Raw genomic sequence first — 70,060 nt, 5'->3', positions numbered from 1 at the left:
GGACGTGGTGGTGGCTGGTTGAGAGTGGAGAAAGACGGGAGATGCCCCCTGGGAGGTTTGCTTAGGAAACCTCCTTGGTTAGGAAACCTCCTAAGAACAGCTGAGCCGCGCAACATCAGGAACTGGATGGAAACATGCCAATAAAGCTCTGTTGAATTGAATTGATAAGTCCTGGAAAAGATGCACTGTGATTGGCCAGTAGTCACTTTGACTGGCATTGTTCCCTCAGTTTTTCCTGACGTCCGGCCTCCAGTTATTACACATCGCTCCAATGAACTGCAGCGGCAGATGAGGTATCTAGCTTTTCATAGCTATGGCTTGGAGCCCTGGAAGTCAGTCCTCCAATCAGAGGCTGGCCTGGACGTTACCCCTCCAATCATTTGGATGGAATGGCACACTTGATCTGCATACAAGCAGACACACACCATACCTGGCACAATGTGGCACATACACAGTCCCATCCAAACTAAACAAAGCATAACAACAATAATGTGACAAAAATACGACCATAGCCATAACACCATGTATGTGCATGTGTGTGTGTGATGCGACGTGCACACTGTCCCATTAACGCTGGTGTTAACCTGGGGTCTCAGCCTAACCTCATTAACTCCCATTAAGTCTCATTAGTGTCCCTGCATGGGTCGTTAACGTTCACATCATCTCCTCTCCCTAAACAAGAGGTGTGTCCACCACTCTCTCCACGGTGACAGCCGGGCTGTGGCTCTCATCCCAGACCCAGCTCCTTCATCAGAGGCAGAGGAGAGGTTTCTGTGTGTGTCGTTTGTGTCGTTTGCTGCTCAGTGGGGTAAAGTAACTAAGTACATTTACTCTGTACTGTATCTACAAGTACCGTAGTTTTTTTTTTCCTTTACTGGAGTATTTCCAATTTTCAGAATACTTCTACTCCAGTTACTAGTTACTTTTCAGACTTGATTATTATTTGTAGACTTGATTATTATTTGATTATTATTAACATACATTAACCACTTCCGCCCTACAGTATATATGTTTTGCCATTTGAAAAGAGACAATCTACAAGCTCACAATGCATTGTATTGAACAGAGAGTACGAACTACTGCCATCTGGCAAAAGATATAGAACTCCAGAATGCCATTACAATAGATATAAGCACTCATTTGTTCCTATGTCAATTAAAATGTTAAACGATAGATTGAGTAGAGGCTTGTACGTTAGGTGTGGTGCAGTGTGTCTTTTTCTGTTTTTGGTTATTTGTAATTTGTCTTTTTTCTGTACAATGCAGACTTGAACCTTGAACCTTGAATGCGTCGCATCGTGACGCATTGTGAGCTTGTAGATCTGCCATTTTCAAAAGATTTTTATCCAATTGATCCATTTGAAAACTGAATTAGACATTCTGCTAAAAAGTACTTTCTATTTTTGGTACTTTTAGACAGTATAGCCTACTGTACATTACATTTTGATACCAATTCATTACTTTTGTACTTTTACGCAAACATTTTGAATTCCGGACTTGAGTTTTTCTACACTGCAGTATTTGGTACTTTTAATTTTCTTAAATCATTTTTCCACCCCTGGCATTGCCAAATATGAACTGACGATCTGCAGAGAGAAAAGACACACCTGACACATGGCATACTGTTGTCTGTTAACCATCTCCCAGGAAGCATTGCGTGAGAGAACTAGGGATAGGAAGCAAGAGAGAGAGTGAGAGAGAGAGAGAGAGAGACAGTGAGAGAGAGAGAGAGCGAGAGAAAGAAGTGACAGACTTGACACAAAATCAACTACAGTATTATTATATTTATATGTGACTGTCAGGTTAAAATATTCATCAGGATGTGGTCAGGGGAGGATGAATTATAGATCCGCCAACGTCAGGACCGGCCTGCTGGAATGGGATTTGATGCGCGTTTGACGCGTGTGCACTCTTGCGCATTTGTGTGTGTGTGTGTGTGTGTGTGTGTGTGTGTGTGTGTGTGTGTGTGTGTGTGTGTGTGTGTGTGTGTGTATGTGCACTCGCGTGCATTTCAGGGGAGCAGAAATAGAGTGGATTAGATGAGACATGAATGGAGGTGAGGTTTACTGTCATAAAACAGGGCAGACAGGAGAGATGACAGACTGGATGCACGCACACACGCACGCACGCACGCACGCACACACGCACGCACGCACGCACACACACACGCACGCACGTCGCACGCACGCACAGTGTCAGTAATGTGTTATACATCAGTATTGGTGGGAGATTATAGCTCAGACATTCAGCCAAGGTTTATCACCTCTGTGATTAGGACAGCTATAAAGTGTGTGTGCGAGCGTGTATGAGACATGTTACCAAAGAGATTGGATCAGATCCATTAACTTTACAAGCCACTCACTGAACACGAGCAGGGCAGCAAGGGTCGGCATGCGGTTACCACTGTAAATGAACCATCCCATCACAGAGAGAGAGACAGACAGACAGACATACAGACAGACAGACAGACAGACTGAGAATGCCGGTGAGTGAGACAGAGATAGAAGGAGGTATAGAGAGGGGGTATGCGCATGAAATCATCATCATCATCATACCCGGAAGTTATGCAGGAACGCCTACTGAGTGGCAAAAACGACTTTATGGCCTTGAAAGACCATACATCCAAACAGAAAAGTCCTACAGTATCTGATTGCATTAATCAACGTTAAATTACCTTAAACTCAGTTTGCCACTCAGTTTGCCACTCGATTTGTCACTCGATTTGCCATTCACTTTATGCATGCGCATACCCTCTGTAGAAATCATACAGTGGATATTGTAGTTGGATAGATGAATGGATGAGAGAACTAGAGGCAGTTCGACAGACTTTTACCTTTTCTCTCTTTCTTCCACTACTGTCTCTAATCCAGTTGAAAGGTCACTCGCTGCCTCCGTTCAAAAGCACACGTTTTCAGTAGACGAAACTTTGCCAACGGTCCAGCCTGCGCTGTAAACTCTACTGTAGCTCGTTTAAAGCACCTTCAGAAAAACAGCAGCTTTGACAGTTTTTGCCATATATTCACAGGGTGCGAGGATGAGGCCACGTGAGAGTTGTTTTGTTCACCCCACAGTGCGCTTGTGTTTCCCTCACTTTAAAGAAAAACTGCTTTTAGACGCTGGCCTTTGGGGTTGCGCTTTGGTCACGGCTCACGGAAACCACCAAAAACATAACCTAAAAAAGATGGCTTAAAGGAGGGAAGGGAGGGATTATAGCGGGAGAGCAGAGGAAGTTGGATGCCTCGAGGCAAAGACAAACTGCAGCTGCGAGTTGTCGAGGAGGTGAAGCGATGAGACTCGGTGCCGAGCAGGGGCGTCACACCAAATTCTGGGCCCTGGGTACAAGGATTCACTGCGGCCCCCCATGAATGTTAACTATTGAAAAATAGCAGATATACAAGCTCACAGCTGCGAGCTTGTATATCTGCTATTTTTGAAAAATCGTGAAAATGTGTGCAAGAAACCTATGTCAAGGACCCCCAAGATGATATGTACCGTATTTGGCCACGGACCCCGATCTCAAAATATTTAGTTCCAGGGACCCCCAGAAGCAAAATTTGAGTTAGACATGTTCGCTTAAAAAATACATAATATATTCAAAGATTTTCACACATTTTCACAACTTTTCAAAAATAGCAGATCTACATGCTCGCAGCGCGGCACTCGGTGCCGCGCTGTGAACTTGTATATCTGCTATTTTTCAATAGATAGTTATTAGGGCCCCTCCACCTTGGGCCCCAGTAACTCAGTCCCACTTTCCTACCCCTTGTGACGCCCCTGGTGCCGAGTGCCTGCACTCCCTGGTATGGTGAGGAATCCCCCGCCGCAACACCATGCTGGGCTGGGTCAAGTCCAGGCTCCCATATTCCACTGAGACCAACACACATTTAAAGATTATACAACTGGTAGTTCCGACAAAGCTATCTGATTGGTTGAAATAGCTCTCTACCCGTGGGAATAACAAGCACTACCACACAGGTCTAATAAAACAAAGTCAGCTGCTGCTGATTTCAAAAGAGCTGAAGCGCTCCCCTCACCCCACACTATGCTAGCGGCTAGGCTAGCAGTTTTCATGTGAAGTTCAGGGACATAGTAGCTAAATGTGGCATTACAAATGTACAAATTCCTATCGGATATCTTAATTACAATTAAATTAAGTTGATGTGTTTTTTTTTAATGGGCAACAGTTGTATAATCTGGGGGGAATCAAAATTACTATGAATGTGAAGTGTGTTTATTGCCAATGCCAACTATGAAGTAAAAAAGGACTTTCCTGCTTGACTTCACTTCTCAAGTCTGTTACAGACTATAGATAGCGGAATTTACAATCATTCTAAACCACAGAACGTGAGTGAAGCTCTAAGATTAGTTAAATAATATAGATTCATGGAGGCGACAGGGTAGAAAACGAGGACAAATTATAGAGTTTACTGACACCAAAAACGAGCACTATTCCATTTTGTCTGTTATAAAAAGCTTGGCAACTCTCTGTCCAGTTACTTGACGGGCCATTTTATTTGAATGGACTGACCCAGTAAAATATGAAAAGCCTGCACATCACCGGCTATATGGGATAATAATAATAATAATAATAATAAACTTTATTTGTATAGCACCTTTCATACAAAGAATTGCAGCTCAAAGTGCTTCACAGGAAAAAAGAAAAAATGGTACACATGAAAAAAGGTACACATGATTTATAATAAAATGATTAGCATAAAAATAAAAGATTATCAAAAATCAGAAGACACAAAACAATACTTGAAATACCTAATAAAAGCTCTACCATAATACCGAACATTTCCATGATGGTATAAAACACAATTAGATCAAATGTGGCTAAAGGCAAGTGTAAAAAAGTGTGTCTTAAGCTGTGTTTTAAAGCTATCTACTGTGGGGGCCTGTCTAAGGGAGACTGGAAGTTTATTCCAGGCGGTCGGCCCATAGAAACAGAATGCCGCTTTGCCAAATTTTTTGTAAGTCATTGTTGGCACCTCGAGCAGGTCCGTGTTAGAAGACCTGAGGGGGCGATTAGGAACATATTTAGACAGGCATTCAGAGAGGTACAAAGGTGCCAGGCCATTTAAAGCTTTATACACAAGTAAAAGAATTTTAAAATCAATCCGGAAAGATACTGGAAGCCAATGTAGCGAGGCTAAAACTGGCGTGATATGATCTCTCATCCTAGTTTTTGTAAGCACTCTGGCTGCCGCATTTTGGACGAGCTGCAGTCTATCAGTTGATTTCTTTGGCAGGCCAGAAAAGAGAGCATTGCAATAATCTAATCGCGAAAAGACAAACGCGTTGATTAGTGTTTTTGCATCATCTAGTGACAAATAAGATCTGATTCGAGCGATATTTCTTAAGTGGAAAAAGCCAACCCTGGTGACATTGTTAATATCTGTATTAAAACTCAATTCATCATCAATGATAACCCCAAGGTTCTTTACTGACGTGTTATTTTCTTTTACCAGACTGCCTAGTTTCGTTATCATTGATTCTTTTTGCTCATTTGAGCCGATTACGAGTATTTCTGTTTTGTCCTCGTTTAACTTCAAAAAGTTTTCATTCATCCAACATTTTATACTGGACAGACATGCCAACATTGGGTCTAGGGCACGGGGCTCATCTGGAGCTACAGAAAGATACAGTTGGGTGTCATCGGCATAAAAATGAAAATTGACCCCATGAGCAGTGATGAGTTCTCCTAACGGTAGAATATAAAGAGAAAATAAAAGGGGGCCCAGGATTGAGCCCTGTGGAATACCAGAGGATATGCTATGTTTGTCCGACTCAAAGTCAGCTAGAGTGACAGAATAGCTTCTATTTTTCAAGTATGAGCAAAACCAAGATAGGGCCGTACCAGAAAGGCCTATCCAGTGTTTCAGGCGTAGGATTAAAATTGAGTGGTCGATTGTGTCGAACGCCGCCGTTAAGTCCAAGAGTAGGAGAACGGATACCTGTTTGAGGTCAGCAGCCACTCTAAGGTCATTGGTTACTTTCAGGAGGGCTGTCTCGGTACTATGTCCCTTCCTAAATCCTGATTGAAATTTATTGTGAATCTTATTGTTTTGCAAAAAAGTATCTAGTTGGAGAATAATAGTTTTTTCAATTACCTTACCTAGAAAGGGTAGATTAGAGATGGGTCTATAGTTTCCTAGTATAGAGGGATCAAGATTAGGTTTTTTAAGTAAGGGCCTGACTATAGCAGCCTTCAGTGTGTCTGGGAAGACACCTGAGTGCAGGGAGCAGTTTACAATTTCTAAAATATCACCAATGACACTATCTAAGACCTCCTTTAGAAAGGGGGTAGGGATTGCATCCAGGGAGCAAGAGCTGGATGACATCTGTGATATTGTTTTCCTAAGTTGGTCTTCATCAATTTCAAGGAACGAATTCAGGCTCCCCCTGGATTCATCTGTATGGACTGTACGCCCATGCAGGGAGTTTGTGCTGGTGGTTATCACAGTGTTTGCACTGGCATTATTAGAGATACCAGCTCTAAATAGAGATGCATAGCCTCCTATTCTGTGTTGAGGCGGAAAGCAGAACGGCTACATGCACATCACAGACAGCAGCACACTGAGAGAGTGATAGATACCGATACATGCATGTTCCAACTAGGGCTGCTGTCAGACATTAGGACGTTTAACTTGGCGATTCATTTGTGTGGTTGCCCAACAGGGCAACACTGTACACATTAGTTCTGGGGAAACTTTATTTACTACTAGGGTAACTTTTCTGCTGCCACAGGAAATTGACAGACAGACAGACATCTGTCCGGGATAGGGAATCAATAGGGAATCAATGGGAGTGGGAATCAGTAGGGAATCAATGGGAGTGGGAATCAGTAGGGAATCAATGGGAGTGGGAATCAGTAGGGAATCAATTGGAGTGGGAATCAATAGGCAATCAATTGGTCGAGCTTCACATGACAGTACTTACTGCAGAATATAGTCAACGTCAGCAACCACACTTGCAATTTCCAATTGCATCTTTTCTAGTTGTCATACAATACAGATAATTGCGATTAACAATTTAATTTTGTGGCTTAAAGGCTTTGGAAGATAGGCCTATGACAAAAACATTAATACACGAAGACATGACTGACTGGACCGAATAATCAAAATAAATAATATATCATGGCCACTTATAATATTTTATACTCAAAATGTGTAAAACAAGCTGGAACAACAACATAGTGGAACAACACTAGCAGATCTACAAGCTCACAGCTTATCTGCTATTTCCACTGTTTTTGAAAATGTTCAGTACAAACTTTTCTCAACATGGAAAACAATTATGACGTTTATGCAAAATAATATGTAATTATCTCAGATAATTGTGATCAGGCAATTATGAGGTAATTGTGACAGGCCTAGCTTCAACAAAATCAGTCAGTCAGTTACAGTGAGTCATTCAGTCATCCAATCAACGAAAAAAGATGCATACTAAAAATAATTTAACACATACCAAGCATAAAGACTTGTATATGCCAATATAAAAGGATAACGTCTTGGAGATTTAAAATAGTCAATTCAGAGGGAAGACCTAAACGTAGTTAACTATAGCGTATGCCTTGGGGCACCCTTCATTTTTAACTGGGGCTGAAGAACAGACAGGAGTAGTTGGTCAGAGGATCTAAAGAGGATAGGGGCAAAGGAGGTCAGAAATTTTTGTGACGCCAACGCCATGTATAGTGCCTTAAAAACAAACAATAACACATTCAACTTGGTTCTGTTTTTTGCCAGGCAGCCAAAGACTGACACCTCAAAACTGTGTGCATGCACGTGTGCGTGCACGGGCGCACACACACGCACGCACGCACGCACGCACGCACGCACGCACGCACGCACACACGCACGCACGCACGCACGCACGCACACACACACACACACACACACACATGCACAGACATCATCTATGCATCATCTCACTTCCCTGTCTCTCTCTCTCCTTCTGTCTGAATCACACACTGGAACAAATCCTTCAGCTGTAGTAAATTAATAATTCAGCCCTCTGACCGCGCACTCTGCTGAATAATTGCTGCAGTTATTCATGTTTCTGATATCCGCTCACCTGGGGAGCGTGGCATCACTGCCGAGCCCAGGCAGAAAACATATTTATCCTCTCCTCTCTTCTTCTCCTCCCTGCCTCTTCTTTCCTTCTGATCCGTTTATGTCTTCTCTTCTGTTTTTCTCTTCTCTTCTCTAGATGATCAAACTTTCTTCCCATCTTGTAGTGCTGAACAACTACATTTGAAAAGATATGCCAGGGACCTCCATAAGAGAAGAATTGTATGGCTCTATCAGTGATGCCCAACCATTTTAATTTCAAGGACCTCCGGTTTGACATGCATTCTAGCTATGGTCCCCCATTTACTGGTATTTCTATCTCTAAGACCCCGATTTATTATTTAGTATTTAGTATTTACACGCACGCACGCACGCACGCACGCACGCACACACACACACACACACACACACACACACAAACACACACACACACACACAAAAGAAAAGATACAGGGCACAAGACTAGAAGTGAGAGAGCGCGCTATTTGATGCGGTTGGAACTTGGAATACATTAGCATAGAATTATGGACTCTAATACATCTTATGTTTTTGCTTAGACAAACAGTTATGGCTGTTTGTGTGTGTGAGGCCAATCATGATAATGGCAAGAGTTTGAGAGTGCTTGAGGTGTACTCAGGACAGGAGAGCTACTTTCAGCATTGCCTCCTGCTATGCGGTGGCTGTTTGCCTGCTCAACACATTTTTGATCACAGGCAAAATACTTCCCATGCCATGGATGTCAGGGTGTGGCTCGCAGTCTTGAAGACATGGAAACCTTTACTGCACTGGAATCAGTTGCAGAAGCTCAGTTGGACATTAATGAGATTGCATTGTTTTTGAGGGTTTTGTCTGATATGAAAATGCAACGTCTGGGTGTTAGAATGTGTAAACCAGTCCAGTGCAGCAATGGTGAGGGTCAGGGAATTAGAAGAGGAGTCAAATGAAAAACAGAACAAAATATACAAGAGGGTTGATCAGCAGAACTGTCTTGATCAAAAAAGTAAATTAAACATGGAAATCAGTGTTCGGGTGAACACTGACTTCCTATGTGCATTGGTAAAGTCCCTGCCCACCACTACGGAGGTTGTGAGTTCGAATCCACCGTGGAAGGATAAGATATCAAGACAGTTTTCTGACAATGTTTGTACTTTGCAGACAGGATAGAGAATAGAGACGTGCCGTAACAGAGATTGCGTGCTCCGTAAGTGAGAATAGAAATGTTTAGTGCTCCATTTGCATTGAATGCAATTGGTTGCATGATAGAATTTAGAATGCTGTCGAAAGTTCGAGATGCAATACTACAATTCACCACACAGAATCAGAATCAAACTTTACTGTCACATCACATTAAAAGTAAGATGATGGGTGAAACTCTTAATTGTGCAGGCCCATCAATGCAGTTTAAAAGATATAGTTCAAAGAAGTGCATTGAGAAAAAAGTGGCTAATGTGATTAATAATGATGAGTCATAAAATGTAGCTCTAAAGGAGAGTCCCATTAAATAGGTAGATCAGATCGGTCATAAAAAAACAGTTCAATTCAGTTCAATATGCGGTGGCCCAAAGCTTAGCCCTCATTCAGCTGTAAGCTCTTCCAGAGTCTAGTGGTGCTGCTCCCTATGCTTCTATATTGCTTGCCTGGCCGTGCATCTACAATGACATCAGAAGAAAACAAATCATGAACTTTGGAGGATTATTTAGTGAGAATTTGCAGATGTTTACAGCATTGTTTACGTGGAACATTTTGATGCCCTGAGGGCTCGATCCTTGATAATTAAATTAAATCTGGCAATAACTTGTGGAAGACTGAAGATGCTGTGTAGCGAGTTTGGTGTCAATTGAGCAAAACATTTTAATCTGGGAGGAGATTTAATTAGTTTTTCAGTTTATGAGAAAAAGAACGTGATGGATTTCATAATCCCTATTCCAGCTCAAAGCAACATTCTGCTCACTTCAAGATGGGCCTACAGTTTTGTGATAGATTGTCACTGTCAAACAGGGGATACCTGCCCCATAAGTCGAACTCCCGTTGGGTCGAACAGCGTCGGCAGGTTAGATAATCACCCACGTCACGGTTACTGAGGTTAGGTTTAGGGTTAGGGTTAGGGTTAGGGTTAGGCATAGTTTTACTGAGGTTAGGATTAGGGTTTGGGTTAGAGTTTGGTGGTCGATCCAAAGGGTGTTCGACCTAATGACATGTTACCGTCAGACAGGCATTTTTTTAAATGAGTTTTAATAAATCAGTGCTATAGATATTGAATGTCTGTTTGTGGGTTTTACAAATATTGAGCCAATGAAAGGTGTTAAAAAAACGCTTCTGACTAAACCTCCAAACTCCATTGGAGCCTCAAAACTGTCAGTCAAACCACCTAACTCCCAACTTAGTAGATAGCAGTTTTTTCCATCATTGATAGTATCTGACAATGTACAGTATAAAGTCACCTTACCAACTTTGATGAGGCAGTATTGTGTTGTTATCTTTTCTTTTTTACATTGCTGGTGTCTGCCTGACAGCAGATATGGGTGGGTTGTGTATTTTCAACATTTTAAACTTTTACCGTGGCTGCGTCACAATCAGGACGATTAGCCCGCAATTTTGGCATAGTTTTGGACGGCAGTGCCTCAGAGGTAGAGTGGCCGTCTCAGAAGGGTTCCCAGTTCGATCCCGGGCTCCTCCACAGTTAGTGATGAATGTCCTTGAGCAAGACTCTGAACCCTGCCTTGCATGGTTTCCTCCGCCATCGGTGTATGAATGTATGTGTGAATGGGTGAATGTAATGCACAATCTCAGTAAAGCGCCTTGGATAAACACGCTGTATAAATGCACCATTTACCATTTATTTTACCATTTTGCCATAGGACTGGGCCTATAGTATGTGCATGTTTGTTTATTTTCATGCATGCATGGGCATGGCAGATTGCCTGATTTGGGGGCAAATACAAGAGGGACTGGCAGCCTGCCCTACGTACTGTACTTGCTGTAGCTGCCCGGCCCCTATAAAGGAATGCTTCCATGTGAAAGTTGTGCATGTTTGACGACATCACCCTCACATATAGTGAGGGATCCTATTTACCCACCTCATTCTGCATTTACTGGCCAATGTAACTGAACAAGGTAAGGGTCACCAATTCAGAACAATTTGTTGTCTGGGACTATAAGTGATTTTGTTGACAGACTTATAGCACCATGTACAGTATATACTGTAGTGTACAGTACAATCAATATTGCATGTTTTGATCAGTGATGATACTGATAAAGAAACTGTTGAAACAGACCGTGGAGCAGTCCATTAAGTTTCATGTAAAAGAAAAAGTGACACTCAACAATTCTTTTGTTAGTAGCTTTCATGAAGATTAATTGAAATGAAATGCTTTGATGTTGCTACTCAAAGGAGATAAACTTTGATTATGTTTTCCCCGAAACCCATATGGTCACTCTTTGCCCATAAGCAGCCTCAGCTCTGAGAAATATTTGGCTCCTGCTCATTTGGGCTCTTTCACCGGTGTTGCCATGTCCGCTTATCATAAGCGACTTCGGGCTTGTTTTTCTGTCAGGTTGCTTGTAAATATTGGTCATTATTGTTTAGAAATTGTCATTAGTTTCAATTAGACAGGGCTAAAAATATATAACTTGGAATTCATTTCTACACAGAATACAAGGCTTTGTTAGTTTTTAGCCTCATTTGTAATACGGTTAATTTTAAGATAAAGGGTAGTCCAGGGAGGATTTAGTCATTTTTGTCTCATGAGCTTCAACAAAATTTTACTGCATGGATGATATAGCAACCAGTGAGCCACACCTTGTAAAGAGATACATGTACATATAACTCAGCTCTGTGCCTACTTTTAACTAGAAAAGGTCATTTCTAACAGACTTAAATTACACCACTTTGTTTGAGCTTTTCAAGTTGCTTATCGCCTTATACTGTTGCTAAACTACAGTAATCTACAAGGTAACTTAATGATTTTCTTTGCGGGGGAGGTTTAATGTTGTTTTCAACATTTTCAAATCAAGGACCCCCCCCCCCCCACACACACACACACACGCACGCACGCACGCACGCACGCACGCACACACACACACACACACACACACACACACACACACACACACACACACACACACACACACACACACACACACAATATTTTGTGCCAGGAACCCCCTTCTTTCCCTTCTTTTCAAGATTATTTTGAAAATAGCAGATCTACAAGCTTGTAGATTGGCTATTTAAAATAAATCCGATGTATATTATAGTTTTAAAGTGCTCATGTGGCCTATAATATTGGGCTTGTTTTCATAGACCCGTTTGGCTTATTTCTCTCACAAAATCCGGCAACACTGTCTCTCGCCATACAATCTGTTTTGTCTTTTCTCCAAGGAGAATGGCCACATTTTGACCTTCCTCTCGCCAGCTGTGCTGAGCTCCAGAGAAGGTTCCAGGCATTTTGTCTCTGTTTTTTTATGACCAGAGGGATTTGTCTTCGGGGGCAATGGCATCGTAGAGGATAGAGAGCCAGTGCTTGCTGTTTCAAATTGCTGGACTGCGTGAGAAAAACATCATTCCTGCTAAAGTGCCTTCAATGGCGGGCGGGCGCACCATTAGAAGACTGTAGTTGACAGTCCCAGTGGACACCGCTCTGGGACTCAGAGCACTGGGCAGCTCTGTCTCAGTGGACTGCAGTAGAAGACTGTGATTGTATTGGGAAGATCCCAGTAATAGTAGAATATTGTGCTCAAACCCAGTAATAAACACTATAGAATATTGTGGTTTGACTGGGCAGCTCGCAGTGGCCAACAGACAGTAGACCAGTGCAAAGTTTGTTAATTAAAACAATTATGACAACTTTTCAGCAATGAACTTTTGTCTGTGATGAAAACAAGAACAAAACAAAATACAAATGTACCTTTATGAAGAAAAACTATGAGAAATGTAATACCAGTTTGGGTCCCGGGAGACATACATTTTTATTTTGGGTCTCGACTGAGATAAAAAGTTTGGGAACCCCTGCTGTACACAGCGGGGGGTTCTATAACTTTCAGAACTCGAGCCGCAGCGAGTGTAAAAACGCTTTTGATCTCAGAAAATGTTCATTTTGGCAAGCCCTGCTGAAGACAAAAGAAATTCAAATTTTGTTTGAGTGTTCTGCCAGCTTCCCTTAGTTAAAAAAATATCTAGGTTAGATAAAAGTAAAGACTAGAAAAAGTGCTCCTCGGAGCACAGGTCTCCGCCAGGTCAGGTGGGTTATTGTGGGTCAGCAACGTTGTGCAATGAAATGCGCCAATCAGGAAGGAATATGAAATTGGACAGATCTATGATCCTTGATCACATGACTAGAGCTACTGTGTACTGATTTGCATGATGTTAGGACAAAACCTGCAGGTGTAATAAAAAAAAGTCATGCTAAAATCTGCCTCCTGGTGGCGCTATAACAGGCCGATCTGAAGATTTTGGGGCAGAGGTTCTGCTCTTGCACCCAGCGACTGGCCTCCCGGCATGTGCACATACTGTAGGCCTACCTACCGTAAGTCTCTCCAAAGGATCCAGAATGTTGCAGCACGATTGGTCTTCACACAGCCAAAATCTTCACGTCTCCCCTTCTCCACTCCTATATTATTGGCTCCCAGTTGCTGCCAGCAAAGAGCACAAAACACTTGTTGGCCCACAAAGTAACCAAAGGTATATCATCCCATGTCTTCAAAGCTTGATCCAACGGCCTATAACCCCTCCCACTCACTCAGCTCAGCTAACATGGGGAAGCTTGCAGAACCGCATATTCCAATCCTTATAAGTCACATCTGCTGCAGAACCGTTACAAAAACATCCAGGACAACGCATCAGACGTCCCAGTCAAACCCTTTGCCCTTCCGGCTCCCAAACAGTGGAATGAACTCCCCATTGCAATTATAACTGCAGACTCTCTTCAGACTCCACCATAGCCTGTAACACTTTCCCTAGTCTTGACAATGTTGCTGGCTTATGCAAAGATTAAAATGTTATTAGAATGTTATGTAGGCTGTTGACAGGTCATTGTTGACCTGCCATCTTGTAGTGCGTATAGTTTCAATGTACAGATTATTATATATATTTTTGTTATTCTACTGTTAAGACTGATGATAAATTCTTAGTTTACCTACAGTATATGACCCCAGATTACTATTTCTATGCATTTGATGTATTAGTTTGTGCTGTCCTTGCTTATTGTGAATCACTCTGGATTAAGAGCATCTGCGAAATATACCTAAATTGTAAGGGGACTGCCCATAAGTCCGAAGATTCATTAGTCCTACATCATTAGTCCGAATTTAGTTAGGGTTACTGAGGTTAGGGTTAGGGTTAGTGTTAGGCATAGTATTCTTAACAGATTCGGACTAATGGGCTGTCGGAACAAAGAGGTTTCGGACCAATGCCATGGCACCCATTGTAAATTGTACATTTCCCTATATTGATCAGATTATGCCAGAGATTAACTGCATGTTCACTGGCGGACAAACGGACAGACAGACAGGGGGCAAAACATAGTCTGTGCCACACCTTCGGCCTGCATGGCAGAATAAATGAGAATGGCTTTGAGTCCCTTCTGGTGACCCTGTCAAAGTGCACAAAGCCAGCAAATCAGTCGGCTTGATATTGCATACGTGGTTGACAGGTGTAATTCCTGTCCCCTGACCACCTCCACTAATTCTCTTTGCTGCACAACATGGTTTGACACCAAAGCGTATTTGTCCTAAGTTTGTCCAAACCACAAATAAATCAATATTTGAATTCAAACTTCGCCGTCATCTTAAATGTGGACCTTGTTGTTAACTCAACTCGCAAGTGCTTATTTATTTATTTAAGGTTAGGTGCTGGTAATGTATATTTAATGTTTTAAATATATTTGAACAGGTATAGATTAAATGTAAAAATGCGCATTTAAAGATAACATTATGTTCATATGCATTCAAATGGACAGAGGTTTAGGAGACAGCGGACGGTCCACCAGCCATGGACCAAATGCCTGTCCCTCAGCATAGAAGAGTATACGTGCCGCATTAAATGTTGCTTTTCCCACCAGGCTGAAACAGAGATCTGTAATCTGCTGTCAGATGATTTGCAGACTAATGCCAGCTGTCCCTACTATGCACTCCCCATTGCTGTCAATGTCACTGCTGAGTGCTGCATTTCTTTGTTTAAGAGGTTCCCATCACCCCTATGGGAACCCATTCCATCTATATGGGAACCCGTTCCATCAATATCCAGGTCATTTGCGGTGAAACCTGTAACGTGTGTATTCACAAATTATCCTGGATCAAGCTACTTTATGGCTCTTTTATACTGTATGGCCAACTGTCACTCCTGCAGATTCCCAGAGGGATCCCCCTGAAGGGGTGGCTGTTACGGGACAATGGCTATCCATTAAAGACATGGCTAATTACACTGTATATCATGCTGTGGCCAACTTGTCACAGACCCAGGGTGAAATGAAGGAACACAAGACAAGGACATGCAGCACAGAGAACAGCAGCCTTATTGCCATGTGAGTAACAGAGGTGCACTCAGGGGCGTCACACCAAATTCTGGGCCCTGGGTACAAGGATTCACTGCGGGCCCCCCATGAATGTTAACTATTGAAAAATAGCAGATATACAAGCTCACAGCGCGGCACCGAGTGCCGCGCTGCGAGCTTGTAGATCTGCTATTTTTGAAGAATTGTGAAAATGTGTGCAAGAAACCTATTGTTTCCATGTCAGTGGTGCTCAAACTTTTTCATGTCAAGGACCCTCAAAATGACATGTATTTGGCCACGGACCCCCATCTCAAAATATCTAGTTCCAGGGACACCCCAGATGCAAAACTTGAGTTACAAATGTTCGCTTAAAAAATACATACTATTCAAAGATTTGAACACATTTTCACGACTTTTCAAAAATAGCAGATCTACAAGCTCGCAGCGCGGCGGGTTTCCAACCCAAGGCTGAGTTAGTTAGTTGCAGAGGTGTAGTATAGTATATTTACTCAAGTACTATACTTAAGTACAGCTTTGAAGTATTTGTACTTTACTGGAGTATTTCCAATTTCCAATACTTTTTACTCCACTACAAATATTTGAAAACTTGCTAGTTACTTTGCAGATATAAATTATAATATTATAAAACATACATTAACCACGTTAGCCCTATTTTTGAGCTTGTAGATCTGCTATTTTCAAACATTTTGTACTTTTACTTACATGTTGATGCCAACACTTTCATACTTCTACTCAAGTACAGTTTTGAATTCCGGACTTTTACTTGTAATGGAGTATTTCTTTATTGCAGTGTTTACTTAAGTAAAACATGCGAGTACTTTTCCACCACTGTTTAGTTGTGGGGTGCAGCAATCAGGACATGAGGTTTTGGAGTGCATCCTCCAATTTGGGGAAGATTGGATGTTGCGTTCATAATATGGCGTTGTTTGTAAGGGTTAGTGCAGGGCTGCTCTGTGTTCCCATTTTTCAGGAACCAGCTGCTGCCCCCATGAAACGAACGCATACACTATAGCCTACCTACATAATCACAGTGTGTAGAACGTACCCCTATGCACTCTGCACCACGGACAGAAGCGCTGTTGCAAAAAAAAAAAAACTTTTGTGCTATGTTTATATATCCTGTGTGACCTAAAATACCTAATCAGCTGCAGCTGCGAGTTGGCAGAGCCACCCCTGCCTCCCACACACAGACGGCACCTTCTTAGACCATGACCCACTATCGCACATGCCAACAACAATGCACTGTATTTTGGTTAAATCGAAACACATAAAAACTCGGGATGTAATAGAAAGAAGAACAAACTGAACACTGAAAATGTGATCAGGAATAGGTCAGGTTAAAGTGAGACAAGATACAGGCCTCAGAAGTTCACAGCATCCTTTGTGGCGTGTTGTGTAACGTTGCATAACATCGCCACGCGTCATGCATGTCTCTTGGACATACATTAAATGAGGACACATTACAGGACTTAGTTAGAAAGGCATGAAGCTGAACTATGTGCCAATGCCAATTAACCCAAATATGCCAGCAGCAGCATGGCCACTAGAGGGATCAGCTGGCAGAAGAACTGTGTCATCTGTAGCCTGATATACTGTAAGCCAACTGGCTTTGTGGCAGGGATTATTGTATTTAACTTAGATGTGTTGATTTACTACTAGGAATGGCAAAACAGTTATGAATGAATAAATAAAAACAAGACTTTCGGGAAAAAGAAAAAAGACTGACTTGAATCATTGTTATGGCTCATGAGGAGAGTAGTACTGAAGTACATAACAACTGGAGGCAATTCGTTACAGGTTCAGAACAATACGTTTATTATAGATCGAGGCAGGCACGCAGGGTCAAAACCATGAAGGCAGTCCAATTCAGGCAAACAAATCCACACAGGGCAAAGGCTATAATCCAATATCCACTGGCAAGTTAAAGTAAAAACAAAAGAAAACGAAAAAATAAAACACAGAACCAGCTGGTTGAGCAGAATCTGAGGTGAAACAAAAAAGAAAAGTAAACAAAGTAAACAAAATAAATCTAATGTTAGAAGGATATGCACCAAAAACAGAATACTTAACAAACATACAAGGACTTCAGTCTTATAGGCAGTTGATGACGATTTTAGATCTTTATTTTATTCTAATGGTTTGTTTTTTATTTTCCAAAATAAGCTACTATGGGATGTTCATGAAATTAGAAATACAATGTTTTCAGGTATAAAGAAAAGTAGCATAGTGATACTTGGTATAAACCTAAGTTGCAAACTTATTGTCTCATAAAGGACAGGTATACTGTAGAACATTAATGTATGTGAAGTATAATTTAAGTCAAAGACAACGATCTCTCTGTGTGCACAAATACGGTCTGGAACATTACCATTAGCTCTGGAGAAAGGCAGGTTCCATGCCACTCCAGAGGAGGAGAGATAATTGTTTGTTGTGTGAACTTGGTGAAATTGAAAATGAGGTTCCCTTTTTGTTTTATTGTCCTAAATATGTTGATATAAGAGAGGTATTTGTTAATAAGATTCTATCTGTAGTGATTTCCTTGAGTTAGATGATTATGAAAAACTTGAGATATGTTTTGCTAAAGAAGCTTTTGTTGTAGCAGATTTTATTTGTCAAGCTTGGGAGAGAGACAACACTGTATAATTCTGAGGTGTAACTGAATGTATGAATATTGTAAAACATGCTGTAAGCTTGAAATGGTGTCATATAAACCCATGAGGGTTGGGCACTTTGGGCCCTATTTTTGTCCATGCTAAACACTAAACCCCTAAACTTATATTTTTTTTGTACAAATAGTTGATCTACAAGCTCACAAAGTGTCCATGTAGATCGTCTATTTGAAGTATTTAAAACTGTATTTCAAAATATTTAATAAAGGCAAAGAGGTTCAGGGTTTAGCATGGACGAAAATAGGGCCCTGTGTGTGCAGGACACGAAAATAAAGGAATCAATCAAAAAAATCAATCGTGGGCAGAGAACTGTAACTGATGATGGGTAATAGAACAGGTGTGTAGCTGGACTGGGTGCGTGTAATTTTTCCGACACGCATTACTCCGCGTCCTTCCGGCTCTCCCCATTACTAACCCTATCTCTAACCCTAACCGCACGCGTAGCCACGTAATCAGAGTAATGAGATGTCGGACTGATGTGTGCCCCCCAACTGAAGCATGTTTTACCAAACAAATGAATGTTAAATAACATTATGCCTCAAATGACAAAGAAATATGAAATAGGCTAAACATAAATTCCTCTGTCTATTCCTCATATTGGCACCGGACATTTATAATTATAATATTATTAAAGAAAATAAACACTCTTGGCTCTGCTGTGTCTCTTCCTTGTACTGGCTACCCCGGGCCAGAGTCGTCTAATCAGAGAGTTCTGCCATTGCGGTCACATGGTTCATTGTCACTTTACCCCTCATAGACTTCAATGCATTCTGTAAACATCTGGTTCGCGGTTTGTCACTATTAGTAGATTTACTCTCTCACTGCTGTTGGTGAGGGATGACTCCTGGACTCCTCCAGGCACACTGCGACTGGAGGGGACAGGCACGTTGTCACCAGAAGGGCCAGGAGGAATACTGTCCCTGGAGTGTTATTTGGAATCACACGAGAGTTCTGGGAAAACCCTGCCCACGGAAGCTTCTGATTGGCTGAACCGGAGCTAGGGAGAGCTCCTTTGTGTACGCTTGTACCGCACGGAGGTGAGACCACCTAAATCTAACCTTAACCCTAAGCCTAACCTCAGTAAAACTAACGCTGGTGAATGCTAACCTGACGAAATTCTAACCTGCCGACACTGGTGAATGCTAACCTGGTGAATGTTAACCTGGTCGGATCAACTCTGTCATGGTCAATACGAGTGGCTCCCGCCCAGAACTCATGTGCGATTCCAAATAACGCGTCCCTGGAGGGGCGAGGCATACTGCCACTGGTGGAGCACAACCCCAATGAAGGGGTGAATCGAGGACATAACACCATGGCCTGTTGCTGACTCCACCTGCCCCACTTTGCCTTTCTTTCTCTTTTTCTCTTGTTAGTTGTAGAATTGTTAGTCGTAGTGTTACCAGTAGGCTATAGTGTCAGTGTCCGTTGCAGTGATGTTGTGTGTTATAATGTACAGTGGTGTAAAGTAAAGTATCTACTTTTGGTACTTTGGTACATTTTGATAACCATACTTTTGTAAATTGTAAATACTTCTATTTGTAACAGAGTTTCTACATTGCAGTATTGATATTTCTACTTAAGTAAAGAATGTGAGTACTTTTTCCACCACCGATAGTGTAGTGTTAGTCTCAGTGTGAACTGTGAGCGTCGCTACATGGAGGGCAAAGAACTCTGGGTCACTGATAAGTGATGGCTGTGTGGAGAGCAAACCAGGTCTCGCTGCTGCCTGCTGTCATTGTTACACCAGCAACAAGGGGCAGACAAATCTGCTTTTATACTTTCCTACAATCACTTATGTTGTTGGGGGGTATTCATTCAGAACAGGCTGGTTCTGGAGAACCAACACTCAACACTGAACTTTGTTCACAACAACCATATACGTTCATACAATCGCCCAGTTTGAAGTTGATTGGATGAAAGGTTTTCGAGTGTGCTAAGGACATACATATACATACTAGTAAGACGCCTCAGGGCAACAAGCAACCTCGGCCTAAAGGGCGAGGTCGCCATGTCTTGGTCATCTGGCCAGACCCCTGGTACCCATATATGGAGATCCATGTACTTTATATGGAGATATGTTGTGAGAGCCCAAACATGCTTACTCAGTTATTCGTTATGTGAAAGTCCTACAGTATGACGTCTATGGCATCTGACATCATACCTTTTATGCCCATACATGGAGATCCCTGTCTGTAGAACCAGCTACACAGATATGGGCTGTCTTGGCCATATATGGATTCTGTTAGTGTGGTATGTGGCCGATGTGGCCTCCATATACCGGTATGGGCATTCCGATATGAGGTCATGTTAAATATGGGCATAATATTGAAATATTGATGATATAAGGGAACTCCATATATGGGCATCAAAGGGATTCTGTTAGTGTGGTAATGTGTGCAAACATATACAATGAAGTGGAATGGATGGACAATGAACACACACATAACCAGGTCAAAACATTCATTATCGTGTGTGTGTGTGTGTGTGTGTGTGTGTGTGTGTGTGTGTGTGTGTGTGTGTGTGTGTGTGTGTGTGTGTGTGTGTGTGTGTGTGTGTGTGCTTGTAGCTAAAATTCCAGTCTATTTTAGTGACAAACACACACACACACACACACACACACACACACACACACACACACACACACACACACACACACACACACACACACACACACACACACACACACACACACACACACACACACACACACAGAGAGAGAGAGACACAGACGGTGGAGCTGAGGGAGTAATTACGTTGAGGTTCACCTCAAAACCTCAGCGCTGGAGCTATTCTGGACGTCTGGGGAAAACAAGGAGGACTGCACTCAGAGGCCATGGCTTCAGTTACTGGGTTAAGATCATCTAGGATGACCCATTGTGCAGCCTGGAGCTCATATTACTGTTTAATTGGTGGGTCGGCCTGCAGATCCCATGAATCATCAGCCACTATGTTGGTCACCACCAAAGTACCTTGACCACAGGGACGGGCCTCTGTCCCTTTTTATGTATTAACCACATGAACCCTAGTGTCCCTGTTCAGGGGTAAATATAGCAGCTCTGGCCCGGACCGTGGCCTGGCAGGCCAGGCATCTATAGGCTCTAAAGTAGCCTGACAGTGCATCGCAGGTTCGAGTCCCGTTCACTAACTATCTTTACTCCACTATAAATAAAGGCAGATTTTTTTAGAGCAGATCTACAGGCTCACAAAGTGTAGTGAGCTTGTAGATCTGCTATTAAAAAATGTTGGCCTATTTTCGGCAAAGAAATGTTATGTACTGGGTAAAAAAGGAGAGGTCCTGGTGCAGACCCGTCGACTCTCTTCAATGAAATAGATAGGGTTCAAGTGGTTAATATAAACATATAAGTATATGGTACACTTTGTAGGCCTAATAAATCTCCATTGTCCTAGAAAGCCAAAGTACAGTAAAACAATTACCTCAAGAACAGGTACAATTACTTACAGTATATGACATTATCTCATTTGGCTGACCTGTTGAAACATTTTCAAATCCATTTATCAGTGATTTTCTTCATTCGTAGTTACTGCACTTTAGATTTGTAGGGGAAAATTGTTCTTCCACATTTGGAAGTGAACTTGGAGAATTGTGGGTGAAATAGTGACATAATATATCACTATTATGCCTGCGAGGCATTCAAATCATAATAATAAGCTGGTCCAGAATTAAGCAAGGGCAAGATATTCAAAGGATGAGGTCCACCTTTGTACAGTTCTCTTATTGAAATTCCACCCCTTTCTCATCCACATATTCTGGCAGACATGCCTCAATTATGTCTGCATGCTTTTCAGTTAGTGCAACATCAAGCATATACTTACAGTAACTGTATTAATTTAAATGATTTACTAGAGACCTATTATTGAACAGAGATAGGTTTATAGTACTAGCTGGGTCTGATGGTGGCCAACAGGGAATAGTTATCAAGTTACAAAGAGATGCAGTAAGAATTGAAGGGGGCACCATGTTTAGTCTTTTGCTCAACACATGAACCCCGGCATCCCTATTCTGGGGGCTAACATTTGGCAACAATAGCAGATCTAGAATGGCTATTTTACTGTATGTAAAAAGATTTTATGAGGAGAGAAAGGTATAGATCTTACTAATTGTTCCATCCTAGCAGTGAACCCCAGATATGGGTAATTGAAAATGTAAATTACTCCAGCCCACTTCGGTTGTAGGTTTTAGATTTAGCCATGTGTTTAGCGACAGAAGCCTGCTAAACTTGTTTCCTTTTGGTGGTGTTCCACTGATTAATGACTGAGCATCTACTTTGCCATTTGTTAATTGCAGTGACAATAATTTTTGGTCCATGGACTCCGGTTTTTGCTATAAATAGATGTAGGCCTATTAATTGTTCAAATCTCTGCAGTCATAGCATCGATGATTACTCTAGCCTCTGATTGTTAGATGGGGTTGGGTGAGAACATTTCTTTTCTTTATTTTCTTTTCTTTTCTTAAATTTTTTTGTCTGACAAGCGAAAACTAATTTGGGCAATCTTCCATCTTCCAGCTGCAGGCAGTAGAATTACATTCTGGCGGATCAGCTGGCTTTGCTTGTGCCGTTTCACTCGACCAAGTATTGGAAAGGTTACGGTGTCATCCAAGGCCATGGTAGCTTATAGACATCCATAGCATGTCATGTTTTTCTGAATACCAACCAACCATATTCAACCATAGTCATGTCAGATACAGATTATTGAGAATTCAGGCTTAGAATAGCCATGTGTCCCCAGGTCTGTCTGTCTGTGAAGAAAATAACCCAAGGCCTATGATCACATTCACAATGTATAATCCTGGTGATCCAATTGTTAGCAGCAATCACTGTTACTGTATATGATTAAGGATTTAGAGCACGTAGAAATGGTCTTGAGTTTGTTCATTGTGTTTTTTGTTTTGTGGTGAACATGTCACACCAATGCACTCTACAGAGCTTCTTCACAACACAACTGTGTCAGCATCAAATGGTTTCTGTGTGAATTATAATAGTTTCACTCTAAACTGCTGTCTGAGGTTAAAGAACTTTGTGTGAACTGTGTGAGATCATGGTGAGTGGGTAAGACCATCTGATTCAGACACACTGCCTGCCATGCTGCTGAGGAGGGTAGGATCAGTTCTTTCAACTCTCAGTCTGTTTACAGTCACAACACATGCAGACGTTCTCTGGCTGTCCTACTTTGCCTGTCCATCTGTTTGTGGGAGCATGTGCACATGCACATTTGCTCGAGTGTACTGAACATGCATGTGGGTCACTGTGTGTGTGTGTGTGTGTGTGTGTGCGTGCGTGCGTGCGTGCGTGGGTGGGGGTGTGTGTGTGTGTGTGTGTGTGTGTATATTTTGGGTTAGTTCGACCAGATACACCAATGTTCCCTGGCAGATCATTAGTGTGGAATTCCACACTTGCATAACCGCTATTCTTCAATCAAATGTTGTTTCCCAGAAGTTTTTGCTTTAGGTTTACCTAACCTATCACATACCCACCCACCCACCCACGCACGCACGCGACACACGCACGCACGCACGCACGCACGCACGCACGCACGCACGCACGCACGCACGCACGCACGCACGCACGCACGCACGCACGCACGCACGCACGCACGCACACACACACACACACACACACACACACACACACACACACACACACACACACGTGTGTATAATGAAAACATAAGCCCCCCTGACTCCTCTGCAAACAGCCCTCCCACCTCTTTCAAGTGGAGTTTCCCAAGTTTTGCCAAAAGATAATCCCTGGTCCCTCCTCCCTCCTCACACTATAGTAACAGGAGCAGGGAGGGAGGCCTCAGTCAGACGGACAGACAGACTGACAGTCGCTGCAAGATCCAGAGATAAACACCCAGTTTGCTACATAAAGAAGAGAAAGAGCTGCTTTTTTCTGAAGACGATCATTTAGGGAGTGTCTCTCTTTGGACCCGAGTCTTACTTGAAAGCAGCTTGTGGCTTTTATGTTGCTCAAAAGACTACCAGAGTGAGCTTTGATTCTCTTCTGAACACAGAAGGCTTCTTTTCCTGTCTGCAGCAGCAGCTCCTGGCTCTGTGTGGCTGGAGACACAAAGAGGAAGCATCATGTCAGGACAGGAGAAGACAGACAGTGTGTGTCTGGGTCCCATGGGGACGGGACAGGCGGAGCGGGAGCTGCTGTGTGTGTTTGGGACGGGGGACCTGGGTCGCTCTCTGGGTCAGTGCCTGCTCCAGGCCGGATACAGGGTGGTCTATGGGAGCCGCAGACCCCACAGCTGTGGACCCCTGCCTCACGGAGCTCAGGTAAACACACACACACACACACACACACACACACACACACACACACACACACACACACACACACACACACACACACACACACACACACCCTGCACATTTAGAGACACACATACACGCATACGGACGCACACACGCACGCACTTTTATCTCACATAGTACCATATTTATTTAGAACTTTGGTTCTCAAAGTGGGGTCCGGGGACCCCAGTGGTCTTTGAGGGAGCTCCAGGCTTTCCCCAGCTAAATAATAGTTAGGAACCAAATGGGCCCTTATGGGTATGTACTATGTACAGTAACTCACTCAGAGAGTTACCCGTATAACAGATCCATTTGGTTCCATTATACACTCTCCAATACAAACAATATAAATAGATAGAGATAGAACTGCCATTAAATGGGGGTCCGTAGCCTAATGCATGTCAAACTCGGGGTCAGGAATCACTGCTCTTCTCTGATGGGTTCCCTGGCAAATCTTTTCAAATGGGGGTCTGTGGGCTAATATGTGTCAAATTGGGGGTCCTTGACATGAAAATGTTTTAGAACCACTGATTTAGAAACAGCAAAATGATATCTCTATCTCTATCTAATAATCCTTTATCTAAAGCGCCATTTCCACTGGGTACGTTAACAGTAAAGATAACTCTAACTATATTGTTCACCATTTGTTTTATAGTCAGTGTGAACACTGCCATCCACTTGACTATATATTTTAAAACTATACTTTTTATAGTTATAGTTATAATGTTCAGTGTGAATGGCCCTTAACTCTTGGAAGTCAGATCAGTTGGCCTACTGTATGTAGTGGCTGTACCAGGCTAAACCACACATGACTATTAACCACAGGTTCTGAGGACAAGGCAATCCGGTTTTAGAGATGTCTTTGTTTTAATCACCAAGCACATGTTACCACACATGTTTATATTTGCTACATCGTGAAGCACATTATGCTGAATTCTATATATGCTATGTACTGTGAGTGTGCAATAAAACAAAGGTTTGATATTCGAGAGGTAGTCTGTATGTGTGTGCGCATGTGTGCGTGCGAGAGTGTGCGTGCATGTGGCGCATGTCTCAATGTCTTTTGTATTGTATACATTGAAACACAATATTCGCATTATGCTTTTATACAGTATGTTTTATATAATATATGAGTGGGTGAATCTAAGCAGAGTGTATTATTGTATTGTTTGTATTGGCCTTGTTCTTGAATGAGTCAACAGAATGTGGCATGTGTCAACAATGTGATGTGTGCATGTTTCTACTGTGTGTGTGTGTGTGTGTGTGTGTGTGTGTGTGTGTGTGTGTGTGTGTGTGTGTGTGTGTGTGTGCGTGCGTGCGTGCGTGCGTGCGTGCGTGTGTGCGCGCGCGTGCATGTTTCTACAGGTGCTGAGTCACGCAACGGCGGTCCAGTCAGCCAGCGTGGTCATTGTTTGTGTTCAGAGAGAACACTATGACTTCCTGGAGAGTCTGGCTCCTCAGCTTAAAGGGAAGGTATGTTTCTATGCATCCAAACATCACCACACAATACAGCAACTATTAATAGTCCTTTTCTTTTCTCTATATGATCATGTACTATATAGTATCATCCGTAGCAGTGGTTCTCAAACCTTTAAATTAACTGTACGAAGTTAAGTGTACAAATGGAACCAAATGGACCCGTGTACACTGTCAAAGTTAGACTTGTAAGGGTCAATTTAGACAGGAACCTAGAGAGTCCCTGAAATTCACTTTGAGAACCACTGATCTGTAGAATCATGAAAAGTGCTATGCAAATACAATGTTTCAATACATATTACTGTTAGTATGAGTATGATTATGATGATGATTATTATTATTATTACTGAACTTTTATCGTTATCTGACTTAGGAATGGTACAGGTCACTAACAAGATATAATCAAGAGATGGGGAAGTCATGATGTTGGTGACTCATTATTCATTGTCTAATGCAAGATTACAAATTAAGAATCTCCTCGTTGAGTTTTTGAGCGGTGGTAAACCGCTCCATAGAGTGGATGTGCGTGTGTCTGTAGCCTTTTTCCTCAGCGTTTTGCCATAGCAAAATGTGTGTACGTAGCATCATGTTTGTCTAGTGATGTCATATGTCGTATGTCTGTAGCCTTTTTCCTCAGCGTTTTGCCATAGCAAAACGTGTGTGTGTAGCATAGCCTGTACATCCTAGACTCAAGACGTTATGCAAGCACGACCACCGCTCAATTCACATTAGGTGTGATTTTTCCATATACCAGTACCTATTGAGTTGGACCACTAGTTCTATTACCCAGCTCTGCTTTCTGCTCACCATATGGCTGTGATTGATTGAAAGGTGCTGGTGGATGTCAGTAATAACCTGAAGAAGGGTCTGTACCCTGAGGCCAACGCTGAGTACATGCAGAGGTGAGACTTCCCAACTCCTCAATCCTTTACACTGCAGTCCAAACAGCACAGTATCTCTCTGGTGCAGGGGGTCTTCAATGTTTTTCAGCAGAGAGAGAGATGAAGCAGAGACCCCCACAACATATTTTTAAAACTGTGTTGAATATTACACTTTTTCAGTTGGATTCATGCTAATGTGTATTTTCAGATAGTTAACCTTTTAAACGCTCAATATTTAGTCAACTTGACTGATGGCTCTGTACTCGGTCTGCTATTTTCCCCCTACAGTCTACACCAACTCTCAGAAGCTTCTCTCCTTTGATTTTTGATTTTATTATTTTCAAAAAATGATTAACAGGTAACCAAAACTATTAGTTCTACTGTAATGATTGGCTATGCATGGTGTATTCATTCTACTTATTGTTTTTTTGTGTTTAATGAAGAGATTAATAAGATAGGAAAAGTAAAAAGTGAAACAACAACATAATTGTAAGGTTACCAGATGTTTTTCTACATGATGTGTAATAAAGGGAATAACACAAATAATGTTTACTCATGAGGAGCTTTTACAAATCACGCATAATATTTGCAGCTGCTATCCAAAGTGAGCCAATACGTTCAAGGGTTATATAGGACTGGTCAGGCTATATGCAATTATATCTGCTAACTATTCACTAGAGACTAAAGAACCTTTAATGGCCCTATAATGGATTATATAATAAACAATAGCATACAATAAAGATAATGATAAATGATGAACAATCATATGATCAACAACATAACATGCAAAATAAAGGGATCATGTGAGGAATAAGCTTGGTGTTTTGTATTCAACCAGCCATGTCTCCCCCTTTCTCCGCTCCCTCCACACTGATGCTGATAACGTTATTTACTGAATAGGTGCGTGGTCTACCTACGTTATTTCTTAGATTACTATTTCTATGCATTCGATGTATTTGTAATGATGTATTTACCTTGTATTGAAGTTGATGTATTGCTGTATTACCTTGCTTATTGTAAGTCTGCCAAATAAATTGTAAATTGTGTTTTTGTGAACAGGCTGGTTCCTGGGGCGTCCGTGGTGAAGGCCTTTAACACCTTGTCTGCATGGGCTCTGCAGAACGGTCCATCAGACAGACAGGTACAGTACTGAAAGAGAGTTGGCTGAAGCCTCTTCTACAGCAGTGGTTCTCAAACTGTTTCATGTCAAGGACCCCCAAATGTACATGAAGTTGGTGGCGGACCCCCATCTGAAAATGTTTTGTGAAAAGATTTTTCAAAGACTTTCAAAAAGGTTGCAGATGTACAAGCTCGCAGCACAGCACAAAGTGGCGAGCGCTGTGAGCTTGTGTATCTGCTGCAAAAGTATTAAATATGTTTAAAGTGGTTAAAATGATTGTGGTGCCCACGAATGCTCCCCAAGGACCCCTGGAGGTCCCTGAACCCCACTTTGAGAACTACTGCTCTGCAGAACAGTGTGCCTGCTACACACCCACTCTTACACAAAGTCATGCTTTGTAATGGTTGAACTGAGTGCATGGAGCCAAGTGCAAGTGCTGAGGTTAAAAAAGCTCAGCAAAATAAAAAGGGATGAGGCTTCACTTGAGAAACTAAACACAGGAATAACTAAACGCTGCTTTTGTAACAAAAGTAGAGAATGCTGAGATAAACTAAAGAAATGGAAAAGTTGTGCAACTCCAACTCTCCATACCGGGAGAGCTTTGTTGTTTGCGATTGATATACTCCAAAATATATTCGTTTCAAACTGTTGTTTGTGTCATGAGCAGAGAACGAGCAGGCCTATAATGTGCAGTGATAACGTGACACAATTTTATTTTATTTTTTGTGTGTGAACGAGGACAATTCTTCCCCACAAATAACAGCAACCTGTATGAATCAGGTATGAACTATATGAATAGTTTGATATTAAATATTCACTCGCACATTTTCGCATTGTTTATTCATCACGCCCCCCGGTGTGTAAAGACCTTAATTAAAGTCTGAGCTATATAGGAATAAATTAACATGTGTTCATACCTGTGCACAGAAGACCATATAGGTGAACAAAATCAATCGGACAAGACAGTCTCTGGACGGTTTTGGAGTTCATTCCCAATGCCAAACCTTAAGTCTTTTACTGCAAGTGTCTGCAGCTCACCCTGGAGCAATAGGAGGGGCTAGTTCCTTGCTCAAGGCCAAGGGCAACTCAGTGGTAGTTCTTGGAGCTTGCGGGGAGAGTGAAAGCAAAACACTCTAGACTTTCAGCCAACTTCTGACTCTCATCACCACCAGACCAACTATCTACAAATGGCTAACAGTGCTGTTAGCCATGTCTACAAATGGCTAACAGCATATCGTTGTTGTCGGGTGGAAACCTTGTATCTCCAAAACCGTTTTGTATTTATCATTTTTAAAATGATTTAAACTAGTGAAAACAGACGATCTACAAGCACACAACGCCTCGCAGTGCGAGGCGTTGTGTGCTTGTAGATCTGCTGTCTTCTCTACTTTTGTGTGACGGCCTTGTATGATGAAGCAGTGCTTTTACCTGTTTAGCTTACTCTGATTTTACACTTGTACTGACTCTCATCACCAGACCAACTATCTACAAATGGCTAACAGCATATTTACCTGTGTTGTCACATGCCTAAATACTCCCTGATTACAGGATGGCAATTGAGAACCTTTGTGTGAAAGCTTATTGAACAACCCCTTTCAAACTGTAAATACAAAATTATAATAAGAATAACCACGCGCGCACACACGCACGCGCACGCACGCACGCACGCACGCACGCACACACACACACACACACACACACACACACACACACACACACACACACACACACACACACACACACCTCAACACCTGAATCATGATTCAACAGCTCTAAATTATAGGATTTGGCCTCTAAGAGTGTAATCGTTGTTTCAGCCCATATGGACTTAAGTTAGACCCATAATGTGCCTTTGTTTTCATGCTAACCATGTCATTCTATGAGAGCAGAGTTGTTGTTGTCTTTGCTAGAACAACAGGCTGGGACGCCTACGTTTTCGTTCCTTTCTGATGATGTTCCATACTGTATGCCTGTAATTGCCTTAAAAAAGGGGGGGTGGAGCCTTACATCACGTATGCAACATCCAATCAACCACAAATTGGAATAACATGTTGAAGGACCTTTATAGAGTGCGCTTTCTTCTGTCAATAGGGGGCACCACAAATGCTCGAACTGGTTTAACTGTTAACTAGAACCCCCCCCATGAACACACACACACACACACACACACACACACACACACACACACACACACACACACACACACACACACACACACACACACACACACACACACACACACACACACACAGCTTCCCTAGTGTCCTTGTCCTACCTAGCCTAGTTTAGCCAGACATATCACTCTGTGTTAACAATGGCAGATTGTAGCTATGTCCTACCAGCTGCAACCCACGATTCACACAGATGAAGACCTGCACCATTTTCTCATAGTTCCTTTGTTTCTCTTATTCTTTTTAGAATGACGCACATCCATTATAAACTTTCACTGTGTAATGTCTGTCAGCATGACACCACAGGAGTTCTGACAACCCTTTCAAGTAAAAAGACAAAAATATAAACAATTTAACAATGGGAATAAACTTCTAACAGTGGGAGCAAACCATTAAACTGTGGAAATATACAATTAAACCGTGGAAGTAAACCATCTGACAGTGGGAGCCAGACAGTTTGATAAGTTCTCCTGCAGAGGTCTTTGTGATGCTGCAAAGCCTCTTTTATTACACAACACGTTGCAGAGCGACGTGTTGTGAGCTTGTAGAGCTGCTATTTTCGCTGCATGAAACGATACGCAACTAAGCATAAATCAGGGTCTCTTTATAGGAGCTCTGCGGTGCTTGGCCTTGGATTTGCTTCCCCTTCCGTTCTCTCACTGTTGCTGAAAAGCTGCATATGTGGGATTTTTCTGTTATTTTGATCTGGTTCTAAAATCCCCAAAGGATAGTGAAAACCACACCGCGGTGTGTGTGTGTGTGTGTGTGTGTGTGTGTGTGTGTGTGTTCATTTACATAATGCATCTCTGTGTGTTTGCTTTGTGTTCTCGCACACGCACGTGTGTTGTGCGTTTGTTCAATCAGCAACAGCATATGGATGTTGACCGAGCTTCGCTAGTTCTCCACCTTCTCGCTTCAACCTAAATTTGGACGGCTCTGATCTGCAGGTGGTAGCACGCTGAATCCTCCAGGGCCCAAACATTGCTTTCATTTCCATCTACGCAGATGCATGTATATGATCAGATTATGAAGACATACATAGCATATAGCCCCCACACATAATATTTCAAGGACCATTAAAAAGCGAGGACTGTGTATTGCAGGTGCACATGTACAAAGTAGCCTACAAACAACGTTTCCACATGGTTCGCCTTAAAGCAGCAAGACGAGGGGAGATTTCATGTGTACACTTAATTACAGTACAGTAACATTTCACTTTGGATCCCAATTTTGGATTAAACATTTATTCAGAACCCCATGCATGTTTCTCACACAATATTCCTCCACATGATTCTTCAGGTCCAACATCTTATGAAAATCCTGTGGCAGACATTCTCACACAAAGTGCAAGAATGGAGTAAGCTATCATGACCTTTGTCAACCAGTAACAGGGTAATTAGCTGAGTTAGTGCTAAGAAAACAAAGGAGCAAGTGAGTAATTACCTATCGAAGGATAGCAAGCAGACAACAAACCTGGCATCTATTTAACATACAAAGCATCTGTGTATCCAAGTAAATACATGTATTTCTGTACTGCAGGTGTCTGGGCAATGTATATGGATGGACAGTGGGTCAACTCTCCCACTTGTCTCTTTTCGTACTGCAGGTGTACATTTGTGGGGACAGTGCCGAGGCCAAGCAGACGGTAGCAGACCTTTCCTCCAGGCTGGGTCTCAGCGTCGTAGACAGAGGTTCCCTGTCAGCGTCCAGGGAACTGGAGGATTTCCCCCTGCGGCTTTTCCCCCAGTGGAGACTGCCTCTGTGCCTGGCCACCGGCCTCACCGCCTTCTTCTTCTTCTACCTGCTCAACAGGGACATCATCTATGCCGCCGTGGAGCAGAAGAAGGACATCTCCTACAGGATCATGGTGTCCCTGGCCAATAAGGTACCGGTATATGCTGGCTGATGCTGGATCGGTGATACTTTTGTCGACTAAAGCTATATGACAAAAAAAGTTCGTTGACTACCTTTTTTCACGTACGAAAACGAAATAAAAACAAACAAAAGAATGACTAAAACTAATATATCGTCACTGTCGGGCAGAAACCTCAAATTCGTTTAGTTTTTTCTCGCAAAGTAAAGCCCCGCTTCATCATACAAGACTGTCGCACAAGACCAATGAAAATAGCAGATCTACAAGGTAAGGTAAGGTAAGGTAAGGTAAATTTATTTATATAGCGCTTTTCAAAACAGATGTTACAAAGTGCTGTACAATAAAAGAGCAAGTCAAACAAAACATCACAATAAAATGAAACACAACAACAAAGTGAATAACAAACAAGGTACAAGGTACAAGGTACAAGCACACAACGCCTTGCTGTGCGAGGCGTTGTGTGCTTGTAGATCGGCTATTTTCACTATTTTAGTTAATTTTTAAAACGATAAATACCGAACGAACGGTTTTGGACATATAAGGGTTCCACCTGTTAACGACAATATATATAGCGCCAGTAGACATTGGACATTCGCAAGATCTGTCATCACATGGTGCCCACTTTGGAGACCATTTGTGTACCATTTTGCCTTTCGTGGCTAAAATTGGGATGGCGGATCTTCCTAAATATCCACCATCTTTCCTTCAGGTCTTCCCCATTGTGTCTCTGATCATGTTATCTCTGTGCTACCTGCCTGGAATCCTGGCCGCCATTCTACAGCTCTACAGAGGAACCAAATACAGGTCAGAGCTGCATGTTTGCGACGGCGTCCAGCTTTGTATACTTGTCTTGTTTTTGCTTTTTTTGGTGGAATGTAACTAAGTAAATTACAAAACACATTAACCACTATTTCTACATTGATATTTTTACTTTACTGTTTTTTTTCCCCACAAAATGTTTTTTTTTTACTGCTTAGGTGCGTGGTCTACCTACGTTATTGTTTTCTAAATTGATATTCCAATGCATTTGTTGTACTGTTGTAATTGTTGTTGATGTATTGAAATATTATCTTGCTTATTACCTTGCTTATTGTATTGACGCATGTATTACCTGCTTATTGTATTGATATAGGCTATTACCTGCTTATTGTAAGTCGCTCTGGATACAGCGTCTGCTAAATGCCTAAATTGTAAATTGTATATAAGAGAAAATATATTACATATACAAACCAGTAAGACTCCCTAATCGGGAGATAAGCGACCGTTGGTCGCTTATCTCCACAAATAGGCCAAAAGTTTGTTTTACCAATTATCAAGACAACAGAATCCCTTTTATGCCCATATATGGAGATCCCTAACAGAATCCCTTTTATGCCCATATATGGAGATCCCTAACAGAATCCCTTTTATGCCCATATATGGAGATCCCTAACAGAATCCCTTTTATGCCCATATATGGAGATCCCTAACAGAATCCCTTTTATGCCCATATATGGAGATCCCTAACAGAATCCCTTGTATGCCCATATATGGAGATCCCTAACAGAATCCCTTTTATGCCCATATATTATGGAGAAATCCCTGCTCTGAGTATCTGACATCAGTGTGATGTCACCTGTTTATGCCCATATATGGAGATCCCTGCTCTGCGTATCTGGTTGCTATGGTAAACAGTTGGTTGCTAGGGTAAAAAAACATGGTTGCTATGGTAAACAGTTGGTTGCTAGGGTAAACAGTTGGTTGCTAGGGTAAAACCATGGTTGCTAAGGTGGTTGCTAACGTACACTAACAAACCAGCAACAACAGACTGTTGCCACAGCAACGTACACAAAGGTTTGTGTACACATGTGGTGTGATGTCATACTGATGCGGAGATATGAGCAGGGCAAAGGTGTGACGTGTGACGTGTGACAGACGGACGGCCGGTGGAGGTTTTCATAGTAAACTGCTCCCTGACGGTCGCAATAAAGTAAAACAAACTTGGGCTACAGCAATAAATGAGGGCGGGTCATGTTTTGCAGCCGTTTTCCTGATTGGCTGGACCGCTGGATGCTGTGTAGGAAGCAGATTGGTCTACTGGCGCTGGCCTTGGCTTTCCTCCATGTCTTCTACACTCTGATCATCCCTTTTCGGTAGATATACACCAGTCACCTTGTTGATGCTGCATGCCTTCACAAAACAGATGGAAACACACCCTTTAACAACATCCTTTGGATTGATTGATTATTGATTCTTTATTTATTCTCCCAAATCAAGGTGAGGGTGTTTTGTTTGTATGGAGATCCTTAACACTGTGATTTCACCTGTTTATGCCCATATGGAGATCTCTGCTCTGAGTATCTGACATCACCTGTGATGTCACCTGTGATGTCACAGTGATGTATCGGGGGAACCACAGTGTCGGACAAGCTGTGCCGGTTCTGACAGTAAACTGCGACTAAAACAAAATCCAGACGAATTAGATTAGATTAGTGAATCTGTACCTAAAATATATTCTGTAAAAAGTACATTGTAAGTAATTGCCTCTGCTTTCTTCTACTTCCAGACCGATTTAGCATTAACCTTTTTTCCCCTCCTTTTTTTCCTCTTCACTTTTAGGCTATAGCCAAGCAACCTTATGATTGTGTGAACTGCATCTGATGTGTTCTTTTAATGGGTAGACATGTAGTAATGTTGTGCATTTGCCCGCAGGTATAATGTAAGATTCCATCGTACCCAGCACGCCGTCTCCCTGGTAAGGATGCCAGTGAGCAGCAACAAATAGTCTACATTGTCGTTGTTGGGCAGAAACCCAACTTCTTCACAAAGTAAAGCCCTGCTTCATCATACAAGGACGTTGCACAGAAGTAGTGAAAACAGCAGATCTACAAGCAGATCTACAAGCGGTGCGAGTGGTTTGGGCTTGTAGATCGTCTGTTTTCACTAGTTTAAATCATTTTTAAAATGACAAATACAAAATGAACAGGTTTGGACAGGTTTCCACAAGACAACGACGACATGCTAATTACTGTGCATAACATGTACAATATATTCAGATTCATGGCATAAACAGTAATGTTAGACTGAATGTTATTTTAACTCATTTTGACATTTTCAATTTAGACTAATTAATAAAACGATTAAACAAATTGTAATTATTATTATCTATTGTGTTTTTCCTAAAATAAATGAATAGAAACATAATGTTCAAAACTGTACAAATTAACCTCATTAACCATGGTGTCCCTATTGTTGGCAAACCTATTCAAAAAGTTTCAACATTTCAGAAGTAGCAAAAATATCAGGCAAGCTCACACAGCACATCATGATGTGAGCTTGTATAGTTCGGCTATTTGTATGGGTCACGAGTAAATATCCCTTTATTTAAGAAAAACAAATTCAACATTTTTCATGAATCAAAAACAAATTCAATGATTTTTCACAAGAGTTGCATGACTAAATAAAAATAATGAATCTAAGAAATTCCATGAATTACAATTAACAATAAGAAGTAGTGAAAATAGCCGATGTACGGGCTTGTAGAACTCCTATTTTCACTAGCTAAAAAGGGAACCACTGTGTTATGGTTGTTAACAACACCTCCCTCTCTCTTCTCGCTCTCTTCTCTCTCTCTCATCTCTTTCAGATCAGGGAAAACAAGACTGCAGAGTTTGACAACACCATGGCCTGGCGGACTGACTCCTACTACTCTGTGGGGATTCTGGGCTTTGGGTTGTATGTCCTGCTGGGAATCACATCTCTGCCCTCTGTCAGCAACGCACTCAGCTGGAGGGAGTTCAGCTTTGTACAGGTATGTGTGTGTGTGTGTGTGTGTGTGTGTGTGTGTGTGTGCATCATGTGTGAGTGCTTGTATTTGTATGTGTGTGTGTGTCCTAATTTCTTCACCTCCCTTGACGTGTGTGTGTGTGTGGGGGGGGTTTAAAGTGTCAGCAACACTGACATCCCATGGCAGAGGTTTGAAGTCAGACTTATATTGATTTCATTAATATTCCACTGTTTCAAACAGTCCACCACAAATACAAGCTAGGTTTTCTGCTTCTGCGATGCTGATGTGATTCTTTCATGGGCAGGACAGGTATTGCGACAAAACGTTTTCAGGTTAATTTTAGGATGAACCAATTATTTTGTGCCTTGGCTGTGACCTTGGCGAATCCAAACTGACAAAATGGATGGATGATCCAGTTAGCGCACAGACACGTGATCACAATGTTTAATGGGTTCACTGAATAGCCACTTAGGAATCGGTGGGATGAAAAAAATTAGTTACCTGGTGTGCCATTATCACGGAAGGTAATTTGTGGAAAGATTAGGCTTTGACTTATTGGCTGGGCCCAGGCCTTTGACGCGAGATCATGCGACAGCGTGGCTGTTATTGTGTTCACCTTGTGACTCACAAGTTGTGAGTGGAGTGGTGTTTTTACAGCTGTGGTTTCCAAACAAAAGCTGTAAGTCAAGTCCAGGTATGACAACACATTACCAGTAAGACTCCCTAAATCGGGAGATAAGCGACCGTCAAGTCGCATACACAAACTTTTAGGCAATGGTTGCCAATCAAGAGGGAGTATGGGAAATGGGACAGATCCATGTTGATGACATGACTTTAGAGATACTGTGTACCGCTTTATAATGCAAAATCTATACCCTAAATCTATATATTTTTACAAAACATTAGCACAACCTGACATCCCCATTTTGAGCATGTCATTATAGGAAAAACATTTAAATGTAACCCTGACTCACAGCCTGCCTGTGGCATATAAAGATAACGCTGCGACTGAGCTTGTAGATGACATATTTTCACTATGAATGCAGGTATGCATTGAGATTCAGGTTGTGTCATGTCAGGTCATGTCACCATGATCCACCCTCATACCCTCTCACTTTTCAGAACAAACATTTGTTACACTGATGATACGGTTCTGATTTAATCGTGTCTCGTGCCAAAAAGAAAGGTGATCAAAGCTCACCAGTTTTTGGACAATATGGGGTAAAATAATGAAGCTTGTGCTTTCCAAAATCACTGATGCTAATGGTAATGCAACATGGTTGCGACTCAGGAAGTTTTTTTTAGTTTTTTTAAGCATTTCATTTGTTTATTTTCTTCCCTTTGTAGGAAGGATTATGAGCTTAGAGCATAAAGTTAATTGATGGATTCCCTCGAGGAGTGAGTTGAAAGTATGTTAAATGCCGGCAGTCTAAACAAGGCACTGTTTCCCAAACAGTGGGTCGGGACCCGTGATTGGGTCGCGGAGTTATGGGTCGCGAGTAAATATCTCTTTTTTAGTTTCCTACATAAAAAGGAAGAAAAAAACTATTCCAACATTGTTCAAAAGTATTTTATAAATAAAACAACAAAATCAATTAATTTCCACAAATAAATTAAAGCAACATTATAAAGAAGTAGTGACTGAGTAGTAAGCGTTGCGTTGCGTCACCGAAACTGTACTTTAATTCCATATGAACTACGGTAAATATGTTTTTGGTGAGTAAAAATATCAGCGCGTATTTCTTTCTTTCTTTTTCTTTCTTTCGAGTAAATATAGCGTGTACTCTATAACGATATGTCTTTCTTTCTTTCTTTCTTTCTTTCTTTCTTTCTTTCTTTCTTTCTTTCTTTCTTTCTTTCTTTCTTTCTTTCCACAGTTGAACAAGAAATGAACCTCACCATGGGGAGCACACTCATTCATAAATGTAACTGGGTCACGCCAGGCTCATTTAGTAATTCTCTCCCTCCTCCTCCTCCTCCTCCTCCTCCTCCTCCTCCTCCTCCTCCTCCTCCTCCTCCTTCACTTTGGCCACAAATTAGAGCAGAGCTTTAAATGTTAAGTTATTCATCAAATGTAATTCAGGGAAGGCATTCATTATACCAGGGCACGCATCTTCAGGAGTGACTTGCTTGTATGTCCTATCTATGTGTGTGTGTGTGTGTGTGTGTGTGTGTGTGTGTGTGTGTGTGTGTGTGTGTGTGTGTGTGTGTGTGTGTTTGTGTTTTAAGTGTTAACTTGGATATTCATTATGTGTGTGTCTCCCATGCAACTGTCCGCACGCACAGTGTGTGTGTGTGCATGTGCCCAGGTGTTGGTATCTTTATGTGTATGCAACTGAACTGGATTGGTTTGTGTGGATTTTGGAATGTGTGAGTGTGTGTGTGTGTGTGTGTGTGTGTGTGTGTGTGTGTGTGTGTGTGTGTGTGTGTGTGTGTGTGTGTGTGAGTGCGCAAGTGAAGGTCAAAGGCTTATCTCTTTAAAGGTCAGGCTATCACATACCTGCTCATTAAACCTATTACACAGCAATTAGATTTCAACAATCTGTGCCAGTTGATGAATGTGTGTGTGTGTGTGTGTGTGTGTGTGTGCGTGTGTGTGTGTGTGTGTGTGTGTGTGTGTGTGTGTGTGTGTGTGTGTGTGTGCGTGCGCGCGCGTGCATGTGCGCGTGTGTGTGTGTGTGTGTGTGTGTGCACGTGCATGTGTGTGAGCACGTAGTTTTGATTTGTGTCCTCTCTTGTCTTTTTCTCTCTGCCGTCCTCTTAGTCCTGGTATGGTCCTTGCTGGGGGACATAAGTCCTCTTAGTCCTGGTATGGTCCTTGCTGGGGGACATAAGTCCTCTTAGTCCTGGTATGGTCCTTGCTGGGGGACATTATAGTTACTGTCAACTGTCCTTGGAAGGGGACATTTCTCTCCCTCCCTGCTTCCCCTCTAGTTCATGTTGGGTTATACTTCCTCTTCACACTCCATATTGGTGTCTCATTGTCTGTCTCTTGGTCACGCGTCACTCCTGCATCACCCACGCACGAGTGACACGCCACCGAGAGAAACAGGGCAGACATTCAGTGAATGAGAGTACTTTTGATATGGAAACCAACCAGTCAAAATAACCTGCGGTGCGCTGGATAGTTGAGGCTTGTCAACATGTAATCTCTCGAAATTCAGAGCTCCGCAGCTGAATCTGTCTGCAACTCCCATTACAACGCGTAGAGTTGTTATTAGGAACAAAGGAGTATCACCGGAAGAGGAGGGCTGCCTCTACATGCCCCTAGAGGCAAATTCAAAGGGGAAAAATATACCGGTATATTTATCTATATTTTTATGCAGATGGGTTCCCAGATTGGTCAACATGTGACAAGAAAACTATATAACATGTCTTCCCAGACACTTCACAACCATTTGTCCATTACCAATGCAACTTTAACCAGCATACGTCGTTTTCGTTTACGGTATATGTGGGTCTAGATGAGTTGAGATCACATGAGGTTACAGGGACAGCAATCTTAATAAAATCCTGTGTGTGATGCCCCATTATTTTATATCCTGTGTGCATGTTTAAGATTATTAAGAAGAGAATCTTATAAGATGATCCCGACCTGTAGTGATATTTGTGATTATTCCCTCTCTGATTGTGAAGTTCTGGAAGCAGGTCTGCAGCCTTATGTCTTAAAGTGTTGTGCGGTTCCGATTCAGCAATTTTGGACCAGAGTATAATCGATCTCTCACTGTACATGCCTCAGGCATGAAGCCTGTATTACTTTGACCTGGCTCAACACGGTTGGGCTGTTGGCTGACAAATAACTTTGGTCCAGTGGGGGATTTCAAAGTGCTGTAAGTGAGTTGAACTTGTGAGTAAACTGAAAAGTTGCAAAGTACATGAATTCGCATCAAAGTTTGAAACCCACATCATTCACGCACACTTATACTGTAGCAAGCAGAACATTGCTAGAATTATCTTTCTCTACTGCAATCAATCACAGAATGTAAACAGATTATAAAGTGTCAACGTAATTTTCTTGGGCCGTGCTTCCACCAAATTCCTTTCATTTAGACACTCAACCGGCTATAGGTCTTGCCCAGCGTGCATAACAAATTACCTTTTACAGGGAGTAATGAGCAAAACATTTTTGGTTACTGAAGTTGCAATTAGTAATGTGTGGTGTGTTACTATTCTAAAGCAGATATGAGCCCAACCCTGGTCTTTTCTTATGTCTCTCTCTTTCTCTCTCTTTCTTCCAGTCCAAGCTGGGGTTCCTGACACTGTTCCTCTGTACGCTTCATGCCTACCTGTACGGCTGGAACAAGTTCCTGAGGCTCTCCAACTACAAGTGGTTCACTCCTCCAGGTTACATGCTGTGTCTGGTCACTCCCTCTGTGGTGCTGGTCTGCAAACTGATGCTGCTCCTCCCCTGCGTCGACCGCAGCCTCACACACATACGACAAGGCTGGGAGAGGAGCAGCGACCCGGGAGCTGAGAGAGGGGAGGAGAGAGTCAGACGGCCACTGATGAGATGAGATGGTCTCACTGTCACAAACTGGCTCAATCATGACAAACATGGGACACAACACACAGGGTTAAATTAAATGTATTTAATTGTCACAGAATTACGTATTTTATTTATAACTAAAGAAGACATACGTACATGATACTTACATTTAGAATGTGGTGTGAATAGTCTGTATCAGTAGTGTAGTGTAGTGTAGTGTAGTGGATGTGTGAAAATGTAATGTGTGCAGAAACAAAGTAAGGAACCAACAGGAACCATAAACAAGGAGAGAAAGGCAGAATGGCCTTGACCAGTTTGCTTTGAGTCAGGTGTGCCTCGTCCTCTAGGCCAGGGGTTTTCAAAGTGGGTGACGGGGCACCCTGGGGTGCCGTGACGGCAGTCCAGGGGTGCCGCGAGATAATTTGATATTTGGACACTTTACAAGAAATATTTAGTATCATTTTAAGCTTGAAGTACAAACGTATTTTCAGTCAGTTCTAACCAAACTGGCTATTATCTTAACGTTTTCTTCGCATCATAATCGCTAAAATATGCTATAAATATAAGGTGCTGGGATTAAGAATATAATGTAGGGGTGCCTCGGATGAAAAAACTATTTATAGGGGTGCCCTGAGCCAAAAATGTTTGGGAACCCCTGCTCTAGGCACACCCTTGCAGGCTGGTCCCTCCACCAAAACATGAACAGAGAACACCATTAGAATCATACCAAAACAACAACACACAAAATCAATCGGTGGGTCATCACACTAACATGCTCACACATGCACATTGACTTATAGACATTGCATTGACATCCCTATCACATTACTAACTTTAGGCTGATGCTGTATTCACTATAGCACTACCAAAGCTACAAAACAACTAAGCATTCAGCTACACTGCTGCAAAGTTGCAATTGGAAGTGTTGCTCAAACCACACATTATGCCAAATGAAAAGCATAGTAGGCTTAAATAGCACAGATAGCACTGATTAAAACACAGCGGGTGCCGACAATGAATGCAAGGGTTAATTTGCTGGTGCCCATGGCAACCCGCCATTTTGCCTACCTTCGAGGTCCTGGCGAAAAAAGTAATTCGAGTAAATGTAATCCAAGCATGTTTATTTCGCGAAAATCTTTTCTTTCAGTCAGGACCGTTTTTAACAATCTTGCGCCACAGCGTTTGTGTGACGGCCGGTAGAGAAGGCCGCGTTTTGAACGTGAAAAGAAAAAAAAGAAAAGATCCTGAGAAACTGCATGTTTGTGCAGCAGCTTTACAGGGCAGTGAACGAGGCAGACAGCACTTCCTGGTCACGTGATTTCGCGCTGCATTTTGGGAAATGGAGTTTGTTTCATAACCGCGGTAGCCAAGTACAGTAGCTACAGTACAGTATAGTTTACTGTACAACGCGTCAAACGCGCCGATGGGCACATAGACATCAAAGAGATTGACGCGTTGACACCACGTGGGCATCAAATGAGTTAACACCAAGAATAGTTTTTCTTCCATTTACAGAACATCATTTTTCAGGGACCGTAAAAAAAACATATGATTGATTGAAGCTTCACTGCGTCATGGGAGCACAATCTTTTTTAATCCTTTGTAGGTCATCACGTGTCGGGCATCAGTTTGCAGCTTCATGTCGCGGACTTGCACTGTAACTGGACTGTAGACTGTCGCTTTGTCCGTAGTGTAGATTCTATCGGTTATGGTCACATAACCATTATAACAAACCCTAAGTGATACGCCTAACGCCGACACTTACAGTGCGTTAAGGGTGCACCTGTTATGAAATCATACTGAGGACACCCTAGAGTCTAGACAATTTTGAAATCCAAAATGTGACCTACTGTAGAAGAACATGCATGCATGCATTACTTGCATTTACATACAAACTGTGTATGTAAATGCAAGTAATGACAAGTGAGTGTAGATTGGCACATCAGTAATACAAAAAAAGAAAATTACCAGAAGGCAATCCTGCAGGCCAGGACCACAAGAAGTGGAATAAATGTTCAGCTGAAAAAAGTGCAACTCTAAAATCTAACAAACTTAAATCAATTTGGAGCCACAAAGTGTTAACCTCTCCATGGCAGCCTACACGGCTACTGAGTTGTTTCCCTACATGTACAGTACAGTATATACTCTGCAGACTCCACCCTTCGATTTCTAATCAACGAACCACCGTACAATAGCAATCCACCCAAGATGCACCCCATGTTCTAATCAATCAGCTAACAGGATTAACAGACACCTCCTCAATCAGATCTTCAGGCACAAATCACTCAACTACACAGCTATAGGCTTCAACAGGCCGCTTCGTGCGCCATCTTCCCTGTGCAGAAAAACACACATGTATGAAGAGATTCCAGTCAGATCAGAATGTGCACCTTCTGTGTTACTGGGAATCTATACAAGTTACAAACATTTCTATACATACTGTACATGCATGTCAACTGCTGAACATAGCTGCTCTGAGACAAACTGATACAAAACACATGCAGTAAAACTGATCTATACAGAATATGCTCGCTGCATGTAAAATGGAACTATAATTGCAAGCATAATCACTCATGCACATACTGTACATACCGTACAGACGTTTCTGACACCACTGCGGGCATCGGCTGGCTTGCCTGCAAGCAACCCTGTCATTATCTCATCTTCACTCTTTGTTTAGGCTGTCACATGACCAACACAGCATGGAGTCAGAGCTATATTGTACAGCTCACTGCATCATAGTGCACACACGCACACTGACACACACACACACACACACACACACACGCACACAGATTATACCCTCCATTTATGTAACCATGTCTAAACCTTTTTCCATTTTCACAGCAAGCAGTGTAACGTCGTATTGTCCACTAGATTAGCTATCTTCAAACACTTGCCTGATTTGTAGGCTACTTAGTTCTGCACCGGTGTTGCTCACAGAAAATTGCAGATCTTCAAGCTCACAACGTTGTAGAACAGTTTTTGGCATGCGACACTTGTTGCGCAACAAAGTATAAATGACATCCTGACACACCTACAGTACAGCAGCCTACTCACAAACATGCACAGGAAAGGCTGCACGCGTCAATGCAGCTGTGCTCGTGTTTCAGTTATTGCCCTTTGTCTTCCTTTGTGAGACCAAGTCTTTGTGCTGCGATTACACCCACATACAGTACATTACCATGACCCACAGCCTGCATGTGGCATTCAGCTGGCACCAACGTGTCTGTCTTCTCTGTACCACTGCAGCTATTTATCTTTTGATCATGTTTAAAAAAAACAAAAAAGTGAATAAAATGGTGTACAATGCCCTAGTTAAAAGGGACCAAAGGCTTAGCTGTACTATATCAGAGTTTCAAAGTGAGTGAGGTGCTGTACAACAGTAGAACATCTCTAAATAAGGCATTACAAGGCACAGTAAACAGGCCTTGCTGTGTTTATCAAACTTGCTCATCAAACTTTGTTCCACCTGGTGTTATGGTGAATATATATGTAAAACAAATTATGCCAAGAAAATAAAGAAAAGAGAAAAGAGAGACGATAACACTGTAATGTATTTTAAAACAAGTACTGTAGGAGTGGTTGAAATACATTTGGGGAAAACATTTTAAATTTGAAGAATAGTGTATATTTGTTCAGCTTTTCATGCTGAAAACCTTTTCATTTCTTGGCTTAGGTTTTCCATTTTTCTTCCAGCTGTAATTGACTTCCCCTACTTATTGTGAAACGTACCTGTTCCTAAATAAACTCATCAACCTGGCCTCCTGCGCACCTCTTACTTTCATGTATACAGCTCTTAACCCATTAAGACCTGAGGCCGATTCTACAAATCGCCTTCTAAATCCTAACAGATTTCTGAAAAGTATGTTCAGTGGTTCTTAAATTTCTCATGTCAAGGACCTCCAACCCTTATCTAAAAATATTTAGTTCCAGGGACACCCAGAAGCAAAAACTTACATATATTCAAAGAATTGCCAAAGTATAAAAATAATGATTTAAATTGTTAAAATCTAAAATGCTTTCCGAATGGAAAGGTTGAATGGTTTCTCTCTCTCTTTCTAAGTCACTTTCTCCTTTGTCTCTCTCTTCCCATATGAACTTGGCTCAGAATAATGCCAGGTGATCTGACGAAACAAAAAACTTGTTGATACTTAATCGTTTGTGATACACTGCAACTAGCTATGTTTGCCTAGAGAGGCTGAATGGTGAGTTGCAATGTGTGTCGGTGGTAGTTACAAACTAGTCCATTTCTATCATTTAAATATTTCGGACAATATCCAACAATTTCACCCAATATTATGTAGTTGGGGTCCCTGCTTCGTCTATGTATCTATCACCTAAGGGGTCCTTGGCCTGAAAAAACATTGACAACCCCTGCAGTAGTCCATACCGAGGGATGTGCAGCATACCCAATTATGTGCAGACTCGGGATTTGGGACTGAAACTACAGATACCCTTGGCCCGTGGCCTGCGCGCGCTCTCTCGCTCTCTCTCTCTCTCTCTCTCTCTCTCTCTCTCTCTCTCTCTCTCTCTCTCTTTCTCTCTCTCTCTCTCACACACACACACACACACACACACACACACACACACACACACACACACACACACACACACACACACACACACACACACAGTATATGAGTACATCCAGTGAAACGTTTCTTGCTTCATCATTTACAGTACAATTGCTTTGGTTTTTACTTTTACCCATGTTGCTGTTTTCATGACGCAGGCAAAAAATAACAATGGCGCAGCAGGATGTAAGGATGTAAGGATTGAGCAAGCAGATAAGTCACCACTCTGAATTTAGTCACACCACCCCAACATGTGAACTTCAATTGTTATTTTCTTGTTTCGGTATGAGACTTGCAACAGTGCAAAATGACATTTCTCCTTTTGATTTTCCATGCATAACACTATTTCAGTAATAATAGGCTCTACCTCCATAATGCCCACAGGCCACAGCCCATCCTAAAAGTGGCTAAAGGCAATACATGTCGTGAGTCACTTCTAAATGCCTGCTGTTCGGGGAATTGCTTTTCGACAAGAATACTATTTCACAATAACAAAATAATGCAAACTAAAGGATAAAGGAAGTTTCACACAATTTCAAAGGCCAGAGGAACAAGGAACCAGACCCATAGTCTCCACCCAGAGGAAAGAATTTAGAGGTCACAATCTCACACAACAACCCATGACACCCACACAGATCAGCACAAGGTAAGGTCAAGACATGAGCAGAGTTACTTTGATTTTATGAGTTATACATTAATTAATGCACTTTTTTTTTATAATAGTCACAGCAGGCTATAAGGACAGACACAGCAAAGTCATTTGTGGTCTTCTATTCATACAGGCCTGCAGGCAGTAGCTCATTTAATCATATTTAATCGTTTTTCATGGTATCTGTTTGTGTTCTTTCATGCCAGATGAAGTTCTTCCTGCTGTTTGTGATGTTGGCGGTTTGTGATGCTGCTCCACAAGGTACAACAATTAATTATGAGAAATTATTTTGGTTGCAGTGTAAACATTCTAGAACCACAGAGAGGAAGACAGGCACATAGACCTACAGCGGAGCAAATATGGATAGATTTTTGATTTACTTCTTAATTTTAGTTGATCTACTTTCCTCTTTGTTCTTTGTTCCTCAATGCCAGGCATCCAGTGCCATCCATTATTAATGAACGTCTAGTGCGTTTCCAAGGCCCACATTGCTGTCGGATGGAAACTTTTCAAGAAATCTAAATAAGAACCTGTTTAATGTAATCATTATTTAGAGGAAAGCACTTACTTGTTATTGGTTAAACAGTAATTAAACCCAAAGACAGACTTAACCACTTTCCCAAGATTCTTAGATTTCTTTTTACATGTTTAATTCATACTTTTTGCTAAATTTGCACAACATATCGATAATAGGGCATTCATGCAGAAATGTGCAAAGCAAAATGTTAAGTCAATCCTCATTGTTCATTTATCCATTTGTAACTGAGAGTATACAAAAGTAACCAAATGGACCCACACTTTCAGTGTTCATTTAACAATGACAATGACAATGACAATCTGTATATTTTATATGTATATTGTCTCATGATGTGCACCAGATTCGGTTAGATGTAGACTTATTGTTGTCTCTTTTGTCCTGATGGACAATCCGGTGTCATTAACAAACACATACAGTAGTCACTAGTCAGTAGCTTTGTTGCATGCAGCTTAAAATAAGTTCACACCATGAGAGGAGAGATGAGGAAGTCTGTTTGTGCCTGTTGCCTAATCAGGGTGAAAAGTTGGAAAGATTCCAGCCCCTGTCAGCCCATTGGCCAAGTAAAACATTAGAATGTAAAGTATGTTTTGGACCCCTGAAATTCATCTCCACTGTGAATGTTTTCAACCCATTCCGTCTGTTTGCAAATTAATTCTGTAACAGATGGGCAGTATAAGAAAGAATAAAGAAATACAATTTGTCAAAGGACATCAATTAAGAGCAAGGCCTTTTGCTGTATGCTATGAAATGTCAGCACATACAGTACACTAATTAAGCCATTATATTGTTTTCTAAAATATTTTGACCACTTTCTTCATGTTGAGATGCGGAATTAAACATTAAAGCTACAAATATATAACATTTTACAGTATGTCCGTTGACGTTCAATAATTGCAGCGATGTCCGAAGTACAATAACGATGTTGTACCTCTAGTGTTGAATCCGGTGTGTTGTCTGCCTCAAATAACTTTATTGACATTGTCCAGACCAGTCAGTATCCTACATGACACTACTTTAAATGTCCTCAATGGAGGAAAAGGGAGTCCATCTCCAATCACACTGCAGATAGGCTGTTATTGTTTTGCCAAGAAATGTAATTTTTCTTTTCATTTTTCATTTCAGCATCATTTAAGAGTCCTCCAGTGTTTATTGTTTTCTGATGCAAATTTTACGTGACCACAGCATAATTTCTTCATCTGTCATTTTTTGTTCAGACCTTACAGGTAAAATGTTCACCTTCCCACAGCAGTCCAACTCAGCTCACGTGAAGCTAAGGACAACTCAAAACACATTCCAAGCTGTGACTGTTTGCCTGAGGTAAAGTACCCGTAATTGCCGGACTATAAGCCGCGGCTTTTTTCCCATGTTTTGAACCCTGCGGCTTATACACCGGTGCGGCTTATATAAAGATTTTAACAGCAAACGGACAGTTAGTTAGTTTTACAATGGTCTTTAACAAGGATTTATATATAGATTTGTACAGCTAACAGCCACCAGGGGCGCTCTAGCGGGAAGCAGGAAGGACACCTGCGGCTTATAGTCAGGTGTGGCTTATATATGTAAACATTTGTTTTTTGTTCTAAATTTAGCTGGTGCGGCTTATATTCAGGTGCGGCTTATAGTCCAGCAATTACGGTACTGTATGTTTGTTCATATTGAGCTACTAGGAGTAACCTTATGGAAGTTAACATTTCTGTAAGTGTAAAGTCCCTGTACTGCAGGGGTTTTCAAAGTGGGGGCACCCTGGGGTGCCGTGATGCCAGTCCAGGGGTGCTGCGAGATAATTTGATAATATTTGGAATTCATCAATATCACTACATCAATATCACTTCACTATGCTTAGTAAAACACACCTGATTTGCACTGTACTTGATGAGTTCTTTTTCCATCTCCGACAACTCTCTTCACCCAAAATAGCAGATCTACAAGCTCACAACGCGTCACAGCGTGACTGCGGGGGGAACAGATTTTGACAACTGATGGATGGTGCAACGTTTTGGGCTTGTCACATTTTATGGGCAGAAGTGAAAGTGATTTGGGGATGATTGGATGTTGCGTTCATGATAGCCTATATAGCATATTTTGTAAGCCATTAACCATTAACTAAGTGTGTGTGTGTGTGTGTGTGTGTGTGTGTGTGTGTGTGTGCGTGTGCGTGTGCGCGTGCGTGCGTGCGTGCGTGCGTGCGCGTGTGCGTGCGTGCGTGCGTGTGTGTGTGTGTGTGTGTGTGTGTGTGTGTGAATTTACCCCCGCCCTCAGGTCCTTTACAGACCTCACCAGGAACCATGCCCTGTTCTCCATGGCCATTCCCTCCGATGTTAACGCATTCCTCATCTTTAAGTCGGACGCCGCCAGCCAGATTCAGATGTGGAGGGGCTCGACAAGTGTGAACTTTGATGGCCAAGAGTACAAGCTTAACTCCTGGCACGACGTGTGCGCCACCTGGGATTCCACGACTGGACTGGCACAGCTGTGGTTGAATGGAAGACCTGCTGCCAGGAAGTTTCTGAAGTCGGAAAGGATCAGCGGAACCCCAATCATCTTGATAGGACAGGTAGTGTCGTACAGCTGCATAAATCATGCATCTATGTATCTATGGATAGTGTGGCTAAATCTGTGATACAATAACACATACAGTAGGTTGGAAATGAGTAATACCTTGATAAGAAATGTATAAAATGTTTGTTTTGAATGAACATACTGTATTTACAATGTCTCAGAGCTATGGTCTCATTTGTATTGTAAATATGAATCCTGTTTTCAATGAGCAGCTCAAGTAGCTATGGAAGTTAACATATTATGCTGTTATTCTTTCACAACAAAACACCAGGTTTTACCTTCCTTCAGGGGTTCTTCTTTACAAATAAAATAATACATCCAATGGAAAATAGTACAGCAGGTCATTTATGAGGTCTATGAAACCTTATTGTTACTGCTCCAGCTAATATTGATTCTATTCCATGCTTTCAGGAGCAGGACTCTCATGGTGGTGGGTTTGATGCTTCTCAGTCCTTTGTTGGGATGACGTCTGACGTTCACATGTGGAACTATGTCCTCTCGCCCTGTGAGATCCAGCGGTTCACAAACGATCTCAACTTCACCCCAGGGAACGTGATCAACTGGAGGGCTCTGGAGTTTGAGACTGTAGGAAAGGTGGTGCTGGAAGAGAATAAAAGAGACTGTGACCAATGAATCTCAAAACCAGAGGCATCCAAACTATTAGACCCAGCTTGTGAAAGATGGTCTCATGTTCTCTGAATCTCAACCACGAGTGTATAATCTTCTCAAACCAGAATTGCTTGTGGATGTCTGTTTTGAATGTCCAATGTGATTAATTAATGAACTATTAAAAGTGTAAACAAATGTGTTTTTCCTTCTTTTTCTTTACATCAAGTAACACAAAGTTGCCATTCTATTATTTCACATTAGGCTATGCCACTATATTACTACTGTCCATCAATCTTCAACAACTTGGCTATGTTGTAAAAGGTACCTGAATATCTACATTAAATAAGGTTTTTGAACTTCTGACCCTGTAATCAAGGAAGTATAGTGTTATTACAGTCACCAGACTTATAGTCACCACAGAGAACACTTCCTTGATGATTTCTTAATACGTGTGTGAGTTCTAGCAGAACAGGTCTGTCAGGGAATTTCACACGTTTGTCACAACCTGACAATTTGAGGAGGGCACAGTGTTAGTGCAAAAAGTAACAATAATTTATAAACTGAAGAAAATAATAATGTTTACAAAAAGGTGTGAGTTGTGCAATTCAGTAAGACAAGTAATGTGAGCAATGTATGGACGTGTGGTCAATGTTGTGTGAAGAGAGAGTTGCAGAGTGTGTAAACTCAATGACAAGGAACTAAGCAAGGTCGGCCCTTGGATTTTGGTGGCCCTAAGCTAGATTGTTTGTGGCCTCAAAACACTCCCAGCACAACCACCAAATCTCACGCATGCACACATTGGCATTAAAAGGATCTATAAAGAATGGATAATGCTTGCATTTCTGTTAATGTAAATATCAGGGGTCAGACCTTTAGGGGTGCTTATAGCCCCAATTCATGCATCCTGCGATTTACTGTACTGCTGTGAGATTGTAGATGACAGTGTCTTAAGTCTGTAATAGATAAATTGGACTTAATACATACATACAGTGTCTTGAAAAAAGTTAATATGCTCTTAATATAGCCAACTAATTAATTTAATATTGGGTTGTTGTGGGCAATGCACTGAGGTAACATCATTTAGATACTCTCTCACATGAACCTGTGGCTGTTTTCTTGAAAACGTTAATAGATTTATATGGGAAAAACTCATTATCAGTAAGTGTTTATTCGATTCATTGTGCATAAATGTTCTGTAAAAATACCAAATTGTATACTATGTACATTTTGTATTGTACAGTACTCAAGTGTACTGTAGCTACAGTACTTACTGTGACATACTGTCACATAAATCATCTACAGAGGGACACATACAATGCCTGGCACCCAGTGGTGTAAAGTACCAAATAGATTTACTTAAGTACTATACTTAACTTAAGTACAGTTTTGAGGTATTTGTACTTTACTTCAGTATTTCCAATTTCCAATACTTCTAATTCTACTCCACTACATCCCGGATCCAAATATTTACTCCACTACATTTATTTGAAAACTTAAGATACAATTTACCTTGTAGATTTTGATTATCATTTCAAAACATAAATTAACCACTTCAGCCCTACAGTATATTAAGGCCATTTGAAAATAGCCGATCTACAAGCTCACAATGTGTTGCGATGCTACACATTTCCTCATGGGAAATGGGAGGAAACAGTCAGTACATGCTCTCTATACGTGGGAACACATGATCCAGCCGTGAGACAAGTGTAAGTATCTGTTCCTTTTTGTGAGCAAAGTGTCAATGACTTACCCTGTGTCAGTAATGAAGACAGACACATACATTACCTGACATGTACAGCTAGAGGCATGGACATTTTTGACATCTCATGAAAAGGGTAGGCCTATAAGCCTATATGCACATCCCCACAATTCTAGATACAACCCCCCCCCCCCCCCCAATAAAAAAATACAAAAGGAAAGACATGTAATGTCCACAGACTCCACACACAGCATGCTATATTAAAGAATGCATGCAGTCACATGCATGCAGTCACATGCGCACACATGCACGTACGCACGCACGCAAGCACACACACACACACACACACACACACATCAAATAGGCCTACAGTTATGGTGAAACACCAAGTTGCTGAGGAAGCTCAATTGAAAAGTAGGTCTTTTCCAAAAATGTTGTGTTCAGAGGAACAAGGACCCGGTCCTCCACCCAGAGGAAAGAAGAAGTAAAAGGGATGTCACAATCTCTCACCATACTCCACGATCTCACACAACAATCTGACACTCACACAGACCAGCAAAAGGTAAGGTCAATGAGCATGCAGAGTAGTTTATGTTACTGGATTATAGTTAGTGTAGAGTTGTTGTTTTGGTTAACTATCTCCAGTCACATCAGGTTAAGGACATGACAAGAAATGTGAGGTCTGCTATTCATACAGTCCCTGCAGGCTATTAATAGGTCTAATTTAATCCCATTTAATAGTAATTCATGGCTCAAGATTCAATATTCTTTTAATGTTATGTGGGGGAAAAAAAGGTAGGCCTAAACATTGTGTTTTTGGTTCCTCAACATTGTAGCAGTGTTAACAACAACAAAGAAATGACTGAGAATGCCAACAATAGCAATCAGGTGGAATAATATCAATTGGAATAATGTCCAAACTACAATAAAGATGCTATTGGTTTATGTTCTTTCAGATGAAGATCTTCCTGCTGTTTGTGGTGTTGGCTTCTTGTCATGCTGCTCCAGAAGGTACATTACAATGCTTGGTTTACTTAAATATAAGAAACTACAGTAGCCTACTTACATTGGTTGCAATGTAACCGTCTAGACAGACTGACAGAGGGAGAAAGACAGGAATAGATAGATAGACTTACTTCTTAATTTGAGTTGATCTTCTGTCCTCCAGCTGTGGAGGACAGTCTTGCGATGACAGGCAGCCCATACAGCCACTCTGTGCAGTTTAGATACCTCAGTACAATCTGCCTTATGGGAAAACAAGTGATCAGAGAACAACATATATTATTAAGTCTACTTTTATCTTCCTGAAACTATTTGTAAAAGTTGTAGCAATCATTCAAATATAGTGTTTATTCATACCGTTGTCCACCCACTCCATTACTTCAATGCATTCCGTTTGCCTGCCAGTAATATATTCTTTACACCACAGTGGTTCTCTTTTTCAATTAAATGAGGATTAAAGAAATAATTGATATGTATTTTGTATTTGTATGTGTATTTGGCTGTGGACCAGCATCTGAAAAGGTGTTGTGCCAGGGACCCCCAGAAGAGAAGATTTATGTAAAAAACATTCACGATTATTTATTTTCAATATTTTTCGGTGTTCAAAAATAGCAGCTGTACAAGCTCACAGCTCGGATCTGCATTTTTTTTTATTATCCAATGTATGACTAAAGAATAAAGTGGTTAAAATGACGTCTGATGCTAAATTTAGGTAAAAATTGGTAAACATTTTCTTATCCACAGCGCAATGAAAAAACTTTTTAAGCATTGTTCTGTATTTTGGTCACATAATACAGAAATGTAGACATAATTGTTTTAAAAGAAAAACATGATGCACTTCTGGTGTCCAATACGGGGTGCCATCTGCCTGACATACAACCAGTCTGCCTTACTTGACACTAGGGTTTACGTTTCTCAATGGAAGAGAAGGGAGTCAGAGTGCATTGTTACCATACAGATTGGTTAAATACAATTGTATGGATTGAAATAACTCCCAGCTTTATAGCAACTGCTGTTCTAGCTGTCTTAGTTTTGTTTAACTTTTTGACAATAATAGCATCATGTCTATTGAGGAAAAAGTGTAAAAACACAGATGACATCCTTTAAGAGCAGTCCAGTTGTTTTTCCTCAGATGCACATTTTTGGTTGACACTGACATAATGTCTTTATCTGTCATTTTTTGTTCAGACCTTACAGGTAAAATGTTCACCTTCCCACAGCAGACCAACACGGCTCATGTGAAGCTAAGGACAACCGAAAACACATTCGAAGCTGGGACTGTTTGCCTGAGGTAGACCTGAGGCGATGCTAATAACAGTTTTCTGAAAAGAACTTTACAGAATCGTCAACATTCACAAAATATATATCGTCACTGTCGGGCAGAAACCTCGTACCTCCAAGTTTCAAATGTGTATGTGTTTTCGTGAAGTAAAACCCTGCTTTATCAGACAAGGCTGTCGCACAAAAGTAGTGAAAACAGCCGATCTACAAGTAAAGCACACAACGCCTCACAGTGCGAGGCTGTTTTCACTAGTTTAGTTCACTTTTTTAAATGATAAAAACACACAGTTTTGGACATACAATGTTTCCACCCGACAACGACTATATATAGGCTATATTTCTCAGCCTCTGTACCAGATGGAAACATAAAAAAAGAAAATAATAATAATAATAATAAAAAAAAAAACATTTTAGAGCTTAAACCTTTGGCTTTTACTGATAATTACTTTATAGTAATTTCATAATCCCCGTCTCCTGGTCTAATGATTGGCCGAGATATACAGATTCAAACTCTGAGTATTATGATTATACTGTGTATGGTCAACTGACTATAACCAGAGAAACCATGACATACTTTGGTGTCATAATTGTACACCTGCCTGCAGGTCCTTTACAGACCTCACCAGGAGCCATGTCCTGTTCTCCATGGCCATTCCCTCCGATGCCAACGCTTTCCTCATCTTCAAGACGGCGACCCAGATTGAGCTGGACGTTTTGAGCACGACAAATGTGAAGTTTGACTGGCAACAGTACACGTCTAACACCTGGCACCACGTGTGCGCCACCTGGGATTCCAAGACGGGACTGGGACAGCTGTGGTTGGACGGGAGACCCACTACCAGGAAATTGCTCAAGTCTGAAGGCATCAAAGGAAACCCAAACATCATGATTGGACAGGTAGTGCTGTAGAGCTGAAAAGGTGCATCATGCTTGCAGTATGAATCTGTCCAGGGACAGTGGTGCAGGGGGAAAGTACTACATTTTTTTACTTAACTCATACTCTACGATCCCCGTCGAAACCGGGGATTTCCCGCTGTACCTCTCTGCGATGCCCGTCGTTCCCGGAAATGTAATTAGCTTTAATCATTATGAAACGATTAAAAGTATGATCGCTGTATATATCCGCTTCGGAGACTTTAGGCCCGCCCCCTAACTGTATCCGGTCGTATTTCCCGTTTGGACCGGATCTAGGTTTCCATATCCGGTCTGACGTCCAGTGGCAGCTCCGTTCGCATAGCTTTTCATCTTATATTTACAATTGGCTTAAGGCCGCAGCCCACTTTGGCACAGGGCACAGGACACAGGGCAGCCCACAGTCAACGGACACAGGACACAGGGCAGTCCACAGTCAACGGACTTTGAGACACGCCCACACTCGAGCATAGGCACAGGGCACAGGGCAGTCCACAGTCAACGGACTTCACAGAGAGAGACGCACACTTTGGGGGGGGGGGGGGGGGGAATGCACAGAGAGAGACGCACACATCACCAAACTTTTTTTTTTTTTTTTTTTTTTTAACTAGATGTGAGCGGGCCAAAGGCCCGCAAACCTCTAGTTGTATACAAGTGAGCTGACTGCATGGACATAGATTGGTATTTTCTATTTGAAAATGGACATGGTTCCTGTTTTCAATGAGCAGCTGAAGTAGATTACGGAAGATAAAATAACTGTTTCATCTTATACAGTATAACACTAGGTTTGACCTTCAGGTCACGAATAAAACAATAATAGCGTCCAATGGAAAATAGTACAGCCCTGGTCAAGATGGTTTGTTTCAAGGTCTATGTTGGGCACATGAAATCTCACTGTTACTACTCCAGCTAATATTGACTCTCTTCCATGCTTACAGGAGCAGGACTCTCATGGTGGTGGGTTTGATGCTTCTCAGTCCTTTGTTGGGATGATGACTGAGGTCCACATGTGGAACTATGTCCTCTCGCCCTGTGAGATCCAGCATTACACAGACGATTACAGCTTCACTCCGGGGAATGTGATCAACTGGAGGGCTCTGGAGTTTGAGATTGTAGGAAAGGTGGTGCTGGAAGAGAATCAAAAAGGCTGTGTTTAAATTAATCTCAAAACTAGATTAATCCAAAGAGCTTGGATATAAGAACTCATATTCTCTGAAACTCAGATGATACTCAGCTTGCAAGGTTAGTTTAGGCAGATATACTCGCGAGGTTCACACATGTGCATTACTACTGTAACTTTAGGGACAAGGGGTAAATTGAGCCCTGTATCTGTACGCATGTATTCACATTCTATAATAATATACTGTATATTGGTTCATTATACTGTATATTGGTTCATGAGTCATCTGACTGAACTGCAATAAAAGTGAATAATATTCTCTAAACCAGAATTTCCAAACTGTGGATGTCTGTTTTGAATGTTCAATGTGATTAATGACTATTAAAACGGTCTCCCCTATCTTTACATCAAGTAACAAAAAATACCATTTCAATTTTACACTTACATTATGTCACTATACTATACTGTACTCATCACTCTTGTGACAAGTGAAGAAGTCTGAACTTATGTTGGTTTACGTTACTTTGTGTTGCATTAAGTTGTATTGTTATGTTATACTACACGATCATCCATGTGCACACAACATTACATTATGTTACATTACATTATGCAGCACTACACTATACACTATGTTATGTTAATGTTACAATAGCCTACACCAGTAAGACTCCCTAATCGGGAGAAAAGCGGCCGTCATTATGTTGTGTTACTCAGGAGTGCCCAAAAAGTAGATTGTAATCTACCAGTAGATCACAAAGGCTGTGCAGGTTAGACCACTCCTAAAAAAACACTGGTTGCATGTCTGATAAATAGCAATAGAGCTTGCAGTCTGAAAGGATTCTGCAAGCAGATAAGTTACCACTCAGAATTTAGTGACACCACTCCCAACATGTTATTCTCTTGGTTTGGTATACAGCGTAAAATGACATTTCAATCCTGTCTCTTTTCTTATTTTTCCATGATTAGCTCCGGAGTCCGGCCTTTTACAGTAATACCAGGCTACTTCCGTTATGCTCATCCTAAGTGTCTAAAAGGCAATTCCTGTCATGAGTCACATCTAAATGCCTGCAGTTTAGGGACTTGCTACGTAATACATTTTTAAAAGTCTGACAGGAATCCTATTTCACAATGAGGAACTACTATCCAATGGAAAAGACAAAGCACGTTTTCATTTAACTCTAAAGGGCAGAGGAACAAAGAACAAGAGCCACAGTCTCCACTCTCCACCCAGTGGAAAGAAGTAGAGGTATAAAATGCACCCATGATGAGTCCACGATCTCACACAACAACCTGAATCTCACACAGATCAGCACAAGGTAAGGTCAAGACATGAGCAGAGTAGTGTGTTAGGCTACTGTGTTTTTATGATATAATTAATACACTACACTTTAGACACAGCAAAGTAATGTGTGGTCTGCTATTCATAGAGGCCTACAAGCATGTACTGTACTTCATTTAACAGTACTGTATGTATTTGTGTTTCATGGTACCTGTTGTGTTCTTTCATGCCAGATGAAGTTCTTCCTGCTGTTTGTGATGTTGGCGGTACGTGATGCTACTCCACAAGGTACAGCACTTAATTATGAGAAATGATTTTGGTTGCAGTTCTAAACCCACAGCCTTACAGAGAGAGGAAGACAGGAACATAAACATATACTGTGGGCCAAATTGATGGATAGATTTGATTTACTTCTAAATCAAGGTAGAGTAACTGATGTTTCTGTTAAAAGGATACAGCTCTATATTGTGATTGGTAATCATAGAGTGTTGTTACAGATTGGTTGAATAAAACTGTACTGTATCCATACAGTTAAGTCCTATCCTATTGTAAAGTTTTGACAATCATGCATAATGTACTGTATATTGAGCCAAATCACAGACAGCATCATTTAAGAGCAATCCAGTTGTTTTTCTGCTTAGAGGCATGTTTTGGTTGACAATGACATAATTTCTTCATTTGTAATTTTCTGTTTAGAGCTTACAGACCTTACAGGTAAAATGTTCACCTTCCCACAACAGACCAACACAGCTCACGTGAGGCTAAGGACAACTCAAGACACATTCACAGCTGTGACTGTTTGCCTGAGGTAAAGTTCATAGCTATAGCAGTAACCTTAGTTAAGTTAAGATTTCTGTAAGAGTCACACAAACTGTTCAAGAAACATGAAACGCTAAAGACAGGCTACTGTAGAAACAGCAGTTGACAGGCACCAAAGATCTGGAAATAGAAAAGTGCGTTCCTCAGAGCACAGATTGCTCAGTCTGGGGGTGCAACAGATTTGTCTGTGTTTTAATTTGGACCAAAAAAGCTGTAGGAATAGTTGCAAAAAGTATCTTTGGAAGAAAATGCAAAATCACGGAAAACACAACATTTTAGACATAAATGGACATGGCCTATACTGTATGGGAAGTTGCATCATGATCCAAGTAATCCAGGGAATGTATTTGATTGTACGACCTAAACGTAAAGAGTTATAGGCCAAAAGCATGAAGGGCCTGTTATAGCATCAACAGTGTCTGATTTTAAATAAAGAAAATAACAATAATAATTTAGTGGAGGTTTATCCTTTGCCCTACTGCAAAGTATGCAAAGTTTGACACTGATCAGTCTACCTTTGTTGGAGATTAGCTGTACACAGACAGATGGATAGTGTCGGACACGACTGTGCACGCGCGCACGCACACACATGCACGCACGCACGCACGCACGCACGCACACGCGCACACACACACACACACACACACACACACCCCGACACACACACACACACACACACACACACACACACACACACACACACACACACACACACACCCGACAGGGGCACCTGGTAGAGATATCCAGATCAGACTATGTTATGATTATACTGAAAGGTCAACTGACTGACCAGAACACTATACTGAACTTCAAACTATAATGCATCTGCTTTCAGGTCCTTTACAGACCTCACCAGGAACCATGCCCTCTTCTCCATGGCCATTCCCTCCGATGCCAACGCATTCCTCATCTTTAAGAAGCCGACTCAGATTGAACTGGACGTCGCTGGTAACTCACCATGGGTGAATTTTGACGGGCAACTTGGCACAATTAACACCTGGCACCACTTGTGTGCCACCTGGGATAACACAACTGGACTGGGACAAGTGTGGGTGGACGGAAAACCCTCTTCGAGGAAGTTACTCACGTCTACAGGCATCGAAGGAACCCCAAGCATCATACTAGGACAGGTATAGTGTTGTTGCACAGCTGCAAAAGTGCATCATGCATCTATTCTTTTTCGTATTACTGTAGATATATCAGATCATAGATGTGATACAATAGCAAATAGGTAGGTAAATAATAATAACTTGATAAAAATATATATATTTTGTTTTCGAATGAGCAAATTGTATTCACAATAATGTCTCAGAGTTATTGTCCAATTTCCATTTTAAATCAATATGGTTGGTAACCGAAAAGCTCTCCCCTAAACACACTCCACCCATTTTTTTCGCAGACCACTCACCCGAGCAGTTATTGTATTCTTGCATTTTTTTATTTTACTGAGGATAAGGTTAGGAATAAATGTATGGTTAGGCATAGTTTTACTAAGGCTACGTTTAGGAATAAGGCTAGACTGTCCATTTAGGCATAGTTTTACTGAGGTTGCGTTTAGGAATACCTGGTGGCAACCATTCCAAGATCGTCATATTTGACCGCGCGCGCGCGCGCGTGTGTGTGTGTGTGTGTGTGTGTGTGTGTGTGTGTGTGTGTGTGTGTGTGTGTGTGTGTGTGTGTGTGTGTTTTGGGGTTAGCCTTCTTGTATTGTGGTTATAGTTCCTATTTTCAATGAGCAGCTCAAGGAGCTGTAGAATATATACCTGTACTGTTCCCTAATATACAGTAAAACACCAGGTTTTGCTAACTTCAGCCCAATTCATGTGGTCTTCTTTACAAAATAAAACAATATACTGTATCATCCAATGAAAATACAGCAGGCCACTTACAAGGAGTTCTACGGTTTGCTTTAAAATCTATGTTGGCTGCATGAAACATCATTGTAATAATGCTCCCTCTAATATTGATTCTCTTCCATGCTTACAGGAGCAGGACTCTGTGGGTGGTAGGTTTGAGGCTTCTCAGTCCTTTGTTGGGATGATGACTGAGGTCCACATGTGGAACTATGTCCTCTCGCCCTGTGAGATCCAGCGTTACACAGACGATCTCAACTTCACCCCAGGGAACGTGATCAACTGGAGGGCTATGGTGTTTGAGATTGTAGGAACGGTCGTGCTGGAAGAGAATCAAAAAGGCTGTCATTAATTAATCTCAAAAGTAGATGAATACAAACTATTAGACCCAGCGGTGGAAGATGGTTTCATGGCCTCTGAGTCTTACGTGTAAAATTATATAATCTTCTCAACACCAGAATATCCAAACTGTGGATGTCTGTTTTAGAATGTCCAATGTGATAACTTGTTTCTTTCCTGTGTTTACATCAAGTAACAAAAAGGGTAATTTACAGTATGTATACTTTTTCTATCTCAATTTAATCCCAGGGAGCATGCTCAACTGGAGGGCTCTGGAGTTTGAAAACTACAGGAAAGTTAGAGCTGGAAGAGAATCAAAAAGGCTGTGTTTAATGAATCTCAAAGAATAGATTAATCCAAACTGTTCGACCTAGCAGGTCTCAACAGCAATATAATGTGTAATCTTCTGAAAACCAGAATTTCCAAACTGTGGATGTCTGTTTTGAATGTCCTATGTGATTAATGACATTAAAACAGTAAAACAAACGATTCCCACTCCCCTGTCTTATATAAGTAACAAAAAGCGTGTTCTGTTACTTTGTGTTGTTGTTAGCTACATTGCACTATGCTGCACTACACAATACAGTATGTCACGTAAGTTATACTACTGTACATTACGAGTATCACTGGGAGAACGGGTAAGATTTAGCATTTGAGATTCTGCTGGCTTGTCGCAGAAGAAGCACACGTAAGCAATTTACCCCGAGTGAGAGGACATTATGCTCTGATAATGTCCTGTGTGAGGGGGTGATCGGACGAGGCGAAGCCGAGTCCGATAACACCCTCACACAGGACATTATCAGAGCATAATGTCCGACCCCGAGTGGTAAATAGCTTTTCTACCACTTTTTTCCGTATACATGAAAGAAAACACATAGTTGTAACTTGCAAGGATATTAAGTTACAATCATTATTGCCTATAAAACTTCCGCGACGACAGCAAATAGTTCCACAAACAACATCTTCTACTCACCACCAGATGACGCCAACTCCATGCAGAGAAAGATGTCTAGCATACAGCTAAGCTAACGTCAGTTAGAAGGACCGTTCCGGCCGTAAATAGAGGCTGTTCGCTTCCAGAAAGGCATAGGTTCAGAGAAAAGGGGCTTTAAAGTTGGCGGATTGCATTGGATCCAAATAAATCGGCGACGTCGTACGCACGTTAGTAAACATAGGACCGCTACGACCGTCATATGTTGGTTGGGGGAAAGGTGTTCCGACTACCTCCTGAAGTCCCCGGATGTACACTGAGGCGCATTGATCTCGTCCTCACACAACTGCGGCGGTTGTTCTGCCATAACCTCCGGAATTTAGCCAATCAGAATCCAGTATTTGAACATGTGACTAGAAAAAGTGGTAGAAAGGGTCTTTAGTACTGACATGGCTGTGAGCAGACCGTGTGTGAACGTTGGATACTACAGACTGTTCCACCTCTTCTAATGACCTCCGCCGTCGCTGCAGTTTGGTTTGACTGTATCTTACTCGACATGACTTATGCCACTGTTCCCTGTTGGTCATCTATGCCATTCCCATCATCCATCCTATTCAGGTCCAGCTCAGCAGGTATCTGTCCAAATTCTTGAAATTCAAGAAGATCCCTCGCCAATGACACATAACCACTGCCTACTGGTGGCTTACTTGAGCGGGCAGGGCATTGCAAATCTTCCTTTTTTTCCACTTGGCAGAGAGCACAGATCCCAGTTAGTGGGGCAATTGACATGATGCAGGCACAGTGTTGTATCAACTTGCTGAAGAGTGTAGTAGGCTGCCTTGCCAGTAGCATCAACAATCCTGTAATGCACATAAACATACCATGTTGAATAGTGTATATTGGTATTATTTCATACATTTATTTATGTTTGTACATTGAGAAAATTGTCAATAACACACTCTTTGGAGGAATTAATGGTGAATAGGTTGGTGGTGAATTTGCTAACATTACACAATTGCTGGTTAGCTAGCTAGATGGCTAGTTATATTTCATTTAATTTATCATCAACAACATTTCATTCACCATCAACTGTTAGAAATAGTATTTGATCAATAAGGACATGATTAACCCTTAAGTGCTGTTCGGGTCATTTTGACCCGTTTTACATTTTCATTTGGAAAAAAAAGGTAGAAGTTTAAATTGTTTCCACCTGAAACTCACTGGCCTTAAAGATTCTTCTGAGATGAACATGGAAAAAAAATATTTTTGCACTACACCCATGCTACACCCCCCTCATATTTTTTGAACCTTAAGTGCTGTTCGGGTCATTTTGACCCGGAAGCACAGATGCACAGAAATACACAGTATTATGCCAAAACAGAGACACACAGTCACCCCCACTTGTCACCCCCACTTCTAACACCCCCCTTCCGAAGCCCCATTCCGAACCCCCCCCCCCTTTCTGCACCCCCCCCCCCCTCCCCGCACTTAACCCCTGATGCACAGAAATGCAAGGAATCATGTACAAACACAGATACACAATCACCCCCTAACCCCTTCCACCCCTCCAACCCCCCTCACCTCGCCCTTACCCCCTCCCCTCCAAACCCCCCAACCCAACCCCCCCACCTCCCTCCCACACCCCCCCCCCCCCCGCCACTCCAGATGCACAGAAATAAAAGAAAGCATGTATACTGTATACTAACACAGACACACAGTCACCTCCTTCCCCCCCTCCCCCCTTCTATCACCCTCACCCCCCCACACCCTTCACCCCCTCTCCTCCTCACCCTCCCCTCCTCACCCCCTCTCCTCCTCACCCCTCCCCTCCTCACCCCTCACTTATCTGAAGTTTTCCTTGTGACTGTACTGTATCTTAGGGGAAATTTTACATTATTTTACATAAACATAAGGTGCTGTAAAGTAACACTGTATTTCAGGGGTGCTGTGGATGAAAATGTTGTTTACAGGGGTGCCCTGAGACCAAAGTGTTTGAAAACCTCTGTCTTAGTGTATACGTTCAAGTGTATATTCATATGGGATGTTCTTGTGTGTTCACATATGTGTTCAGCTCTATGTGAGAAAGATGTCCTGTTGAACCACAAGTATTCAATTAATGGGCATGTTGTTCATAAAAATATTGTCTGATTTTCATTTTGTCCTATAAGCATGAGCAATATTGCCCAGTATTAAATAAAGTCGTTTTTTTACATGAATTTCAGCGAAATCATTAAAAACGCCTAGCTCTTTCAGTGTTTAATGTGATATAGCAAAGCAAGAATGCAAACATTTACCATATATATCATATGAATTGTTTGGTATTGAGTCAAAATCAATGTATCATGATGATTTGTTAAGTTAAAATGTATATTAGTGTTGTTTTTTTTAAACCAAATACCCCCCGGGTCAAAATGACCCGAACAGAACGAAGGTGTAGTGAATCTGAACAGAACTTAAGGGTTAAAATACTCACCTGTCCATACATCAACATCCTCTTCTTCTCCTCTTCTCTCATGTGCACCCTCATTTCAGGCTAATGCCCTCTGCTGGACGACTACAATAGAATCCTGCTACAAACTGACTTATAATCAGTTTAATAATGGACAAAAGGCCATGGCTGAGCAAGTTCATGTTTTTAAAAGAACAAACTGCCATTTTAACAAACATATATATTATTATAATGGAAAATAATGGAACGAAAAGTGGGAGAATGCAACACTGAAGTCAAAGACCCCTCAAGGTCACCAGAGGTCAGATGAAAAGTGCTTCCACAACTAAAATCAAACCTTGGGGTATGTAGATGATATGCTGAAAGTTTCATGCTTCTTTCATAAAATGCTCAATACCTTCCACATAATGAGCTTAACCGCCCCAGGAAAAAGGAACCTGTCGATCCACAGTCTCCACCCAGAGGAGTGAACAAACTCACACAGCAACCTGACAGTCACACAGATCAGCACAAGGTAAGGCCAAGACGTGAGCAGAATAGTTTGTTAGGCTACTGTGATTTTATTTGAATGTTGTAATTAATACACTGCAGTCACAGCAGGCTATGAGGACAGATACAGCAAAGTAATTTGGGATCTTATTCATTCAGGCCTACAGGCAGTATAGCTCATTTAATCCTATTTAACAGTATTTCATGGTATCTGTTTGTGTTCTTTCATGCCAGATGACGTTCCTCCTGCTGTTTGTGATGTTGGCGGCATGTGATGCTACTCCACAAGGTACAACACATAATTATAAGAAAATATTTTGGTTGCAGGGTAACATTCTAGACCCACAGCCGTACAGAGAGAGAAAGACAGGCACATAGACCTACAGTACAATGGAATAGATGGATAGATTTGATTTACTTCTCAAAGGTAGGGAAATTATGTTTTGGGTTAAACCATTTTTTTTTAAATTTCCCCTTCCTTTTAGGTCAAAGCTCTATATAGGCTAATGATTGGTAATCATTGCCAGAGTGTTTGTCCAGTAACCTCATCTCCTCATCTCTCCAACTCTTCAATAAACAGAAAATTACAACTTCAGTTGGGTTGACAATTTCAATCAGGAGAGAGTAGAGCCTAGTAAGCCTACCAATTCATCAGCTCCATGTCCAGTATCAATGGGGTCTGCCTATTTCTTTGTGTCATCACTTCCAATTTCATCTGTTCATCTGTGATCTGAGTTCTCCTGAATGGTACCACAACCTGATTTCTTTCTTTTTTAGTTTTTGTTTACTAGAGCTGGAGAGACAGAGAGACCCCTTCTTAACACACTCTATATAGCAATGCTATCAGAATATAGAGCTATTAAACGCTTATTTTAACTAAATTAACTTAAATATCACTTACCCTAACTTTAATTTGAGTTAATCTTCTTTCCTCTTTGTTCTTAATGTTCCTCTAAGCCAGGCATTTCCGGTGCTATCCATTATTAATGAACGTCTAATGCTTTTCAAAAGTTGACGGATGTAAACATTGTACAGTATGTCCAAAACCATTACTTTCCAGGAAATAAGGACCTGTATTCCAATGTAGTTCTTACTTAGTCAAAAGTGCTTGTTAATACTTTTCATTATAACATGCTTCCTATAGTGACATGCTTCCTAGTTTCTTCTTCTTTGAGCTGTTTTTGTTTTTTATTCGCACTGATTCTTTTGACTAACTAAGCATTGACTGTTATGGTCTCTTTGGACTCTGGATCTCCGTGGACACTGTACTATTTTGATAGTTGTGACCTAAGACACTTTATGTATATATATATTTATATATTATTCGCCCCCCTCTCTTGATGCACATTCTCTTTACTGTTACAGTACTGTTCTTGTTTCTTCCTACCTTTTTTTTACAGTTTAGGCATTTAGCAGACGCTTTTCATCCAAAGCGACTTACAATAAGCAGATACAACATGTCAGTACATCAACAGCAATATAACAAATGCATATGAATATCAATCTAGAAAAAATATATATATAATCAGTAAAGAAAAAAGGTTCTAAAAAAAACTAAAAACAAATGCTAACTAGCTTCATGTATGGTCATTGAGTGTTTCAGTAGTGCTAAGGGTTTAGGTGGAGTCTGAAAAGGTGAGTCTTCAGTCCACGGCGAAAGCTAGCGAGTGAGTCCGTTGTTCTAAGTGCGACAGGGAGTTTATTCCACAACTTGGGGGCCAGGAGGGCAAACTGTCTCGGACGAGTGGATTTTTGCCCTGGGGAGCTCAAGTTCCCCAGGGCGCTCAAGTTCAACCAGCTCAAGTTCAAGTTCAACCAGCGAAACTAGTTTTTTGAGGGCATGACAAGATTTAAAGGAATGTCACAACTATCTTGCAGTGGTTGAAAACTTACGTAAATGTTGTAGTTAAGTAAAAGTATCAATTCTGCAATGTAGATGTACTCATGCAGAAAGCCCCATTTCCAAGTTTTCAAATGTGTACAAATCTTTAGAAAATAGGCATTTTTCAAATGGCCAAATGAAATGAAAAGTAACGTTTTCAAATAAATGTAGTGGAGTTAAATTACAACATTTGGATCTGAGAGTGGAGTAGAAGTAAACGTATTTGAAATGTGAAATACTCAAGTATAGCACAAATACCTCAAAATTGGACTTAAAGGAGCTATAGTCAACTTTTTCATTGTAGGGCCGACACTTTGTTTACATCCTAGTCTATAGACTATGGCCAAAATGATTATGATATCATTATTTTACGCTCTTTGTGGTCATTTTTGAATATGAAATATTTTCGAAACATTATTTTTATTTTAGCATCCGTTTTTCAAGAAAAAGTTGACTATAGCTCCTATACGTATATATGTACAGTACTTAAATAAATGTACTTTAATAGTTACTTTACACCATGGCTATTTTGATGCAAACAAGGGCTTGTTACTTGGTTAGAGGTGAGCTAACTTTAAGGTTGTGATCTTATTGTGATTGCGACCGTAAGGTCGCAGTTTAGTATGAAAACCTCCACCGGCCGTCCGTCGGTCACACGTGCGGTCGACCGCACGTCACACGTGCGGTCGACGTGTGATGAGGTCACGATGAGTCATCTATGCCCAAATATAGATTTCTAGGTCAGATGGCCCATAGAGTTTGTGATGTCAAACCTAGCAACCCAATATAAACAAACCTGATGTCAGACCTGAAGTATCCTTTTATACCCATATATGGAGATACAGAGATCTCCATATATGGGCATATTAGAAAGCCCATATATGGGCATATACGGATGACATCAGGGATATCCATATATGGGCATAAAAGGGACAAGGGCTTACAGTTAAGAGATCTCCATATATGGGCATATCAGAAAGCCCATATATGTTCATATACTGATGACATCAGGAATATCCATATATGGGCATAAAAGGGACAAGGACTTACAGTTAAGAGATCTCCATATATGGGCATAAAGGGACAAGGACTGTTACAGTAGATATAGAGATGTCCATATATGGGCATAAATGAACAAGGACTGACAAACACTGAGATCTCCATATAACCTATGGGAATATAAGGGACGAGGACTGTCAGCTTGTAGACCTATTTTCTAAATATTGTTGTACATTAAAAACTTGAAATGGGTCGTTCTGCATAGTACTTGGGATTTGTTGATGTAAATGTTCACATAGAGTGTAATAATTGGTAAAACAAACTTTTGGCCTATTTGTGGAGATAAGCGACCAACGGTCGCTTATCTCCCGATTAGGGAGTCTTACTGGTTGTGGACCCCCAGGCTGTGTGGATTGAACCTTAATCGCAACCATCAAGTCGCAAGTCCTACTATGAAACTATGAAAACTTTAAGGTTGTGATCTTATTGTGATTGTGGACCCCCAGGCTGTGTGGATTGAACCTTAATCGCAACCATCAAGTCGCAAGTCCTACTATGAAAACCTCCACCGGCTGTCTGTCCGCCACGTCACGTCACACTTTTGGCCCTACACTTTTCTCCGAAACCGTTGCCCCTATCCTTGCCAAACTTTGCACACACACTCCTTGAATGGCAAACCAAAACCTCCGCCTCTGATTTAATCATCTGTCATTTTCTGTTCAGATCTTACAGGTAAAATGTTCACCTTCCCACTGCAGACCAACACACATAGCGTGAAATTAATGACGTCTCAAGACTCCTTCGCAGCTGTGACTGTTTGCCTGAGGTAAGTTCATAGTTGAGCTAATCTAGGAGCAACCTTATAGAAGTTAGCATGTATGTACAGTAAATGTGAAGTTCCTACTGTATATCACACAAACATGAAACGGTTAAGAAAGAAGTAGAAACAACGGATGAAATGTGTCCTATAACTAGAACCAGAAAAGTGCGTTCCTCAGAGCACAGATCTACTGTAAGTCTGGTTGCCTATTTAGTAGGGAACAGAGTTTTTTTTTTCTCTGAAAGTATTGCGATACTACATCCTGGAGTATTGGGAAAATAAAGTATTGCAATATATTGCAATATTGATTATACAAGTGAAAGTGACTTGGGATGATTGGACGTTACATTCATGATATGTGACAGACACACACACACACGCACACGCACACGCACGCACACGCACACGCACACGCACACACACACACACACACACACACACGAACACACACACACACACACACACACACACACACACACACACACACACACACACACACACACACACACACACACACACCACACACACCACACACACACACACTATAATGAACTTAATAATGATAATTATACATCTGCTTTCAGCTCCTTCACAGACCTCACCAGGAACCACGCCCTCTTCTCCCTGGCCCTTCCCTCCAATTTCAACGCATTCATCCTCTCGGCTAGTAGCACGACTCAGATCGCTCTGCATGTTGGAGGTCCAAATGCGAATTTTGACGGGCAACAGTACACACTTAACACCTGGCACAAAGTGTGCGCCACCTGGGATAACACAACTCAACTGGGACAAGTGTGGGTGGACGGAAAACCCTCTTCCAGGAAATTAATCAGGTTTGCAGGCATCAACGGAACCCCAAGCATCATACTAGGACAGGTAATAATAATTACTTACCTACTTCCTCCCACAAGGTAAATTCAATATTTTCAGCCCAACCCAGCTGATTTGCTGCCCACAAGGAGCGTGTGAGCAATTAGGGGTTAAGAGTCTTGCTTAGGGACGCACATCAACATTGTTACCCTGGCCTGAAATCGAACCTGGAACAACCAGGTTCCCCAGGCAGGCTCCCTAACCATTCAGCTATGCCACCCCTTAAAGTAGTAGTGTTAGGTAGTGTTGTACAGCTACAAAAGTGCATCTTGCATCATAAATATTCGCATCTATAAATATTTTATTAGATATATCAGATCCTAGCTGAAATTATTGTTTTGAATGATAAATAAAACAATATGACATCCAATGAAAAACAGTACTGAAAATGTGTATAGTATCGTTTGCTTTATTTTGGGTACATGAAACCTTGTTAATGCTCCCTCTAATATTGATTATCTTCCATGCTTACAGGACCAGGACTCTCATGGTGGTGGGTTTGATGCTTCTCAGTCCTTTGTTGGGATGATGTCTGACGTCCACATGTGGAACTATGTCCTCTCGCCCTGTGAGATCCAGCGTTTCATGGACGATCTCAACTTCACCCCAGGGAACGTGGTCAACTGGAGGGCTCTGGATTTTGAGACTGTAGGAAATGTGGTGCTGGAAGAGAATCAAAAAGGATGTCATTAATTATTATCAAAACAATTAGACCCAGCCGGTGGAAGATGGTCTCATGTTCTCTGGATCTTGAGTGTAAATGTATATTATCTACTCAACATCAGAATATCCAAACTGTGTATGTCTGTTTTGAATGTCCAATGTGATTAATAATAACTATTAAAACTGTTAACTTTTTTTTTTTCCTTTCTTGTCTTTACACCAAGTTAAAAAAGGGCCATTTATGTACACTCTTTCATTCACGTTATTTAACTATACTCCATCACTCTTGAACAACTTGGACCAGGTTAATTGTTCTAGTGATGTTGCACAATAAAAGGCACCTGAATGTCTGCATTCGATCTTGAAGTGTTATAACCTCTGACCCTTTAGTGTCATTAAAACTATCTGTAGTGTTCTTATCCACCACTGACCACCAGATTACTGTGTATTAATTTTAGGAAATAGGACTGGTATTAATAGATGTTGCCTTTTTGCAAAACAACTAAACATCCCATCATGAGAGGAACTACTTTCAAAGTAAAATGTATGGGTACCCTTTTATTTTAGTTATGGGTTTGTCTCACTAAAAGCAGCGTTGGGGTCAGTTTTAAAGCTACAATAGAAACTGTGATTTTACGATTGGTAGAGTAGATATTTTGTTATATAAATATTTTCTTATAATCACTGTCTAAAGTTTAGACAGAGATTATCAGACAATATATAAAAAAAATAGGGCTGGGATGCTATTAAACATTTTTATCTAATTAATTACAGGCTCTGTGATTAATTAATCGCAATTAATCGCATTTTAATCGCACATCGATATTTGACCTGAGAAGCATTCTTTTCAAGTAAAACACATTTTGTTGTACGAGTGAATCAACGAGTGAGTTTTTTAAATCTAAATTTCGCATCCACTGGGCCAAGCAAAGCGCTCTGATCGGCTACTTCTCCCTTTGCGTTTGTTGTCTCTTCTTGATTCGTGCATCCCCCTATGATCGGTATGCCCGAAACTGGAGGTTCTGTGGTGCAAAAACTAAGTGCGATTAAATGCGTTAACTTTTTAATTGCGTTAATTTTCTGTAATTAATTAATCGCAATTAATCAGTTAAAGTCCCAGCACTAAAAAATATATATATCTACAAACACATCCACATGTGGAACTATGTCCTCTCACCCTATGAGATCCAGCACTACACTGACGATCTCAACTTCACCCAAGATAATGTGGTCAGCACATTTGCAGCATGCAACCACGTCTAAAATCAGGCATTACTCTAAACAGAGACTACTTACTGCTACAGTGGCAACTATCCCTCATCCTATGCCCTCCAACAGAGACAGTGTTTCACCACATCTGAATATCCTCAAATGGAAA

The 70,060-nt window shown here is 41.4% G+C and overlaps 4 protein-coding genes across 5 annotated transcripts; all 4 read left to right on the top strand.

The window, feature by feature from the left end:
- Positions 1–24,039: 24,039 nt before the first annotated feature.
- LOC308294035 (metalloreductase STEAP4-like) lies at positions 24,040–44,106 on the top strand. Of its 2 annotated transcripts, XR_013962509.1 has the most exons (11): positions 24,040–24,552; positions 25,936–26,043; positions 26,878–26,948; positions 27,987–28,068; positions 31,825–32,103; positions 32,801–32,895; positions 34,113–34,223; positions 34,783–34,825; positions 35,717–35,881; positions 40,096–40,690; positions 41,008–44,106. XR_013962509.1 is itself a non-coding variant. In XM_080736738.1 (10 exons), the coding sequence occupies exons 1-10, from the start codon at positions 24,355–24,357 to the stop codon at positions 40,369–40,371; spliced, it is 1,428 nt and encodes a 475-aa protein (XP_080592864.1). In that variant the 5' UTR covers positions 24,040–24,354; the 3' UTR covers positions 40,372–44,106. The 2 variants fall into 2 exon arrangements, 1 of the variants encoding a protein (XP_080592864.1); XM_080736738.1 differs by having other exon boundaries at positions 40,096–44,106.
- Positions 44,107–47,438: 3,332 nt separating this feature from the next.
- LOC308294053 (C-reactive protein-like) lies at positions 47,439–49,463 on the top strand. The gene is made up of 2 exons (XM_080736762.1): positions 47,439–48,661; positions 49,078–49,463. The coding sequence occupies exons 1-2, from the start codon at positions 48,407–48,409 to the stop codon at positions 49,297–49,299; spliced, it is 477 nt and encodes a 158-aa protein (XP_080592888.1). The 5' UTR covers positions 47,439–48,406; the 3' UTR covers positions 49,300–49,463.
- Positions 49,464–51,437: 1,974 nt separating this feature from the next.
- Positions 51,438–55,620, top strand: LOC308294043 (C-reactive protein-like). The gene is made up of 5 exons (XM_080736754.1): positions 51,438–51,536; positions 51,931–51,985; positions 53,165–53,267; positions 53,863–54,154; positions 55,108–55,620. Exons 1-5 carry the CDS (start codon positions 51,468–51,470, stop codon positions 55,324–55,326), a joined length of 738 nt encoding a protein of 245 aa, XP_080592880.1. The 5' UTR covers positions 51,438–51,467; the 3' UTR covers positions 55,327–55,620.
- Positions 55,621–63,614: 7,994 nt separating this feature from the next.
- Positions 63,615–69,945, top strand: LOC308297395 (C-reactive protein-like; the record flags this gene model as incomplete). The annotated part of the gene is made up of 5 exons (XM_080740805.1): positions 63,615–63,737; positions 67,053–67,155; positions 67,734–68,025; positions 68,494–68,667; positions 69,868–69,945. The coding sequence occupies exons 1-5, from the start codon at positions 63,653–63,655 to the stop codon at positions 69,943–69,945; spliced, it is 732 nt and encodes a 243-aa protein (XP_080596931.1). The 5' UTR covers positions 63,615–63,652.
- Positions 69,946–70,060: the final 115 nt, after the last annotated feature.

The sequence above is a fragment of the Nannobrachium achirus genome, assembly GCF_963921795.1.
Source record: "Nannobrachium achirus genome assembly, chromosome: 2".
NCBI lineage: Eukaryota > Metazoa > Chordata > Actinopteri > Myctophiformes > Myctophidae > Nannobrachium > Nannobrachium achirus.
Note: the sequence above shows the minus strand (reverse complement) of the source record. Positions and strands in the feature narration are given on the sequence as shown.

Bases quoted from the DNA above. Each gene is read 5' to 3' on its own strand.
- LOC308294035 (XM_080736738.1), top strand. From the start codon at position 24,355: ATGTCAGGACAGGAGAAGACAGACAGTGTGTGTCTGGGTCCCATGGGG. The intron at 26,949-27,986 runs GTGAGACTTCCC...TTTTGTGAACAG, and splicing joins AACGCTGAGTACATGCAGAG to GCTGGTTCCTGGGGCGTCCG. The intron at 35,882-40,095 runs GTATGTGTGTGT...TCTTTCTTCCAG, and splicing joins GGGAGTTCAGCTTTGTACAG to TCCAAGCTGGGGTTCCTGAC.
- LOC308294053 (XM_080736762.1), top strand. From the start codon at position 48,407: ATGGCCATTCCCTCCGATGTTAACGCATTCCTCATCTTTAAGTCGGAC. The intron at 48,662-49,077 runs GTAGTGTCGTAC...CCATGCTTTCAG, and splicing joins CAATCATCTTGATAGGACAG to GAGCAGGACTCTCATGGTGG.
- LOC308294043 (XM_080736754.1), top strand. From the start codon at position 51,468: ATGTCACAATCTCTCACCATACTCCACGATCTCACACAACAATCTGAC. The intron at 51,537-51,930 runs GTAAGGTCAATG...ATGTTCTTTCAG, and splicing joins CTCACACAGACCAGCAAAAG to ATGAAGATCTTCCTGCTGTT. The intron at 53,268-53,862 runs GTAGACCTGAGG...ACCTGCCTGCAG, and splicing joins GCTGGGACTGTTTGCCTGAG to GTCCTTTACAGACCTCACCA.